The sequence below is a fragment of the Schistocerca nitens genome, chromosome 1 (genome assembly GCF_023898315.1).
Source record: "Schistocerca nitens isolate TAMUIC-IGC-003100 chromosome 1, iqSchNite1.1, whole genome shotgun sequence".
Lineage (NCBI taxonomy): Eukaryota > Metazoa > Arthropoda > Insecta > Orthoptera > Acrididae > Schistocerca > Schistocerca nitens.
Genome location: NC_064614.1, coordinates 299238232 through 299310320, shown reverse-complemented (window position 1 = coordinate 299310320; position 72089 = coordinate 299238232).

Here is a 72089-nt window from a genome sequence, read left to right as displayed (position 1 = left end):
TAAAGTCTCATCTCCTTAATTTCGCACATTTCTGAAATTCATTCATTTCATAACCAATAAATTATGGTCAGAGTACACATCTGCTCTTGAAAATGTTTCGCAGTCTAATACCTCGTTTCGAAATCTGTTGTCTTACCATCATACAGGTCGAATCTTAATTAAGGGAACGTATTTCAGGATAAGATTTCTGTCAAGTAAAGACATGAAGAATCTGAAATGGACGTATGTCGTCGCTTGTGATACCTAATTGTTGCCTTAAATTAGAAGGCCACATCAGTCAATCATCCAGACTGATGCCTCTGTAACTACTCAAAAGGTTTCTTCTCCGATTCAGGAAACATATGTTAATGCTGCCGCTCCACAGAGGGCTCTCTGATACCGTAAGGCCATGTGTCGTTAAATACAATGGCGCGACAAAAAAAGATGTTTTTGTTATTGATGCTGCTACTGCTTTACTTACGTATCGTTGACGCACGTTGACACGGCAAGAGAGGAGGGTTTTTATTAAATCTGCAACTACTTTACGTATGCATGTATAGCTGACGGAAGTTGACACGGCAGGAAACGGTGGTTTTTTACTAAGGCTGCGGCTACTTTATGTTATTAGCAGCGCAACCCACCCTCATCCCCCACCCCATGCCACTTCTTCTCTCACTCTCGCTGGCTTTGCCTCGAACCAATGAAAAGGTCTTCATTTAATACTGTCACCCACTAATTTCAAACAATCATATGGACGAAGCACAAGCTGCTATCGTTGAAAAAATATCAGACATGTAAAGGATAAACGGATCTTCTCATAATTCTCCTCATAGATTCAATGTGACAACATAAAAACTGAAAACGGAGAGCTGCACCAAAATTTAAAACTGTTCCCTCTCGATCCCAACGTTCTAAGACCACAGAACTTCGCGCGCTGTTAAAGAAACATCTCCTGCTGATTGTGTGCGCATGGAATTTGACCGAGTGTCAAAAAGGTTCAACAAATAACGCCTATTCCGAAGGATAGAGACACGACTAGAATTCCGGTTCTGCACAAAATTTTTCAGTTCATGAACGGTTAGGGAATATCACTAAATCGATAACAGTGTGCTCCTAAAGATCATGAGTAACAGCTGTAAAACGTGACCGATCGTTACCAAATTAATATGGCCTGTAATTGAAAAATTATCTGGATGATATCTCTATAGGCAAAATATTCACTGATGAAATGGTTGTGTTCAGTGAAAGTGAAGAAAACTTACAAGACCTGTTCAATAGAATAAACAATTTAATGAGGACAGAATAAACTCTGAAGCGCCAAAGAAACTAGTATAGGCAAGTGTATTCAAATACAGAGGTATGTAAGCCGGTAGAATACAGCGCTGCCGTCGGCAACGCCTATATAAGACAAGTGCCTGGCGCGGTTGTCAGATCGGTTACTCCTGCTACAATGGCAGGTTATCAAGATGTGAGTTTGAACGTGGTTTTATAGTCGACACACGAGCGATGGAAACAACATCTCCAACGCAGCGATAAAGTGGGAATTTTCACGTACGCCCATTTCACGACTGTACCGTGAATGCCAGGAATCCGGTGAAACATCAAATCTCCGACATCGTTGCGGCGGCAAAAAGATCCTGCAAGAACGGGACCAACGGCAACTGAACGAAATAGTTCAACGTGACAGAAGTGCAACCCATCCGCAAACTGATGAAGATTTCAATGCTAGGCCATCAACAAGTATCGGCGTGCGAACCACTGAACGAAACATAATCGATATGGGCTTTCGGAACTGAGGGCCCCCTCATGTACCCTTGATGACTGCACGACACAAAGCTTTACGCCTTGCCTGAGCCCGTCAATACCGACATCGGACTGTTGATGAGTGGAAACATATTGCCTGGTCGAACGAGTCTCTTTTCAAACTGCATCGAGCGGATGCACGTGTACGGGTATGAAGACAATCTCATGAATTCACGGAACCTGTCTGCCAACAGGGGGCTGTTCAAGCTTGTGGAGGCTCTCTAATGGTGTGGGGCGTGTGCAGTTGGAGTGATATGGGACCCCTGGTACGTCTAGATACGACACCTAACACGTCCAGAATTGCTACAGAGTGGCTCCAGCAACGCTCTTCTGAGTTTAAACACTCCGCTGGTCACCAAACTCTCCAAGCATGAACATCATTGCGCCTATCTGGGATCCCTTGCAACTTGCTGTTCAGAAGAGATCTCTACCCCCTCGACCCCCTCGTGCCGCGCGGGATTAGCCGAGCGGTCTGAGGCGCTGAAGTCATGGACTGTGCGGCTGGTCCCGGCGGAGGTTCGAGTCCTCCCTCTGGCATGGGTATGTGTGTTTGTCCTTAGGACAATTTAGGTTAAGTAGTGTGTAAGCTTAGGGACTGATGACCTTAGCAGTTAAGTCCCATAAGATCTCACACAAATTTGAACATTTGACCCCCTCGTACTCTTACGGATTTATGGACCGCCCTGCAGGAATCACGGTGTCAGTTCCGTTCAGCACTACTTCAGACATTAGTTCAGTCCATGCCACTTCACGTTGCGGCACTTGTGCGTGCTCGCGGGGGTCCTGTATTATATTAGACAGGTGTACCAGTTTCTTTGGTTCTCCAGTGTAGATTGAGAATAAACTGGAAGAAAGACGAAACTGAATGAGAAGCATTAGAAATGATCTTAGAGATCTTTTTAACATCAATTTTGGGGATTATGTAGCAGACGAAGAAAGGAATTCTGCTGCCTTGGTAGTGAAAGAACGCATTACAGACGATACAAAGACTGTATAAGAAGCAGAGTAACATAAACAAGGTGAGGATTCCGCGTTGAGAAAAGCCTACTAGTATCAAACACAGACCTTAATTTGAGTACAAACTTTCTGAGAAGTATGTCTGAAGAACAACATTGAATGGAAGTGAATCACAGACTTTGAGAGAAGAGGAAAAGAATGTAATCAAAGAACGCTGAAAATTAGGTAGACTGACAAGGAATGAGGAGGTTCTCGGTAGAATCGGTGAGGAAAGGAATGAGTTATATGTTGGAAACCATGACTAACAGTGGCAGAAGTACAGTCATTGGGACCCCGGGGCAAGTACATAGATTTCCGAAACCCTCTCTTCTTCTACACACCAATTTAACATTATATTTAATGGATTCGCAATTGTGAATATGGACAACAATCAGCTGTAGAATGGAAAGACGAGAATGAAAATTTGGGTCAGACCAGGACTCGAACCCGGATTTCCCGCTTATCGCGAGCCTTACCATTTTGCTATCCGTGCACGACTGATGCCCACACTCAGACTTCCATATGTCGTCAACCAAAGAATGTACGAGTACAGTTTGTAGAGTGACGACATATGGAAGTTTGGGTCTGGCCGTGAGTCGTGCATCATTATTCAGAATTACACAGGCACCGCTACACCAGGACCTCCAAACCGATCATGTTCGACAATGTTCCGTGGTGCATTACGTGTTCCCAGCTGTCGTCATATGAGGGTACGTCTAGCATTGTCGAAAATGATTGTTTTGGCGTACCAAGTGTTATAGTGTGCGGAGGCGTAATGTCGCATGGTCGTACTGACCTCCAGATCTTTGAACACGATACACTTACCAAACAAAGTTATTATAACACTGTACTCCGTTCCTGTGCGTCTTTACAGGGGATCATTCGGCCCTGGCTTCATTTTTGTGAATGTCAGTTGGTGACAGCATCGAACAACGCAAGTGGCGGAGCTAATCGAACGATCTACCACAAGAACTCCTTGCTAACCTTATAGCCAGCATGGTAACACGTTATAGGGCATGCACTGCCGTTCATCTGGTCACACACCCTATGAAGAATGATGTCCCGTCATTTTCGCGATGAATTCAGTGCAATTATATACATCAAAAAAAGTTTTGCATCATCCCGGCTCCCAGAAGTCCTGAAGACAGACGTTGACTGTGGATATTGTATCACAGACATAGTCCCGTTGACGGTTCAGAGATGTCCCCAACGGATTATGGCTCGGAGGAACCCTGACAGCAACGCCACCATGTTGAATAATGCTTTTCATGCAGCCACAGGACGTCGTTTTACGACTCAAGCTGTGGGAAATAGTCTGCATGATGCGCAACTTCACTCCCAACGTCCATGGCGACGTCCATATTTGCAACCACGACACCATGCAGCGCGGTACAGATGGGCCCAACAAATGACGAATGGATCGCTCAGGATTGGCATCACGTTCTCTTCAGCGATGAGTGTCGCATATGCCTTTGGAGCAACCCAGCCTGGCTGAACGCCTTAGACACACTGTCCAGCGAGTGCAGCAATATATTCAAATTATCCGAAACGAGATAAATTAATTAGAAATAACCAAAATAATACATAAACAAATTTTTTTAAAAATTTTTTAATTTATATATTAAATATAAATGAGGTTTGGGGTGGCATTATGTGGGGCCGACGTACGCCGCTGGTGGTCATGGAAGGCACCATAACGGCTGTACGATACGTGAAGGCCATCTTCCGACCGATAGTGCAACCACATCGGCAGCATACTGGCGAGGCATTCGTCTTCATGGACGACAGTTGGCGCTCCCATCGTGTACATCTTGTAAATGACTTCCTTCGGGATAACGACGTCGCTCGACTAGAGTGGCCAGCATGTTCTCCAGACATGAACCCTATCGAACATGCCTGGGGTAGACTGAAAAGGTCTGTTTATGGACGACGTGACCCACCAACCACTCTGAGGAATCTGCGCCGAATCGCCGCTGAGGAGTGAGACAATCTGGACCAACAGTGGATAGTATGCTACGACGAATACAGACAGACATCAATGCAAGAGAACGTGCTATTGGGTATTAGAGGTAACAGTGTGTACAGCAGTCTAGACCGCCACCTCTGAAAGTCTCGCTGTATGGTAGTACAACATGCAATATGTGGTTTTCATGAGCAATAAAAAAGGCGGAAATGTGTTTACGTTGATCTCTATTCCAATTTTCTGTACAGGTTCCGGAACACTCTGAAGTGAGGTGATGCATAGCTCTTTTTTGTGTGTGTATAAGGGACAGTCTAATAAATACGAGAAAGATGGAAAAAAGGGTAAACTGTTTATATTTCAAAACTAATCGACGTACCTTCTAATACATTTACCCCACTATAAGACAAGACGGTCAACACCTTCATAGAAAAATGTCAATGATCGGTTCAGTTGGACCAGAGGACCCAGTCCCCTCCACGTAAACACAGTGTTTCGAAACATGAAGTCCATGGATGGTTGTATATGGTTTCCAAGTAGCTGAAAATAACCATTTCCGGTCAATGATCGGCTCAGTTGGACCAGTGGACCCTCTCCACTCCATGTAAGTACAGAACCACCGCCAGCTTGCACAGTGCCTTGTTGACAACTTGGGTCCATGGCTGCGTGACTAAAATCGGGACTCATCTAACCAAGACATGGTTTTCCAATCGTCTAAGGTCCAATCAATACGGTCACGAGCCCAGGAGAGGCTCTGCAGCCGTATGCTGTTAGCAGAAGCACTCACGTCGGTCGTCTGCTGCCGTAGCTCATTAACGCGGAATTTCGCCGCACTGTTATAACGGATAAGTTCGTCGTACGTTTCGCATTGATTTCTGTGGTTATTGCACAGTGTTGCTCTTCTGTTGGCACTGGCAATTCCACGCAAACGCCGATGCACTCGATCGTTAGGCGAAAGCCATCGGCACTGTGTTGTCCGTGGCGAGAGATAATGACTGAAATTTGGTATTCTCGGCACACTCTTGACACTGAGGATCTCGGAATATTGAATTCCGTAACGATTTACGAAATGGAATGTCCCAAGCGTCTAGCTCTAACTACCGTTTCACGTCAAAGTCTTAATTCCCATCGTGCGGCCACAGTCACGTCGTTAATCTTTTCACATCAGTCACCTGAGTACAAATGGCAGCTCCGCCGATGCACTGCCCGTTTATACCTTGTGTACGCAATACCACGACCATCTCTGAACACGAGGGGCGTTTGAAAAGTCCGTGCAAAAATAAAAACTATTTACGTGTTTGGGGTAAACCTTTTTTATTTTTCGACATAATCTCCTTTTAGACTTATATACTTCGTCCAACGCTGTTCTAATTTGTTGATCCCTTCCGAATGACGGGAACTGTCCAAGTCTGCAAAATAGCTATTAGTTGTTAATCATCTCCTCGTTTGAATACAATCTTTGTCCTGCCAGCCACTTCTTCAAATTGGCGAACAAATAGTAGTCGAGGGAGCCAAGTCTGGAGAATAGGGGGGGGGGGGGGGAATATGAATCGAGCTGGAATCCTATTTCCATTAATACTGCGACCACAACTGCTAAGGTGAGTGCTGGCGCATTGTCGTGATGGAAAAGGACTTTTTTTGCGGTCCAACCGCCGGTGTTTTTCTTGCAGCTCGGTTTTCAAACGGTCCAATAACGGTGAATAATATGCACCTGCAACAGTTTTACCCTTTTCCAGATAGGCGATGACAATTATCCCTTGCGAATCCCAAAAGACAGTCGCCATAACCTTTCCGGCCGAAGGAATGGTCTTCGCCTTTTTTGGTGCAGATTCTCCCTTGTTGTTTGGTTTCAGGAGTATAGTAATGTATCTCTGTTTCATCCACAATGACGAAACGACGCTTAAAGTCCTGCGGATTCTTGCTGAACGGCTGCAAACAATCCTTGCAACGCTTCACACGATTCCGTTTTTGGTCAACCGTGAGCAATCGCGGCACCCATTTGCTGACAGCTTTCTCATGTCCAAATGTTTATGCAAAATATTATGCACCCGTTCATTCGAGATGCCGATAGCACTAGCAATCTCACGCACCTTAACTCTTCTGTGATCCATCACTATATCATGGATTTTATAAATGATTTCTGGAGTCGTAACCTCCACAGGGCGTCCAAAACGTTCAGCATCACTTGTGCCCATATGGTCACTTCGGAAATTTTGAAACCAGTTATAAACTGTTCTAATCCAAGGGTCAGAGTCACCGTAATGTTTATCAAACTTCTCTTTAGTCTCCTGAGACGTTTTGCCTTTCATAAAGTAATGTTTAATCACCACACGAAATTCTTTTTCGTCCATTTTTTGACAATCACTCGACTGCCTTGATTCACACGAACGCCAAACACAAAGAAATAGACCAATATAGCTGAAAATTGGTGTGAGTTCTTTCCAGAGGTGCTACTAACTAAACATGACCTCGATACGCGCCCCTCGTACGTATATATCGCTATACCATCACTTTCGTCACCTCAGTGTACTTTGAATGGCTTCGGATTGATATTTACTTGTTTCCGGTCGTTACCTACCTTAGTTGTCGATAATGCGTGCAAAAATTATCTTCACCGAACATATCAAGGAATTTAAAGCAATTTGTATCCAATTAGCTACAACATTTCTGTGATCTTTAGCTCCATGTTATACGTCTGTTATCCTTTACGACTACATAGATTCACTAAACACAGCTTAATTGCTAGCTTCAGTTGATTAAATTATTCGCATTTCTTGACGTTTGAATGATTTTCAAAATGAAATGTGATTATTTTAATATAGGGAAAGATTATCTGTTCTCTTGGATTACATATTTTTATTGATTTTTCCATACATCCTTTCCATTTTTCTTTTCTTCATTTCTTTCTTTTGACACCAGTGGCTCCTCACCGTCGCGTGCCCTAGGTCAGTGCTTCACTGTAGTTACACTCTAGATGATATGACACGTGTTAAGACGTCAGGGAAGCACTTCCAGGGTACTAGACGGAGCCGTCGAGGCCAAAAACTGTAGGGGAAGAAAAATATTGGAATACCTGGAACAAATAACTGATGATTTTATGTGTAAGAGCTACTGTGAGATGAAGAGGTTGCCTTAGGAGACGAAGTCGTGCGAAAAAAGTATCTGCTCGGGGAGAAGTTGCCACTCTCTTAATAATAAGAACGAATTTTATGACACGTGTTATCCTATGACTACATTATCAATGAGTTACAGTTGGAATCAGTCACCTCATCCAAATAACTGGATATAGCAATTTGTATGGATAGGAAATGGAATGGTCACACAGTCTTAGTCATAAGCAAAAGAGGCGGCAGACTGTGCTTCATTGGTAGAATATTATGGAAATGCAATCAGACCACAAACGAGATCGCATGCAAAACATTAGTGCGACTCATCCTAGAATATTGCTCTGTTATGTGATACCCATACCAAATAGACTAACAGGGGATATTTAAAGGATCTTAAAAAAGGCAGCACGAATGGTCAGAGGTTTGTTTGATCCATGGGAGAGTGTCGGGAAGATGCTGAAAGAACTGAACTGGCCGGCACTTGAACACAGACGCAAACTATCCCGTGAAAATCTACTTATACAGTTGCTAGAACCAACCTTAAGTGATGAATGTACGCACATATTACAGACCTCTACGTATCGCTCCCACAGACAATGAGAAGGCAAGATCAGACAAATCGCAGCACGCACAGAGGCATTCAAGCCATTACTCTTCTTGCGAACCACACGTGAATAGAACGGGAGATACCCCTCTGCCATGCACTTCACAGTCGTTTGCAGGGTACGGATGTAGAACGAAGCAGTGGAGTTGCACCATAAATTCTAACATCCAGTGCTGTAGAACGAAGCTCTAACGGCATTGTGTAGAAAACTAGATTACATCCAATCAAAATATAGATATAAATAATGTTGGACACCTGGAAACAAAGACGAATCTATAGTGAAAAACTAAAGGACACAGAAAGTTAGAAATGCAAGCCTTGAGTAACAAATGAAGTCCTACAATTTATCATTCGTCGCAGGTCCTTCAAAAATAAAGACCCGGTGATGCATGGAGAATTGCATAAAATAATGCGGGAGTGAATACGTAATACAAAAGAACATCTTTCCAAGGCATGTAGCGAAACAGAAGAACAGGACTCAAACTGACCCATTCGACATTTACAAGAAACTAAGACAAACATTAGGGATTTACAACAGTAAAGGACCTGGGCTCCTCATAAACAAATATGGCAACACATTCTCTTGCGCTGAAGAGAAACTGGGGGGGGGGGGATGTATAACTTACACCAGTACAGATAGACGCCTCGCAGTCCCAGCTGGGCTTCGGCTTCACGAAAGGTGCACTGATGCATCACATGATATGATATGGTTGAGTTGGCCTCCCATGGTGGGGAGAACCTGCAACACTGCTGCACATGGCTCAACTTCAATTCACACAAGAACTCTTGCCCCACTGGAAGTATCAGATTTCTTCCGCTGTTGGCACACCATGGTGCCAGTTGGCCTTGATGCGCCTACAGATATCTGGTGCAGAGGTGTGGATAATTAAACCACTGACCCCACATTTCTTACACACACACACACACACTCACACACACACAGCAGTTGAAGTGGTAGTAATACGTGCCTATGTGGTGGGGGTAATTGTTTAAACATTTAAACATTAAACATGGTAGATCACATTAAATATGGGAGCTATTTGAATTTACCATCATTTTAAACTTACAGAAACAGGGCTTCGGAAAATCCATTGAATTTCCCACTACCTTAAACTGAGGTCATATGTACCATCTCAGATTTTTCTAAATTTCCCCTAGGCCAAGTGTATAATCTTGGATTATTTGAATTTATCACCATTTTAAACTTGGGACAAGTGGCCCAGTTTCGCCATCTTGGATTCTGATGTCAGAGGAGTGGTGAGGAAAGTGGCAACACTGCATAATATCATTGGGGAAAGTAGGCCATCAGAAATCTGGCAACAATGCAGGCGGTGCCAGTACTCGTAATTCCTCCCTACTCATATATTGTCAGTCTAAGAAGAACGCTTTATACTTTTATTTAAAGTGATTGTCAGCGTTATTGTCAGAATCGTAACAATGGTTTATTCAACACATATTCCAGCGACACTCTTCAACTATTTTGAATATTAATGAATTTCATCAATATCGATAATAATGAGCAGTTTTTTCTTCTTTTCTCTTATTATTTGTGAACTGTCACCTTCATATGTGTGAAGGTACATCTTCCTAAAAACAGAAAACCGTTCTTTACAACGATGAAATTTACCGACAGAAAAAAATCGCAACACCAAAAAAATAGAAAAAAAATGTAGGGAAATGAAATTTCGGGAATACATTTGCCTACATAACGTAAGTAAGTGATTAACAGTGCAAGACCACAGGTTATTGTAAACGTGTGAATGTGAAATGCTGGTACATTAATAACCGGTGTAATCGCCAGAATGTTAAATGCAAGCACGCAAACGTGCATGCATTGTGTTGTACAGGTGCCGAGCGTTAGTTTGTGGTATGGAATTCCATGCCTTGCATTTGGTCGGTCAATACAGGGACTAAAATGCTGTTTGCGGATGATGCTGGAGTTGTCATCCGATGATGTCGCATATGATATATGGTCTATTGGAGACAAATCTGGTGATCGGTCTAACCAAGGCAAAAGGTAGACACTTTGTAGAGTATGTTGGGTTACAACAGCGGAATGTGGAGAGCGTTATACCGTTGGAAAACACCCCCAGGGATGCTGTTCATGAATAACAGCACACCAGGTTGAGTCACCACAATGACATAAATTTGCAGTCAGAGTGTGTTGGATGACCGTGAGTGTGCTCCTGCTGTCATACGAAATCGCATCCCAGACCATAAGTCCAGGTGTAGGTCCAGTGTGTCTCGCATGCAGACAGGTTGGTTGCAGGCTCTCAACTGGCCTCCTTCCAGCCAACACACGGACATCACTGGCACTGAGGGAGAACTAGCTTTCATCAGAAAACACAACAGTCCTCCACTTTACCCTCCAATGAGTTCTCGCTTGACAACACTGAAGTTGGAAATGGCGGTGGTTTGGGGTCAGTGGAATACACGCTACAGGGCGTCTGGCTCAGAGTTGTCCTTGAAGTAACCGATTTGTAATAGTTCGTTTGTCGCTGTGGTGCCACATACTGCTGAAATTATTGCTGCAGATGCTGCGCGATGTGCCAGAGCCAGAGCCATACACCAAACACTCGATAATACCGCGTGGCCGTCCAGAGCTAATTCCCAAAAATTAGCAGCTTTCACTTAGTTAATAGTAGGCAGAAATCCAATCAGCATTTGGATTGTACTTCCGTAACTCTTGTGCAGAAAGGTGTGCAGTATACTGCTGCATCCATTTTCAATAAGTTACTACAAGAATTTAAAAATCTTAACAGTAATCCACGCGCTTTCAAATCGAATCTGAAGAGTTTCCTCATGGGTTACCCCATCTATTCTGTCGAGGAGTTCCTTGAAAAATTAACGTGATTTTTATATTATATTGTTGATTGCTTTTATATAAACTTATGGCTTGTCTTTTTTGGGTTCATAAACATTTTATCTCTTATTACTTTTATGTTGTAATTTCATGTACGGGCAAGTTCCATGACCTTGGAGAGCAGTTCCTCAATTTCGTCCTATAGATCTAGACGTGTATAAAAAAAGAGCCTAGTTGCTGTTTACGAATTTTTGCTTTTTCATATTTATTTCGTACTCTTCGTGTGGTAGCGGCCTAGGTCTGCCTAAGCTGCATGAATATTCCCAGGTATATTTATTTGTTCTTCTGATACTTTCACACATTTTGCGTAATTTTAGTGGTGCATTAGATTGGCAATTCTCATTAATTCTGTTTCTTTCTTTTCTCTTTGTCCCGCCGAAATCGGTATACCAGCTATTAGTTCCACCCATAGGAAACTGCATGTACGTATTTGTAACTGTTTGCATATATGAATTGTACCGCGACAATAGCAGCACACTGAAGGTCTCGGTCCGCTCATCATGTACAGCTATCGAAAGCAGCTCTGCATCTGAAACCTCAGACCTCAAGCTACCTGACAGTGTGTGGCGGAGGGTGCTTCTGGCACCACTATATGTTCCCCCTTGCCCATTATATGGGGCGGCAACATAATTCTCGGTAAATTAGCTCAAATTTCTCGAATTCCTTCGTTGTGATCATTTCGCAAGATGTATGCAGGAGGAAGTAATATGTTGTTCGCGTCCTGCCGCAACGTACTCTCTCGAAGTTTCAAGAGTAAACTAATCGGTGTGGCACAACGCCTCTCATGTAACGTCTGCCACCAGGGGTTTGTTGAGCATCCCTTTAACGATCTCGCGCCCACTAAACAACCCTGTGACAAAAATAACTGCTCTTAGTTAGATCTTGTCGCTTTCTTGTATTTGTCCTACCTAGTAAGACGCCCAGAGCATCAGTTATACTCAAGAACAAATATAGCAAGTATTCTGTAAGTCACTTCTTTCGTGGATTAGTTACATTTAATTAAGATTCCTCCTATGAATCACAGTTGGCATCTGCTTTTCCTAGTGTTTGTTTTATCTGGTCATTACACTTATGATCGCTCCGGATTGTTAGACCCATATATTTTACCATAATTACTGTTTCCAGCAATTTGTCATCAATCGTGTAGTTGTACACTGGCGGCTTCCTTCCGGTATGTATGCGCAGTATGTTATGTTTATTCACATTCAGGGTCAGCTGCCAGTCCATCCACCATTAATCAGTACTCTGCAGGTCATGCTCCAAATCATTATATCTTCTGGTTTTGCTATCTCATTGTAGACAACCACATCATCTGCGAATAGCTTAAAGAGCTTCCGACATTTGCTGCTAGATCATTTACATATATATATCAAACAGTAACGCTCGTACCACAGTTCTTTCAGGTACTTAACTTTACATCTGCAGATTTTTTTGCGTTAAGAGACACGTGTTGAGTTCTCTCCGCAAAGAAGTAGAAAACCTGGCCCGGTACTCTGAAAGCTGCTATTTTCTTTTGACTAAGTAGCAGTGCGGGACGGTTTCCAATACCTTCCTGAAATTGAGGAACATTCCATCAACTTGAGTGCTAACGTCTCTAGCACTGTGGATCTCATGGAGGAACAGAGCGAGCTGTGATTTTAATGAATATTATTTTAGTACTCCAAAAACTTCATAATGAGAGAGTTTAAAACATATTCGATAGTTCTACAACAGATTGGAGCCAACGATAAAGACGTATAATCATGTGCATCTCTCCTACGACCCTTCTTGAAAACGGGAATGACCTGCACTTTTTTACAGTCGTTATGTACGCTTCGTTGTGCATCAGGAGAGAGAAAGAAAATGAGTGTCCGAGAGGTGCAGAGATCAGCCTTCTACGGGATGTATGTACTACACTTCGGAACTCAATAAATGTTCAGGACAAACCATTAACTTGCACCATGAATACCGAATGCGAAATACAGTGCAACAGTGATCGCAAAGGCGCACTCCTAGGGGATACAAAGCATGCAGGACGTTCAGCTAGGTGTCCACTCTTAAAGAATGCATATAGAATCATATTGGTATAACGATGTAATAAGAATTGAAGGAATGTGTTGTCATGAAACTGAATGTGGAACACTCTACGCAGAGCTTGTCGTCAAACAGGCTATTCTTTAAGGCGTAGCTGCAGATGGTGTGATAGTATGTTTTATGAGCACGGAGAGAAACACCGAGAGGTTGAATTTATCCAGTGGTTCCAGGTGGTACGATCTGCGTTGTCACACACTTGTCAGTAGGGAAAGTTCCCCCTAAGCGAGTATGTCCTTTAAACAAATTATTATGACAAGCAGTTGACCAAAAGCAATGCTCATACCATAGCTGCAAGTTCTCTTACGCCCATTTTACCACTCGTTTTTGCTGTGATGTAAACACTTCCTACTTCCCCTGCAGGAAAACACGCACGAGAAAGAATCGTAGGAGACACAGTACCTCCAATTTTTCGCAGCACAATAAATAATTTTCCAGCCAATTCACCACCCAGATTAACTATCGGCATAATTGTATACGAATGCAAGAAAGCTTTGATGTTAGCTGACCTATATACAACTCTCCTGGTATCTCTGATTTCCAGGGTTCTACAAATCCCGAATGGTCGGAGTTGGAAACAAGTTCTTTACTGAACTATGGGATGAGTTTGTTTATCTCATCCACAAATTTTCGGGCCGATTCCGCAGACTGCTGTACGTCGACAAGTTGACATATTGTTTGAAATTTCGTCATCTTACGTCTTCCACTTCTGGAGCATTGTTTGAAGTTATGCAACCATCCACTGCTTCCACTGAAATGACTATAATTCATGTCGTGCGAAGTTTCATGTGCATAACGTAATACATCACTATATCGTACTTCACGTAAATTGTATCGACCACCCGTAAACCACACAAACACCGTTTTCTACCAAGTGCGCGTTGTCCTCCCTTGAATATCCGTAGTTTTTCTTACGCACTACACTGTTACATTGCTGCGAATTTATTCTAAATGTTTTCATAAATGTCTTTTTACTACGCTGCGTATGATCTTCTAGTACGCGCTACGTGGACAAAAATGGTCCTTCACTACGTTTCGCTGAAGACGGGATTTGTGGTTCCCTGCACGGCAAGGACGATAAAGCACTTGGATCGACACCTGTATCACTATCCCTTTCACTTGTTAAGCACGCACCGTCATCATTGTGCACCTTTTGTATATTGCCCACGCAGTCGAGCGCATACACCACCACACATTCCATCAACTAGTCTTGCAAAAATGCTAACATTTCATGTGCCACTATATTCTCTCTATGCGAAATTTCTTGTGTTCCTTTCTGACGAACTGTCAACTTTGGCAGCAGTTGTTGTAGACAAATTGCAGGGTTTGCGTTGTTTATCGTTGCCATTGATCTGTTTTGTATCACCACCACTAGCACTGTAGCACTGTTGTGAGTTACTCGTCGACTAAGCAGTTCAACTGCGCTCCGTAGCCTCATGTTGTGCTCACCATTGAATATGTCCAGCCCCGCACCCTGCTCCAATTAGCAGCCAATATTGGGGTTGCATGGTAGACAATATGTGGGGCGCCAAGTGCTGTAAACGTCATTGGCGTTTTGAGACCTCGCACTCAAGGGGTTCCTTGCAAGTCGAAGAGGGAACGACAGATTGTCCAATGTGAAGCTACCCCCGGGGCACCACAGCGAACAAGTCGCATTCATCCGCAACAACGACTGTACATTCTCGTGACTACTGCCGCCAGCAATCATGTACAATGGCTACATACCTGCCAAGACTTTCTGCAGTATCGTAGAAGGAACATACAGCTTCTCGTAGCCCTATTACGCCACCTCGTTCAAACTCAGTGAGATGTTGCCAATGGCGTCTTTGTCGCCTTGAAGGCATTTCTGACTAACGTCAACTCACCACGTCCAGTGTCAAAGGTAACTAACGCTTACGACCGTTATAGCTTGTATTTAAAGGAAATCCGATTTAAATTCTCATAGTGGCGCTACTAGGGCGAAACATATGATAATGGTTCGAAATTTGAAGACACTTCTTTCAGTTGTAGAAATACGACTACCTCGTTTATGTCGAACGACTCCTTCTTGGTGCTGCGATTTTTTTTCCATCAGTGTATTTCTGATTCGCAATGCGCTCACTGATTTCCACAGACAAAATAAGTTCACACTATAACGCGAAACGGTTATTTTCCTCGTAAAAGTCAGCTGTTCGTACTTCAGTTTAGTCAGTTGATCAACATACAGGGAAAAAATAGGAACAACCAGCAAATGCTCAAGATAAAATAAAAGCGAAGTTCACAGCATATCCGCAACTGTTTCAGTAGTCTCCATGGTCTCCATATCGATCATATTAGTCATAATGTAACGACAAAAGCTTGCCTCTCCAGTTTATGAATTACAATTATATAAGAAAATACATTATAATACAACGGGAATAGCCGACCTAAATTTAAATGTGTAAATGACCTTGCAGTCAAATGGTGACCTTATCTCACTGTTACTCTGAATGAATCCAATAGTGTTAGTTAAACAGAGATTAGTTTGACATGTGGGATTCTGATTTAAAAGAATGTAGCCTAATTAATTTTACTGTCCAAGAGTTAATCAATAATATTATATTCAAATGTTCGCCCTGTACCTTTATTTGCACACAAAAAGCAGTAGTATCAAGAGAGTTAGATAAACGTTGTTCTCTGATAATAAATTTAGTTTCCTCAAGTCTGTACACAGTGCCGATGTTGTTCCATAATATGTATGTAAGGACACTGAAATTCAGGTGTACAAAGCTGTCGATTTGAAGTGCCACGCAGGTTGCGGTTCTCTGCCAATCAAAGAAACAACTTCGGAGTGTTCATCGCCACAAAAATGCAAACAAACTTCTCCTTCTCTATGACAACACAAGGCCTCAGGCGAGTCTGTACACCCGGGACGAGGGAACTCACAAAACTTCTTCGGACTGTTCTTCCCTTTACATCCTACAGCCCGGATCTCGAACTTTCCGATTTCCATCTGTTTGGCCCAATGAAGCAGGAAAGCAGTACGTGATGGGGAATAATGTGGTGGACTGGCATCCTGTATACAACCGAGTGCTTTCAGAAACAAAATGTGTTGCATTTCTTATTCAACGCCCCTTATAGTAAATTGCAATAACATTGTTTTCATAAACCAACAAGTCACAGCATAACGACGTTTTATTTTAAGGGCCGGCCGCCTTGGCCGAGCAGTTCTAGGAGCTTCAGTCTGGAACCGCGCGACTGTTACGGTCGCAGGTTCGAATCCTGCTTCGGGCATGGATGTGTGTCATGTCCTTAGGTTAGTTACGTTTAAGTAGTTCTAAGTTCTAGGGGACTGATGACCTCCGATGTTAAGTCCATAGTGCTCAGAGCCATTTGAACCATTTTTTATTTTAAGGAGGAAACTTTTTCATCACGCCTTATACAATGTCCTACTCTGTGGCACTCGTGAAACGGTTTTAGTTCAATGATCTATACGACATGTTTCAAGGCCTATTCACATCAAAGCAAAGACAAGATAAGAGTAATTAAAACGCACTGAGGCGTTTACCGATTCATTCTTCCTGCGCTCGATATGTGAATGGAATGTAAAGAAACTCTAATAACTGTTACAATTAGTCATACCCTCGCCATGCTCTTCACAATGGCTTGCAAATGTAGCCCTCGAAGTCTTCAAACCTGATATCTTGCACACGATTTGTTTCACCAGTGGCACACTAATTTGCGTCCACTGCATGTGCAAAAACTGTTTTATCCACGGATTTAAGCAGAGAGCACAGTTCACTCAGTATTAATCAGCCTTTTTCTAGTTTGCATCGATACAGTGCAGATATTAATTTAAATGTTTTATCCGTGACTTTACGCTCGAAAACGGAACCCACGGGCCATTCGGTCACGTCAACAATCGGCGATCTATTATTAGTCATCGCCCATCCACTCGACTGTTCAGTCTCGATAGTGGAAAACACGCTTTTTTGTAACAAAGATGTATCAAATACATCGAAACATTATGTTCAGATAGATGTATTTACTACAAAATACAATGAATAAAACAAAGTAATAAGGGAAAAACAAATATTTGCACAGACTTTCTGGAGCCATACATCTACAAAAACACATTTCATAATTCTTAAATCAAATAGATCCTTTTATCAATATGACAGACACATTCATTTTTTCAAAAACCAGGAATTTACAAGATTATTTGTGACAATTGCCCCAACTTTATTATTTTTAATTGGACAGCCCGGAGGAAACTTCAATATAAAATATCGTGAACACATGGATGCCTTTACACTAAAATTTTTAAATAAATCTGTAATAGCCACTCATACGAATCAATATGGACACACTGTTTCTAACTTTAAAGACAGCTTACAGATAGTACATACCACTAACAAACGCAAGAAAATGGACCTCTTGCACGAACTAGAAATGGTCCGAATGGCTCTGAGCGCTATGGGACTTAACATCTGAGGTCATCAGTCCCCTAGAACTTAGAACTACTTAAACCTGAGCAACCTAAGGACATCACACACATCCATGCCCGAGGCATGATTCGAACCTGCGACCGTAGCGGTCGCGCGGTTCCAGACTGGAGCGCCTAGAACTGCTGGGCCACCACGGCCGGCCGAACTAGAAATATACAAGGTGATTATAATTAAAGTTAAACTTTCAAACCACTGTAGAAATAACACTACTGGTCAGAATGACGTCAAATTGCAACGGAATATTATCGGAGAAGGGGGAAACGACCGGCAGAAGAAAAATAACTAGTTACAAAATGCAGTAATAGATAGCGCTCGCTGTAAGCATCATAATTTAATAGTAGTCGACTACAAATGACAAATGAATCATACAACAATGCCTAAGGTGTACGTTTGACGTTAAACAAACTGTACTACTCAGTGTGCATGGATGTACAGGTGTGATACTGTTAGTTACGTAATCCCAACAAATGGTTCAAATGGCTCTGAGCACTATGGGACTTAGGCCGGCCGCAGTGGCCGTGCGGTTCTAGGCGCTACAGTCGGGAACCGAGCGACCGCTACAGTCGCAGGTTCGAATCCTGCCTCGGGCATGGATGTGTGTGATGTCCTTAGGTTAGATAGGTTTAATTAGTTCTAAGTTCTAGGCGACTGATGACCTCAGAAGTTAAGTCGCATAGTGCTCAGAGCCATTTGAACCATTTGAACTATGGGACTTAACATCTCAGGTCATCAGTCCCCTAGAACTTAGAACTACTTAAACCTAACTAACCTAAGGACATCACACACAGCCATGCCCGAGGCAGGATTCGAACCTGCGACCGTAGCTGTCGCGCGGCTCCAGACTGGAGCGCCTAGAACCGCTCGGCCACGAGCGGCCGACACGTAAGCCCATCCACCACGGCAAGGTCATATATCACATCGGATGGGAAAAAGCATGAATCAAAATCAAATCAGATTATTAATTTCCGTGTGACTGGTGCAAAACATGTTCAATTTGCTGTCCACCGATTTCTGCTACAAGTTGAAATCGAGAACCAGCATGTTCCACAACTGATCGAAGTGTAGGGTCACATTCAGAATGTGTTGCGCAATGCGTGCCTTCAATGCAGCTAAGCCTGCAAGCGTAACGCTAAACACAACGTCATTCAGATAGCCCCACAGTCAGAAGTCACGGATTAAGATCAGGTGATCGGGACGGCCAGGCTGTAAGGAAATGGCGGCTGACAATCCTACCATTTGCGAAATGGCGCTTTAACACCTGCTTAACTGGATTTGCAATGAGCTTAGGTGCACCATCTTGCATAAGATCCCATCTACACATCCACGCTGTTAGAGAGCTGGAATGACGTGGATGCGCAAAAGACACTTCAAGCGTTTACCAGTGACGGTACAGGTAACAGGACTGGAAGCACTTGTCTCTTCGAAAATGTATGGCACTATGATAAATGACGCTGTAAACCACACAGTGACCTTTTCGGTATGAAGTGGTACTGGTTGATTTGCGTGTGGATTTTCCGTAGCCCATATTCGACAATTCTGTGTACTGACATATCCTATCAGATGCAAGTGGGCTTCGTCTGTCCACAAAACCTTCCACGGCCAATCATTGTCCACTTCCATGCGAGCAAGAAATTTTAAAGCAAAGGTCTCTCCTGCTGGCAGATAAACAGGAAACAACTCGTGCACATGGATAATTTTGAATGGATATCAAAGAAGGAGGTTTCGTAGGATTTTACACGCCGTGCTCACGGGGATGTCCAATGTTCGGGCAATTCTCCGTGCACTACACGTTTGCACACCACCACTCGTCTCCTCCTGCATTGCTATGGCCACTGCTTCTACTGACATCGAAACCTTTCGTTTCCTCCCTCTACCAGGTTTCACACCAAAAGAAAACGTCATTTCGAATTTCTGAATCATTTTCTCCAGACCCACGGCAGTCATCGGACCAACGCCTTTTTTCAAACCCTTCAGTGCCCGGAACTTCTGCACAGCAACGTGTGCACAGTCATCATTCTCGTAATACAGCTTTACAAGCAGAGCGCGAGCCTGCATTGAGACAGCCATGGCGAACGTAGCAGACGTGAAAGAAGGAAAGGCCGTGTATCAGGCGTGTCTATATCAACTTCAGTGAGTCGTGCGCATGACAGGTGTTTTTATTTACGTATTCTGACACATACAGCGCCATCTATTGATCAATTTTCACACTATTTTTTTCTTCTGCTATACGCTTTCTCCCTTGTCCGATAATATTTAATTGCAATTTGAGGTCATTCTGACCAGTGGTGTTACGGCTACAGTGTTTTGAAAGTTTAAATATAATTATAATCACGCTGTATATTGACAACCTCAACATATTCCAAATGAGCAGCGGCAGGAAATAATCAATAAGCATTTTCTACGTAATTTCATTGGGCTGTTCACAGGAAACAAGCACAAATTACACACTTGACAGTCATACCACTGCAGTTTCAGATATCAGCATATAACTGCATAAATATAAACTACCACGACAAACAAATATATTCACCTCATCCCACCTTCCAAAATTTTAATTTTGTGTTTCCTGCAATTGTGTGAATTGTAATGATAGTCAAATATCTGTATATCTGAATCAGTGTCTTTATATGTCTGCTTTATAATAAGCAATCGGTTGACTTTGAAGTATTTCGTCAATAATTTCAATTGACCGTAAAAAAAATCCTACTAAAAATAATATGTCCTACTATCTTTTAGTACTAAGTTTACTCTTAGAATGCAAAAACATTTTTCTGTTACTAACATCTTACAGGTTGCACATCCAACACATCATCTCTCCTCTGTTTACATCCTTGGTCAATATTTAATGAATGATATCTCTGTATCTTTGCTTAATGATAATATTTGCATTGTAAACAAAAACTAGAAATGTATAGCAAATATGTGATGCTCAGAACTCATTTTAAGAATGTTATGAAATGTGCCACAGTAATTTATTTATATGTGTGCTGTGTGTAATTCAAGAACATAAACATACAGACCACAACAAAAAAATTGCCATAAACTGGAACGTATGTACATGCTGTTGATCAAAACATCTGTGTAACGAAAAATATTAGCCATCTGAACTGGGCAGGGTAGCCCGAAACTCGTAATGGCACTAAAAAAAAAAAGTATTTAAAAAGTATAAGGATAATACCATTTATAAATTTTTCTTCAATGCTGAATTTTTCGTTGTTGTTGTGGTCATCAGTCCTGAGACTGGTTTCATGCAGCTCTCCATGCTACTCCCTCCTGTACAAGCTTCTTCATCTCCAAGAACATACTGAAACCTATATCCTTCCGAATCTGTTTAGTGTATTCATCTCTTGGTCTCCCTCTGCGATTTTTACCCTCCACGCTGCCATCCAATACTAAATTGGTGATCCCTTGATGCCTCAGAACATGTCCTACCAACCGATCCCTTCTTCTAGTCAAGTTGTGCCACATACTCCTCTTCTCCCCAATTCTGTTCAATACCTCCTCATTAGTTATGTGATCTACCCATCTAATCTTCAGCATTCTTCTGTAGTACCACATTTCGAAAGCGTCTATTCTCTTTTTGTCCAAACTACTTTATCGTCCATGTTTCACTTCCATACATGGCTACACTCCATACAAATACTTTCAGAAACGACGTCCTTAAACTTAAATCTGCACTCGATGTTAACAAATTTTTCTTCTTCAGAAACGCTTTCCTTGCCATTGCCAGTCTACATTTTATATCCTCACTACTTCGACCATCATCAGTTATTTTGCTCCCCAAATAGCAAAACTCGTTAAGTACTTTAAGTGTCTCATTTCCTAATCTAATTCCCTCAGCATCACCTGATTTAATTCGACTGCATTCCATTATCCTTGTTTTGCTTTTGTTGATGATCATCTTATATCCTCCTTTCAAGACACTGTCCATCCCGTTCAACTGCTCTTCCAAGTTCTTTGCTGTCTCAGACAGAATTACAATGTCATCGGCGAACCTCATAGTTTTTATTTCTTCTCCATGGATTTTAATACCTACTCCGAATTTTTCTTTTGTTTCCTTTACTGCTTGCTCAATATACAGATTGAATAACATCGGGGATAGGCTACAACCCTGTCTCACCACCTTCCAAACCACTGCTTCCCTTTCATGTCCCTCGACTCTTATAACTGCCATCTGGTCTCTGTACAAATTGTAAACAGCCTTTCACTCCCTGTATTTTACCCGTGCCACCTTCAAAATTTGAAAGAGAGTATTCCAGTTAACATTGTCAAAAGCTTTTTCTAAGTCTACAAATGCTAGAAACAAAGGTTTGTCTTTCCTTAATCTATCTTCTAAGTCAAGTCGTAGGGTCAGCATTGCCTCACGTATTCCAATATTGATACGGAATCCAAATTGATCTTCCCCGAGGTCGGCTTCGGCTTCTAACAGTTTTTCCATTCGTCTGTAAATAATTCGCGTTAGTATTTTGCAGCTGTGACTTATTAAACTGGCAACGGCCTCGCCGCAGTGGATACACCGGTTCCCGTGAGATCACCGAAGTTACGCGCTGTCGGGTGTGGCCGGCACTTGGATGGGTGACCATTCAGGCCACCATGCGCTGTTCCCATTTTTCGGGGTGCACTGAGCCTCGTGATACCAACTGAGGAGCTACTCGATCGAACAGTAGCGGCTCTGGTCAAAGAAAACCATCATAACGACCGGGAGAGCGGTGTGCTGACCATATGCCCCTCCAATCCGCATCCATAACTGAGGATGACATGGCGGTCGGATGGTCCAGATGGACCACTTGTGGCCAAAAGACGGAGTGACTTATTAAACTGATAGTTCGGTAATCTGTCAACACCTGCCATCTTTGGGATTGGAATTATTATATTCTTCTTGAAGTCTGAGGGTATTTCGCCTGTCTCATACATCTTGATAATAAATATACCGTACTTTTCACAAAATGAGTTTCCTAATACGAAAACTCTATAAAACAACTGCTACATGGAAGAGTGAAAAGCAATAAAGTGCTCGCACAGAGAACTATCTCCACTAAATATGTCAGAAATATCTATCATGCATTATCAACAAACTGAATCCCATCATGAATATAATTTCTTACTGAACGCTGAAATTGTTTTCCTAGTGTATGATGGAATCTGCAAGGTGAATCCGTGATGATGTTACAAACTGTCAGGGCTGGTAGAGAATATTTCAATTTTAGGTAAGGGACACTGTTCTGGAAACGACCGAATCGAAAGTTATAATCGAAATTCGTTCTGATGTCTCTGCCAACCGGTATCGGTGTTGCTAAGGCTGTAGGGTAGGCAATTTTCAGAGGCGGTAGTACGGACCCAAACACGGAAAAAAACTGTAGTAAATATGCGCTAATAAATGTGTACCTTAAGAGCTATGAGCGCTTCTTCAGTAGAAGATGGTCAATTGCTAATAGCTCTTAAGGTGCACATTTTAGAAGCCATTTTTTCTTCTTTTGGTCCATACTACTTCCTCCAAAAGTATGGAAATCAAAGAGCTTGCAACAGACGAATTGTGTTTACAGTATCCAAGATTAACAAGTATTCTTAGTTCTTAGCGTAAGCATTTTAGAAACTATGTCTACTAGACATTTTTTCTTGTTTTGTTCCATGCTACCATCCCCGCAAATATCCTACCCTATTCTTAGCAACAACAGCGCCGGTAAATTTATTCAACTGTCAGAGGCATCAAAATGGTTTTCGTTTATAACTTTCGACTCTGTCGTTTCCAGACCAGGCTCTTTTACCCAAACTGATGCAATTACCATTCCCTATCACCCCTGAAAATCTGTAACATCATCACGGAATCACCCTCTATATTACATTGAATATGGGCGTTTTTCAGAAAGCATGCAGTAGTCCGAAGAAAATAAGTGTGAGAGACATGAGGGAACCTAACAGAAAATGCGAAACAAAAAAAAGAAGCAAACAAAAAAACGAAAGAACCACTGGCCCAAAATGTATGTGAAGCTACAACATTCCTTCCAGGTAGCGGAGACATGAAGGAAACTGAGACAAAGTAAACAAAAACAACAACTGTGCCTTTTCTCATGTTAAGGTGTGCAGCCGAGGAAATGTTAAATTACTGTTAATTATTAAGAGAATGTTAACAGCAACACTCCATTACAGAACAGAATGATGGCATCGGTTACACAAAAAAAGTTAGACATGAGCTGTACTATTTATCACTCTTACGATTTACGACATTTTCTCAGCAGAACATGCAAACGCATTAACACAGAGATAAACTAAATAAGCGATACCTGTTTAACCAACAATCTCACTTTAGCAGGACGAAACCCACATGCGTCTAGCGATATCAGTTTTTATGGCATAGAAAGTCCGTAATAGATTAATTTTTCAGTTCAAGTTGACAGTGGATTAGATAAAAGATAATCAAATATTCCTGTATTCTTCAAAAAGGAAATGATTATGCATAACACAAAAAGCGAGAAAGAATGTAATTGAAAGATTAGGTGTCTTTACGAAGCGTTGAAATGGAGAAGGTGCTGTTGTCATCTTAAAACTAAGGAAATAAATTTATGGGCGCCACATGTTTCCCGCGCATCATCAGTATATATATATAATTCACTGCATCAATTTATTTTGCCATTGTTACGTTTCGTCCATTGTTTATCGAACAACGCCAGTGCGATAAAAGAACAAACATGATTCAAGAAAACTGTTATAATCAATAAGACCACTCTCAACGCTGAAGCAACAATGACATGCATGCTGGATGGCTTTATAAAAATATGATCAATATTAATTAACATTTTTGTCGATTAAGTCCAGTGGAAAGCTTGTATTGTTTCAAGAGAGGAAGCACGTTGCGGATGCTCGACATACATAAAAAATTTTCTACATGTATTCCACGAAGTTAAAAGTTCCATTTCTTATTTGTGCTGTATGTGAACACACATGTTTCCGATACAGCTATTTTTCGTGCTTCCCTCGTACAAACTGCGTAACAAAACATTCCATGACGTCATTCTTGTGTCGATGACTTTACACTAACTCATGTGTAGGAACAAAGAGTTTGTTTAAGTTCCGTAATAGTACCTCTAATGGAAAAATGTACAAATACATTGTCACATTGGAATCAATCTGTAACATTGGATATTAGCATCTGTACGTAAATATATTTATTGATCAGAAAAAAACATCAGGACTTATGTGTGAAGAAAGCTGATCATCTCTGCTCGTTCTAATGTTCACAAATGTAAGATTTGCTTTTGAAAGCTCTATTCTGTGAAATGCAACGTTTAATTATACGGTTTCCCCTTCAAGAATAAAACTGCACAAAAATACCTACTTATCATGATTGCAATTACAGCTTGTTCAATGGTTCGATGGTAGACCGCTTCTCTACACAGCTGGTTTCCACGCGGCGCGTCTGGTCCTAGATAGGTAGACGCTCGTGAAGTAGCCACCAGTCCCGGTGCTAATTGTCCGCATCTATTGCAGCTTCATTAAGCAGTTACAGAGCCACTGCGAAATGTTGGTGTGACTTTAAGTGCACCACTTCTCCAGGAAGCCGCTGGCTCAGGCGAGTTATACCGTTTGTTTTACTGATTAACACTCTATGAAAACAACCTAATACTACTTGCTTCTTTTCAACTCTTTTCACTTTCACGCTATTTGTCGCGGGCCTCACGGAGTGCCCGAGCGGTTTGAGGCGCCATGTCACGGATTGCGCGGCCCCTCCCGCCGGAGGTTCGAGTCCTCCCTTGGGCATGGGTGTGTGTGATGTTCTTAGCATAAGTTAGTTTAAGTAGTGTGTAAGTCTAGGGACTGATGACCTCAGCAGTTTGGTCCCTTAGGAATTCATACACATTTAAACATTTGTCGCGGAAGGTACTTCTGGTACCATTACATTCCCCTCCTCCCTCCCCACAACCCCTTTTCATGTGTTGCGTGGAAGACCGAAAGTCGGTAGGCTTCCGTATGAACTCTAATTTCTCTGAATTTCTTATTCTGGTCGTTTCGAAATATGTTAGGCTGGACGAAGTGCTATTTTGCCCCACTCTTCTTCGATCGTCCGCTCTCGGAATTTTGAGCGCAAACTTCTTGATACACAACACCATTCTTGTAACGTCTGCCACTGGAGTTCACTCATTATCTCCGTAACGTTTTCATGCATGCTAAACAAACTCGGGAGAAAACGCGCCGCTCTTCGTTGTATTTTCTCCATCTCTTCTATTATTGTTAAGCGTTTCATACTGAGGAGCAACACTTAAGAATAAGTCGGACAAATGTTTTGTAAGCCACGTCTTTCCTGAACGAATAAATTTTCTTTGAGGTTCTTCAAATGAATCTCAGCCTGACATCTGTTTTACTACAACTACTTTTATGTCGTAATCCACCTTGGCTCGCATTGGACTGCTGCTAATAAGTGCTATAAGGAACTTATAAAGTTTCCAGTGATTTATCGCGAATAGCCTTAACGAACGATATTTACAGGTAGTCTTCCCGCCTACTTATTCACAGCTCATTAATTTTATCTATATTGAAAGTCGACCGTAAATCCTTACTTCAGTCTTCAAACCTCTGCAAATGTTCTTGCATTTCACCACTCTTCTAGTGTTGCAAAATTTATACAAATAACAACATCGTCCCGAAGAGCCTCAAGGGGTATCCGATATCATCGACTAAATTATGTACATATGATGTAAAGACAACGGCTTTATGACACTCCCTTGCGGTTACTTAAATATTTTATGATTTTAGTTCGTTACGAACGACATATTGAGTTGATCTCTTAGTTGGTAGATACAATGTAAGAATACATTGTTATTATTAATGGTCTGAAAATACATGTAACAGCTTGGAGACAAAAAAAAGTTCTTTCAAAACGGGTGAGACATTGCTTAACATCTCGGTGAAATGTACTACGCATAAAACGATTAATTTAATGAAACTATGCAATTTACTCTTTTAAGTATACCCTCTAAGGCCAGAAAAAGACGCACCACGGAGTAATTACCAGAATAGGACTGAAATCGGTAGATGCGATGTACATGTACAGACAAACAAATGATTACAGTTTCAGAAAAATTGGATGATTTTTTCAAGGGAAAGTGCTTCACAAATCGAACAAGTCAATAATGTGTTGGTCCATCTCTGGCTCTTACGCAAGCAGTTAATCGGCTTGGCACTGAATGATAGAGCTTTTGGATGTTCAAAGGGTTCAAATGGCTCTGAGCACCATGGGACTTAACATCTGAGGTCATCAGTCCCCTAGAACTTAGAACTACTTAAACCTAACTAACCTAAGGACATCATACACATCCATGCCCGAGGCAGGATTCGAACCTACGACCGTAGTGGTCGGGCGGTTACAGACTGAAGCGCCTAGAACCGCTCGGCCACATCGGCCGGCAGTTGTTAGGTGTCCTCCTGCGGAATATTGCAAATTCTGTCCGACAGGCGCGTTAGATAGTCAGATTCCCGAGCTGGTTGGATAGGAAGGTCCTACCGATTGTGCTCTAAACGTTCTCAAGCGGGTAGAGATCTGGCGACCTTGCTGGCCAAGGTAGGGGTTTTTGACAAGCATGAAGACAAGCAATAGAACCTCTCGCCGAGTGCGAGCGGCCGCTATCTTGCTGAAATGTAGGCCCAGGACAGCTTGCCGCAAACGGCAACAGAACGGGGCGTACAATATCATCGATGTATCGCTGTGCTGTAACGGTGCTCCAGATGACAACCACAACCACAGGGATCCTGTATGAAAACAAGTGGAACCCCAGACCACCCTTCCTGGTGACTGTCCGGTTGGTATCCCGCTGCTGTCCGGGGCGTCTCCAGACACGCCTTCGCTGGTCATATCGGGACTCATCACTGACGACTCTTCTACTCTAGACAGTGGGACCCCACGCCCTTCGGTTGGCATCCTTAAATCACAGTGGTACATCGACAATATTCTAAACTCCGGTTTGTGGCCGTTCGTAGCAAGTCACCTTGCGCTTACATTTCAGCAGGATAATGCCCGCCCGAACACGGTGAGAGTTTCTGCTGCTTGTCTTTGTGCCTTGCCAAACCCTAAACTGATTAACAAGGTCACCGGATCTCTTCCCACTTGAGAACGGTTGGAACATTATGGGCAAGACCCTTCACCTGTCCTGGGCTTTTGACGATCTAAAGCACCAATCGGCCAGAATGTGGCACGATATACCTTTGGAGACATCCAGCAACTCTGTCAGTCAATGCCAGCCCGAATAACTGCTTGCATAAGGGCCAGAGATTGACCAACGCTTTATTGACTTGCTCAACTTTTAAGCTCTTTCTGAGAAATAAAGCCTCAAATGTTGGTGACATTGTAAGCATTTGTTCGTCTTTACATGTACATAACGTCTACCGATTTCCATTCCATTTGTATAATTTCTTCTTGGTGAGTCTTTTTTTCTTATAGTGTGCATATTTAAGTGTTTTTTTACGTCTTTCCCGTCATGTAAAATACATTGGAGTGATAAAGTCTAGAGTACTTTTGGCAGTAGTAACATGAAAATGGCCCATTATCTGTACAAATTTAATTATATGATGAAGAGCATTGCACTATTTCCTTGAACAGAAAATTACTCATAGTTTTTTGCTACAGATGGACTAATTATCGATTTTGGAAAACCTGGTACACAATATGTGAATAGCTTGCCACATTGATCTTCAGATAACAAAGACCGTTCGTTGAATTATTTATGGTTCACAGTTATGGCCGAATGCCATGCACAGATGTAAAATGCGACCAGCGTGGCTCAGAGAAAGACAGTAGATTTTCTCTTTCCCATGTACTGAACAAGTGACTGAGTTAATCGCTTTATGAGTTGTAGTTAAACTGGTTTTTCGTATTACAAAATTGGCCAGAAATTAGTGAACAGAGAAAAATATGTGTTAATGATAGCGATAACATAATACACACAAAACAATGTGGGTCTGTGAGTCTGAAAAGTATCTGTTAACAGATTAGAGTTCTGGAATCGGTGTTGGAGAAGGTGATAATAACGTCTTTTGATGGCACGGGAATTTTTGCCAACAGTCAATACGAATTTTAGGGACAACGACTTAGTAACATTAACGTTACTCTCTTTTAGCATGACGACCTGAATTAAGCCTATGATATACATTTCACGTGGCGCTATATGTTGTTCTCATTGACCTGTTTTTGTTGAATTACAATTTCCAGTTCGTTTTAACACAAATGTATACTTTCTGTTTACTTGATGCTACAACTTTACGTCCATGGAGATGTGTTTTTGCACGTTTCACCCTAAGCAAAAAGTCAGTTTACCAGACGACTGCAAAAATCATAAAATAGCCGTGTTCCAATTTTTTAGCAAGTACTGCTTACATTTAATCGATGTATGAAGCAGTGATATTTGCCTGTTTGTTAAATAAAAGCATGTAGAAGGCCTGGCTGTGATGCTTATAGGGCAGCGCGCTCGGTTGTGTGACAGGGATGTGAGTACACCTGGATCGAAACTGTACGCAGGATTAACGACCGTTAATCTGTTACAACATGCAATATGTGTTTTTCGGGCGTTTTCCTTCACGTTGCTGGGTAAATTCCGGTCTGGTTCCCACCTCTGCCTCAGAAGCACAGTTAAAAACAAAACAGAGGTTGCATCATTCACGGACTGATGACACACAAGCCTTTCCTCCATTACGGTAGATGACATTTGGAGTGGGAGGGATGGTACCCATCCGCTGAATTAAAACGAAATAAAAGATCGAGCACAGATGATTCTCATTATTACAAGGGTATTGTCAAGAGAGAAACAAACGCAGAAGAAAAAGAAGAGGACGAATATAAAAGCACTGAGTCTCTTTTCCGAACATTCACAAAACCCACGAGACCTAAGTCATTTTAATGGAGAAATTATATGTATTCTTATTTTACTTTTCCCTTTTTTTATAACTAAGGAATAGATAGATGTGAATAAGTGACCAATGGACAACCCGTAGAGCCATCATTTAGAATGTTGCAACGTAAAAATCGAGGCATCGTGAGTGAAAAAACGTGGAAATTATTCTTAGTTCGCATTAATGAGAAGAACTGTTCTCCTAATTCAGTGAAACGTTTTGACATGTATGTAGGGCTCTAATAAGCTGTTCAAACATCGCCTGTAATACTTACTAGCAACAGACGATCTTTGCTGTTTCAGATATTCCGTATGGCACGAGGACGGTACTGAACGGGCTGTTTCTCTCCGAAAGACAGCGACAGACAATACAATTTAACCCGCGGTAAGTGTCGTCGTAAATAAGGCCGTCAGTTTTTGGGGGAGCCGTTGTTGCTGTAATTGGAGGCGCCACCGCAAGGTGCCAGGCCGGGTCGCCGCATACCTAGGCAACGACATAAAACACTAGCCACGATATTGTCGCTAATAAACATTCCTCGCTCCGCACCGTAAAAATTCTAATGCGGGCACAGGCTGCGCTGCCAGGCCGAGTAATGATGACGTAGATAGTATCTCTGCAGTGTCCGTCCTGGACTGCTTTCCGCCGAGCGACCCAATTAGCCGACCTCTCCTGGACCACCGAACGCTTCTGTCGGCTCCCACGTGGCCAAATTACGTCGACTAGTGAGTTTCGCTACCTGGTAGCCACAGGTCTTATTTATCGCCCCAGTAACGATAAATGACACAGGCCGCCCGGAATGTCTTGTGACACTCCCTTCCGTAATGGCTTCCAGATCGCAGAACGAGAGGGGGACACTTGTATGTTGTCTTTCAGTGAACTTATCAGTCTCCAGCCCGATATCTGACTGTATGCAGGATTGTTTTAAAAATTACTCGACAATATACAAGTTCGTTTCAGAATTAGCCGACATGAGCGGGACGTTACTAACAATGATTCAGATCTATGTCTCTTTTTCGGATGTTGCCCTCACTCGTAATCTCGAAGATAACTAGTATTCCACTCACAATATCCTTCTCCGGTTAGCAGCTTTGATTCCCGCCAATGAAGCAATTATAGCCCTTCAATCAAGTAGGCTAGTGAAGAGAGTCGCTGACCAAGAATAGTTCTCAGCCTTCTCAGATATGTGACCTCTGTTAGAGGATAGGAAGGGAAATACATGAGTAGGGAAATACATGAGTAAAATCGATATACTACGTACATTTGTTAGTTACTACGGCATCCTGTACTGGTATCTGCCTAAGTAATTGCTGGATACAGTCCATAGTGCCATTTTTTGTATTAATGCTGGGCGGTTGCTTTTTGTACCAAGAATCGGGTAGCTTTCATAATTTGCACCGGTGGTTTTCTTCAGTTCTTCTTAGTAAACGACTTTACTTCGAAATGTTCAGCAGAATTAGTATATTGTGTTTACAGTATGTAAACTGTTTGTTAAGCAATTGCAATTTGGAGTATACTGTCATGCCAGTTTTTTGCGAATCTGACATTTGTGTCATGTATTGTTTATGTATTGTCAGTACAAACTGTATATTTTGGTCGTGTACCTTTGTGAGTAAATGTTTCCTTGTTCCCGTGTTTCGCCAATGAAACATACACATATCACCATACTGGCTTTATTTTTCATCATTTCAGTGTTGTGAAAATATTAGCTAGTATTCATGACAACAAATTTCCTATTTTTGTTGTAAATAACATGGAAGGGAAGTAACGTTGGGCTTGTTAATACTTACTACTTTTATTGAAATGATTTCGGGATAAGAATAAAAGATCTCAACCTAATACTATGCTTGAGTTGAGACCACGGCCATTACTTTTTCGTGCATAATGAAACATCTAGGAAATTTGTGAAGTTAAAGTAGTGTATTGGAAATAAGTTTGCATAAGAATTATTGCTTTGCAACAATTGCAGAAATCTCCGCCAAACGAATCTGTTGCAATGTGGATTTATTCTTTATGTAAGTATCGTCCCATAAGGTATAGAAGTAAATTTACTTTTATTCCCGAAGCGACGGATGAATAAGACAGGTTCAATAAGAACGGTGCTAACGGTATGCACACAAGAAAACAATTACACTACTTCTTCAGAAGTAATTGTACAACAGGGCGAAGAAAGGACAGGAAAAATGCAGAATGCCTTTAAACGAACATGACTGTGAGAAGACTAGCTTAATGCCCACTGCTTTGCTCATGTAGACTTTATGGTCTGCACATATCTTTTTCGTTTTTCTTTAATCAAATTTTTATGTTGTTCAAAATTGCAACATCTTCTAAACTTTTCACGCTAATTACGGCCATAGAAGCATGGTCTTCCCCGAACGTACTTCTGACCAAAAACCGATTCCGGTTACTGGAGTCCACAGTTTCTGTTTATCATGCCTTTTAAGTCCTTGAGATGATATTTCTATAGAAACTTTCCTCCATAACACGTATTTCTTTATGTTTAACGACGAAGTGAGATAATAGTTTTTATAGATGTAGCATGTTTTTTAATATGACGAAATAGTTTTCACCGCATTTTTATTTCTAACAGAGAAGACAATTACAAATTTTTATAGATTTACCTTTGAAAATGTTTTCATAAAGAAACAATTTCATAAAATTTTCATCCCCTATTTCTCCACCTTAGGAGTGGAATTTCGAACAACCCTTTTTTAAATGATGCCTACAGTATAAGATCAACACCGTCTTCAAATTTCAAGTTTCTGTCGTCCGCAGTTTGATCTGGGTCATGCTGGTCCTATTTCACCGCCTTAGGACTTACTTAATTTCGAAAAATAGTGAAACACTTTTTTTTTCATTTATAACCGAGAAGCCAAATAGCAGTTTTCAAAGACGTCGCTTAAAGATGTTTCCGTAATGAAATATTTTCATAAAACACTTCACCACCTATTACAACCCCTTAGGGATTACAATTCCAAAAACAGTGAAATGGGAATTTTTTAATTGGAACCGGCAAATCAAATACCAGTTTACATAGACATCGCTTTAAAAATACTTTAGTAATTCCTTAATCATGATTTATTTTCAAAAACAACTTGCACGCTCAATTCCATCTCCGAAAATGATGAAACACGCAGTTTTTTTTATTTCTGGCCAGAAAGCCGGATACCTATTTCCGTATGCCTAGCATCAAAATTGCCTTAATATCGATATATTTTAAAAACCTTTCATCCCATGTTTCACTACCTTAGGGACAGAATTAAAAAAAATTAAACATAGCTGTTTTATTGACCCTTCATGTTCACTTACTTGACTGCCTCAGCTGGCTCGAAGTTCGGGGTGACGTGGTGCGTAATTTGGTTTAGAGGTGAACTGTGGCACCGGATAGAACCAGATTAGCATTCAGATGGCGAGTTGCATATTAAAGCCTACGAAATTCGTGTATAGGTGAATATATATGTTCTAACGAATAGCGAGGAAACGTACCTCGGTTTAAAAATTCTTAGCTAATTTTATTTGGAGACTACAGAACTTTTAGAACATTCCCTATTACACATTAGGCTCCAAACGCTTTGGCATACTTTGGCAACTCCGTGTTCAGATGCTACAAGAAATAGTGTACAGTTTTTCTTTTTTTTTTAACCGCATATATAAGCATGATGACAGCACTGGAAAAACTTGATTACGCAGTACATAGGAGAACTGACGTTTAATATTCCAGACAAGACGGGAGGTTGAGTGTGCCGATCATTCATGCACTACCGACTCACACCGTGGGCGATGGAGCAGCTATGAGTAATTCTGCATATAAAACAAGTTATGTTCTTCAAACTATGGCTCAAAGTTAAGTTGTCAGTGATATCATTAAAAGAAACGAATAAGAGCTGAGATTTGAGAAATACTAGCGATTTTCGTGGAGCAATCCGCACGACGTTAATTTGGGAAATACCGTGAATCCATATTCCGAGAACAGGATCCTAATAAACTCTCCTAACAATATGAGCTTGGAATATTATTGTTGCTCTGCATCTCCAAAAGATTGCGGCTACAAATGTCTAGCGTTGTCATCGAAATGTACGTCAAGACAAACATGTACTGAGAACATACCTATTTCTTAACTAGTCGTTTTCTGGGAGAACATGAAGCACCATGTCTACGCAGTAATAAAAAAAGACAGGATTGGGTTCGTCTAGCTGCCAGCTGAACTAGGTTCTCAGTAATATTCACGGGTTTGATCCGCCACTTCTTTATCTCCGTCATCTACTTAGACTCACACATGTTCATGGCACTCTTAATACAACTAACGGGTATTACATTACGTTTATGAACCAGCTCTATGAATCATCGCCATAGCGTTCTTTCTTACAAACAGATATACGAATAGGAATGCCTAACATAGAATTTCTGTTAGAAATGATCAAGCAATATTATTATTTTATTATAGTTTTATTCTATCAGGAAGTTTCAAAGAACTAATTGTTTACTCTTTGTCTCTAATACAAATTCCTTCAGAGTTAGCACGTAACTACAACAACTGGTGTCTCAAATATATTTCATTTCCTGATGCGGCGTTCTTTTATGTTCGTGGGTTAGTAAAAAACATTAGCTTTTATAGTCTCTCAGACGCTGATAAGAGGACAATAGTGACAGCACAAAGACGAAATTTTTTTTTGCCGTTTCGTATCACAAATAAGTAGGATCTATTTTCTTCTTTGAAGCTATTACATTTGTCGAGTCTCTCTTCATGTAGCAACTGTTTCTATCTGGCGGATCACATAGATCTTCTTTTGCTTCCTATTAATTAAATTTTCTTACAGGGCTCGGATGTACAATTATCAAAACTAATATTATTTTAGACCTGAAATATATTAACACTGCGCTATTAGCAATCTGTGCTGGCGATATAAACCATAAACATAATTACCTGTTGTTACCGTGACTGCATGATACGCACATCAGAAGACAGATAACTACAATGCTAATAAAGTTACAAGAGATAAACAGTACGAACTGTTCACGTGAAGTACACCGAAAAGTTGAAGAACTCACGAATCACTCTGAAGATGAAAGAAAGATTATGGTTTCTCGTCCGACGATGAAGTCCTAGAGACGGACTATAAAACTCGACTGGGAATCAATTTGGCAGTGACTTTTTAAAGGAAACATTCACGTATTCGCCTTAAGAGACTTAGGATCTCATGGAAAACGTAAATCTGAATAGGAGGACGAAGATCAGAAACATCGCGCTCCCGAAAGCAAGTCCAGTGCCTTACCCGTGTCCCCTGTACCACATAGCTCCATGAAACCAGCATCTCCGGAAATTAACACGAAAGAAACGAGAACTGGTGTATTAACTGGATGCAACTAAAATAACTTGTGAATTAGTTACATTAATGAGTATGTCAGGCCAGTCTCATTAGCTACCTTCCGTGTATACGTTTTAGAGGAATACTGGCAATTCAAACTGCGTGTAAAATTGCTAGGCGTTACATGACGAAATATTAACGTACCTAAGTAATCTCGTGGGAAAAAAGACCTGAACTGCGTTCGTTATTTTCATTCCCTTTATTTATTGTGGTTATGATCTCATAAGGTACATATGGAAGACATCTGAAAATTATCTCCAAATTAAATTCTAGTGTCGTAGGGTAATTTGCCAGCAACGATCTGGCTTTTGAGGTCACAGAAACAGATAGTCCTTTGTGTTGTCATAATCATAAGGTACCAGGTAACGTTAAGTTAAAAGAACCAAGAACGACAAAAACTGGTTCTATAGTTTCGGTGAAATAGATACCTCCCTCCTAATTATTCAGAGATATCTCATTTTGCGGTACAATACATTTTATGTGACCTGTATTTAATAATGTGCATAATTCGTTTAGAGATAAATTAGGAATGTGTCATACATACATCGTGATGAATAATACTAGCTTTTGTAGAGGACGACAAACCACTACATGAATCAGAGTAAAATGTGACTAAGTACCGACATGAATTACTGCAGACAGCGAAAGGATAAGTTGTTTCAAGAGAAAAGAACAAAGTTGAATTTGTGGTCCCGTAACGGCTTGTCCTACATGAAGTTATAATCTCGAAGACACGAAACGTCAGTTTAACCTACAAATCAACTGTCTTAAACAGATCGTTAGTTTTTCTAATTATGCTATGTTATAAATAATCAACTACTTTGTGAGAATACAGTTAACACTTCACGGTATGCTTTCCGGTGTTGTCAACTTCATATAGCCATTTTATTAACATGGAATGAATGGAATCATGTCCGAATAGCTTCCGGTGGCAAATGTAGGTGGCAGGTGCACATTTGCAACGCAGGTTCCAAGTCATTCTGGCGCGTTGGAATATGACCGTAATAGTGAATGTGAAATTCATAAGGTATTCCTCACAAGTATTTGTGGTTAACGATCAAACGCGAATCTAGAATTAAATCAATTCGATGCGGCAACGCTTCTTCACACATGGTTTAATTACTCTGATTCATCGTGTGTTACAGTTTCCCTAATCTTAGACAGTCATTAATTTATTCTCAGTTTTACACCCTGGCACCACTTACACAATAAATTATGACCAAACGCAATAGCTCCTCTGCTATTCTGTGCACAAAATTTCACTGTAACGATTCACGCTTACTGTGAGGGGTGGGAGTGGGGGGAGGGGGTCACATAGCTCTCTCTCTCTCTCTCTCTCTCTCTCTCTCTCTCTCTCTCTCTCCAGTCGCGAACCAAGGCCGTCTTCGTACCAATTACAGTTTTTGTGAAAATAAACCACACCGATTCAGATATGAAATGTTGAAAGTACGTTTCAGTTTACTGGTGGTGTTGTACATGATTATATGTGAACAAAAATTATCTTGTACTGTAATAAAAAGCCGTCCTTCATGGGTCTCAAGTATATACTCTGCGGTGAAATGAATGAATACCAGTCACATTTATAACTGCAAAACATTTCCCTGTTCCTGTTTCAGGATCCTAAACACATAACCGTTCATTCAAAAAGTTCCACGACTGATTTTATTCCTAGAGTATAGGACATGGCAGCTCCAACTAACAACAGTAATGAACCGATGTGCTTTGTACCAATCAGTTCTGAGCAAGCAGCTTTAAGTAATGTAATTGGTGCCGTAGTGTGTCAACGTTATTATGTCATGAATCGCAAATGGAACCACATCTATAAATCAAGTACTCAGAAACGTGTGTGCAAAGTTTGTCCCAATCTCTTTGACTCCCGAACAAAAACAATGACGCGCGGATACATGTCGCTTTTTGAAGGAAACTCAAAAGGCAGGCAATTCTTTTCTGGAAAAAATAATCACGGGTGACGAGACTTTTTATTATCAATATAGGCCTACCACAAAATGACAGAGAACACAAATCCATATGAACGCTTTGCGGACATAACCGACATTCAACCTGGTGGGATGCGCGATTTGAATAACAAACAGTATCACATAATTGTATAAACGTTATGTGTTTTGTACTCAGGTGGGGGAGACTGTATGTAAGGGGTGATCAAAAATTTCTCGTTTGAGGGGGTTGCTGCAATTTATATGCAAAGTAACGCGACTCTGATATGGGTATATATGCACCGAAAGGTAGGCAATGGATAATGTGTAATTCGTGTCTTTTCCACGTGCGTGCGATAAATGTGCAAACGCGAACTATGGCGACGTTAAACCAAATTAATACAAACAGGGCCAATACGCTGTTTTGTCTTTTCTTAGCTCCTGAAGAAAAAATACCAGTAGACATCCACCGGAGAAAACCACCGTTATGGAATGGTTCACCGAGTTCCGTGCTGGTCGCAATTCGACACAAGATGCCGGCCGATCTGGGAGCCAACTTCAACAGTGAGATTCAAGTACGAGATACTCGAGCACCCGCCCTATAGTCCTGATCTCTCCCCATGCAAATATTGCATCTCCGGGCCCTTAAAAGAGCCCCTGAGGGCCGACAATTCCTGGCGGACGAGGACGTGCAGCATGTAGTTATGGACTTCTTCATGCAGCAGGTCATGTGTTTTACCAAACGCGTATCTTCAACCTGGTGCGTGGTCAGTGAGCACGCCGATTCTGCCTTATTGGCATACCGATTCTGGACTGTACAGCCTCCGAAAGGAAACTTGTTGATCGCCCCACACAGAACATCAGAAGCATTAAAACCATCATCTTAACGTTACTCTATTTGTTATTAACCCAGGCTTGAAATTACTTGGACTGACAGGGATATTCTCTAACGAAAAAAAAAAGATTTAATAGGGTCTAATGATATTAAAGGGCGCGATGAAAATATTTCTGAAATGTCGTCCTCCCTCCGGTGTCTCCGACACTGACACTAGCAACAAGTCGCATTGTCAACGTGAATACATATTACGATATTTATATCAAAGATTTTTTTAAGGAACCATTTGAATACTCTTAATGGAGAGAAGAAGCTGTCTGACTGACGGTGGTGAGGATGATGGTAACAGGATATGTATTTGTGTTTTCTGCTAATCTTACCCTATAATCTTCCTCTGATCAGTTAAGTTCCTCTTCACATTAACTCGTTTTGCACTGCTGCCACACACATTTATTTAGGTACACTACTGGCCATTAAAATTGCTACACCACGAAGATGACGTCCTACAGACGCGAAATTTAACCGACAGGAAGAAGATGCTGTGATATGCAAATGATTAGTTTTTCAGAGCATTCACACAAGGTTGGCGCCGGTGGCGACACCTACAACGTGCTGACATGAGGAAAGTTTCCAACCGATTTCTCAATCTCAAACAGAAGTTGACCGGCGTTTCCTCGTGAAACGTTGTTGTGATGCCTCGTGTAAGGAGGAGAAATGCGTACCATCACGCTTCCGACTTTGATAAAGGTCGGATTGTAGCCTATCGCGATTGCGGTTTATCGTATCGCGACATTGCTGTTCGGGTTGGTCGAGATCCAATGACTGTTAGTAGAATATGGAATCGGTGGATTCAGGGGGGTAATACGGAACGCCGTGCTGGATCCCAACGGCCTCGTATCACTAGCAGTCGAGATGACAGGCATCTTATTCGCATGGCTGTAACGGATCCTGCAGCCACGTCTCGATCCATGAGTCAACAGATGGGGACGTTTGCAAGAGAACAACCATCTGTACGAACAGTTCGACGACGTTTGCAGCAGAATGGACTATCAGCTCGGAGACCATGGCTGCGGTTACCCTTGACGCTGCGTCACAGACAGGAGCGCCTGCGATGGTGTACTCAACGACGAACCTGCGTCCACGAATGGCAAAACGTAATTTTTTCGGATGAATCCAGGTTCTGTTTACAGCATCATGATGGTCGCATCCGTGTTTGGCGACATCGCGGTGAACGCACATTGGTAGCGTGTATTCGTCATCGCAATACTGGCGTATCACCCAGCGTGATGGTATGGGGTGCCATTGGTTACACATCTCGGTCACCTCTTGTTCGCATTGACGGCACTTGAACAGTGGACTTTACATTTCAGATGTGTTAAGACCCGTGGCTCTACCCTTCATTCGAGTCCTGCGAAACCCTACATTTCAGCAGGATAATGCACGACCGCATGTTGCAGGTCCTGTACGGACCTTTCTGGATACAGAAAATGTTCGACTGTTGCCCTGGCCAGCACATTCTTCAGATCTCTCACCAATTGAAACCGTCTGGTCAATGGTGGCCGAGCAACTGGCTCGTCACAATACGCCAGTCACTACTCTTGATGAACTGTGGTATCGTGTTGAAGCTGCATGGGCAGCTGTACCTGTACACGCCATCCAAGCTCTGTTTGACACAATGCCCAGGCGTATCAAGGCCGTTATTACGGTCAGAGGTGGTTGTTCCGGGTGCTGATTTCTCAGGATCTATGCACCCAAATTGCGTGAAAATGTAATCACATGTCAGTTCTAGTATAATATATTTGCCCAATGAATACTCGTTTATCATCTGCACTTCTTGGTGTAGCAATTTTAATAGCCAGTAGTGTATTATTGCTCACATTCGACAAGAAAATAAAGACTCAATTGCTTAAAGTAATACTGACTTATTCTTTAAATCCGTACTCATGAACTATACAAATTGTAACGTTGACTCGCGTAGGACGTCTGACGTCTGAAAGCCCTAATTTTTTCCAGGTGAAATAAATGCCGAAAATTTTATTAATATACCAGTACGGCAGAATTTTTTTTCAGAATAGTAAACCTTTGCATGTGCATGAGGAAAACTAGTTACATAAACCAAAAACTGAACTATTCTCAATACACAGGAATTAATTTAAAGGAGGCTGACGTTACAACTCTAAAAGTAAATAACTCTGAACGCGCTGGTAGAGCTCAAGGACCTAAGTTATTAAAACCTGACATATTATAACCCATGGGTCTTAAATGGGTAGTGTAAATGGAGCATTATCAGAGCCAGACCGCTTGCAGATATAATCTAATAATCGTGTATCTATTGAAAAAATCAGATAAAAATTCACCTGACTGCTTGCTAAGAGGCAGTCTCCACTCCTTCCAAACTAACTGCCTAACCATCGGCCAGATGTGGCTTAAATTCAGAGAAATGTTATTGACAGTAATTAAGAGATATACACCAAATCCCTCTCTCTCTCCAAACACACACACACGCATCCGCTTACCTGCCCACCTCTCCCCGCCCCCTCCCCCCCCCCACACACACACGCACACACACACACACACACACACACACACAATCAGGTGATTCACCTACAACTGGAATGGAAAACGCTGTTGATGTGTGGTTTCCACAGATTGGATTGGTAGTCAGGGGCTCGCACTGTTGGTCAAAGAGCATACTGCAATAATACTTAGAAAGTGTCGTTTTTGCGCAAACGTACAGTTTTTAAATGGAACAATGCTTACTGACATTAACAAATTAAAAGTTGGATAAATTAGAATGTCAGTGGTGTATGTTGCAGGATTCTAGTATGGACTCATATTTAGAAAAGTGGGTTGTCAGCATACATGAAGTGTAAATGTGCGGTGTGGGATAGTGAGTCATCAGCTCAAAGGCCAGTGCTTCATAGACAGCACACTGAATGTGCACAAATATAACAGTCTCTTAACACATCATCTTCCAAGGATGCCAGAACAAGTTCCTCTGAAGACTAGGTGGAACCTGTGGTACCAACATGTACCCAGCCCACAGTGCATGAAGTATTTCAGCACATCTTAACAAATTGTTTCCAAATTGTTGGATTTGATGCCGAGGACCTGTACCTTGGCTGGCCTGTTCCCCTGATTTGACGCCTGTAGACTTTCTCTTCTGTGGGGGAGAGCTGAAAGACGGTCTAGAAGGACATACCAACTACACCTCATCAGATGATGACGTATTACTGCAACCTTCTCGTACATCTCCACTAAAATGGTAGGATGTGTGCAGCAGTCTTTCCATATCAGACTGGAAGCATCTATCGCTGCTGCCGGTGGTAATTTCAAACTGTTTCATTTTGGACTGCCTCACTATTGGTCAGAATCCACATAACTAATGTATGAACTTATGTTGTTCTTTAGTCTGTGCTACAACAGGTACTATCCAAGTATCAGTGCGGGAACGTTTCAAAATACCAAATCTCGTAAGTGACTCGCATCAGAATTCCACAACAAACACCAATGACATTCTAATTTAATCTACTTTTAGTTTATTAATGTCAATAGGCTTTGTTCCATTTAAAAAGTGTAAGTCTGCATAAAAACTACACTTAATAAGTGTTATTACAATCTACTTATTGGCTAACAATACAGACCACTGATTGCCAATCCATTCTGTGAAAACCGCATATCAATAGCACTTTCTGTTTCCACAGTATTTGTGGTAGAAGTTTTAGGTGATATATGAGAGGAACATATGTGTATGCCTCTCCTCCTATGCTACTGGATCGGTTTCAGTTAAATATGTTAAACATAGAGCTTGAAAAACGAATATCAGTACTGAGTGGAGTTAAAACGTCTTAGCTCCCACAGGAGCAGATTTACAGGAAAAAACTTTTCTCGGCCCCTGGCATTTAGTCTTCCCTGTTTGACAAGCATGTTGTGTGGTGATAGATCCTACCTGCCTAAGAGACTTGCTTTGCATGATAGCCTACGATGTCAGTGACAAGAAACGGTTTTCCAGCCTCTGATGTATAGCTGCCCGACATGACAGACTTATTGCAAATATATTGACCTGCTTTATCGCTCTGTTTTGGAGGGGCTATTGATGCAGATGGGTATGGCTTGGGGATGGCTGAGCTGGTTAGAGAAGGGATGGTAATGAGGCAGGAGGGGATGGATGGGAGAGAGGGGGCATAGGGGATGGGGAGAGAGGAAGACAGGGGGAACGGACTGAGAGAGGGGGAAGAGGAAATGGATAGGGAGAGGGGAAGGAGGAGATGGACAGAGAGAGGGGGAGAAGGTCGTGAATCGACAGAGGGGAAGGAGGAGGAGAGGGACAGTGAGAGGGAGATGAGGAGATGAACAAAGGAAAGAGGGGGTGGTGAAGGACACAGATGGCGGAGAAGGGGGAGAATAGATAAACGATAGATAGAAGGGGAGGATTGAATGGACAGAGAGACAGTGGAAAGGAAGAATTAGACACAGAAAGGGGCGGAGGAGGAGATGTGTGCAATATACTGGAATGGCTAGCAAATTAATAACACACGGGATTGATGCGCCATAGCACATAAACAGGTCAGAACACTACATCTACATCTACATTTATACTCCGCAAGCTACCCAACGGTGTGTGGCGGAGGGCACTTTACGTGCCACTGTCATTACCTCCCTTTTCTGTTCCAGTCGCGTATGGTTAGCGGGAAGAACGACTGTCTGAAAGCCTCCGTGCGCGCTCGAATCTCTCTAATTTTACATTCGTCATCTCCTCGGGAGGTATAAGTAGGGGGAAGCAATATATTCCATACCTCATCCAGAAACGCACCCTCTCGAAACCTGGCGAGCGAGCTACACCGCGATGCAGAGCGCCTCTCTCGCAGAGTCTGCCACTTGAGTTTGCTAAACATCTCCGTAACGCTATCACGCTAACCAAATAACTCTGTGACGAAACACACCGCTCTTCTTTGGATCTTCTCTATCTCTTCCGTCAACCCGATCCGGTACGGATCCCACACTGATGAGCAATACTCAAGTATAGGTCGAACGAGTGTTTTGTAAGCCACCTCCTTTGTTGATGGACTACATTTTCTAAGGACTCTCCCAATGAATCTCAACCTGGTACCCGCCTTACCAACAATTAATTTTATATGATCATTCCACTTCAAATCGTTCCGCACGCAGACTCCCAGATATTTTACAGAAGTAACTGCTACCAGTATTTGTTCCGCTATCATGTAATCATACAATAAAGGAGCCTTCTTTCTTTGTATTCGCAATACAATACATTTGTCTATGTTAAGGGTCAGTTGCCACTCCCTGCACCAAGTGCCTATCCGCTGCAGATCTTCCTGCATTTCGCTTCAATTTTCTAATGCTGCAACTTCTCTGTATACTACAGCATCATCCGCGAAAAGCCGCACGGAACTTCCGACACTATCTACTAGGTCATTTATATATATTGTGTAAAGTAATGGTCCCATAACACTACCCTGTGGCACGCCAGAGGTTACTTTAACGTCTGTAGACGTCTCTCCATTGATAACAACATGCTGTGTTCTGTTTGCTAAAAGTTCTTCAATCCAGCCACACAGCTGGTCTGATATTCCGTAGGCTCTTACTTTGTTTGTCAGGCGACAGTGCGGAACTGTATCGAACGCCTTCCGGAAGTCAAGGAAAATAGCATCTACCTGGGAGCCTGTATCTAATATTTTCTGGGTCTCATGAACAAATAAAGTGAGTTGGGTCTCACACGATCGCTGTTTCCGGAATCCATGTTGATTCCTACAGAGTAGATTCTGGGTTTCCAAAAACGACATAATACTCGAGCAAAAAACATGTTCTAAAATTCTACAACAGATCGACGTCAAGGATATAGGTTTATAGTTTTGCGTATCTGCTCGACGATCCTTCTTGAAGACTGGGACTACCTGTGCTCTTTCCCAATCATTTGGAACCTTCCGTTCCTCTAGAGACTTGTGGTACACGGCTGTTAGAAGGGGGGCAAGTTCTTTCGCGTACTCTGTGTAGAATCGAATTGGTACCCCGTCAGGTCCAGTGGACTTTCCTCTGTTGAGTGATTCCAGTTGCTTTTCTATTCCTTGGACACTTATTTCGATGTCAGCCATTTTTTCGTTTGTGCGAGGATTTAGAGAAGGAACTGCAGTGCGGTCTTCCTCTGTGATACAGCTTTGGAAAAAGGTGTTTAGAATTTCAGCTTTACGCGTGTCATCCTCTGTTTCAATGCCATCATCATCCCGGAGTGTCTGGATATGCTGTTTCGACCCACTTACTGATTTAACGCAAGACCAGAACTTCCTAGGATTTTCTGTCAAGTCGGTACATAGAATTTTACTTTCGAATTCACTGAACGCTTCACGCATAGTCCTCCTTACTCTAACTTTGACATCGTTTGGCTTCTGTTTGTCTGAGAGGTTTTGGCTGCGTTTAAACTTGCAGTGAAGCTCTCTTTGCTTTCGCAGTAGTTTCCTAACTTTGTTGTTGAACCACGGTGGGTTTTTCCCGTCCCTCACAGTTTTACTCGGCACGTACCTGTCTAAAACGCATTTTACGATTGCCTTGAACTTTTTCCATAAACACTCAACATTGTCAGTGTCGGAACAGAAATTTTCGTTTTTATCTGTTAGGTAGTCTGAAATCTGCCTTCTATTACTCTTGCTAAACAGATAAACCTTCCTCCCTTTTTTTATATTCCTATTAACTTCCATATTCAGAGATGCTGCAACGGCCTTGTGATCACTGATTCCCTGTTCTGCACTTACAGAGTCGAAAAGTTCGGGTCTGTTGGTTATTAGTAGGTCCAAGACGTTATCTCCACGAGTCGGTTCTCTGTTTAATTGCTCGAGGTAATTTTCGGATAGTGCACTCAGTATAATTTCACTCGATGCTCTGTCCCTACCACCCGTCCTAAACATCTGAGTGTCCCAGTCTATATCTGGTAAATTGAAATCTCCACCTAAGACCTATAACATGCTGAGAAAATTTATGTGAAATGTATTCTAAATTTTCTCTCAGTTGTTCTGCCACTAATGCTGCTGAGGCGGGACGTCGGTAAAAGGAGCCAATTATTAACCTAGCTCGGTTGTTGAGTGTAACCTCCACCCATAATAATTCACAGGAACTATCCACTTCTACTTCACTACAGGATAAACTACTACTAACAGCGACAAACACGCCACCACCGGTCGCATGCAATCTATCATTTCTAAACACCGCCTGTGCCTTTGTAAAAATTTCGGCAGAATTTATCTCTGGCTTCAGCCAGCTTTCTGTACCTATAACGATTTCAGCTTCGGTGCTTTCTATCAGCGCTTGAAGTTCTGGTACTTTACCAATGCAGCTTCGACAGTTTACAATTACAATACCGATTGCTGCTTGGTCCCCGCATGTCCTGACTTTGACCCGCACCCTTTGAGGCTGTTGCCCTTTCTGCACTTGCCCGAGGCCATCTAACCTAAAAAACCGCCCAGTCCACGCCACACAACCCCTGCTACCCGTGTAGCCGCTTGCTGCGTGTAGTGGACTCCTGACCTATCCAGCGGAATCCGAAACCCCACCACCCTATGGCGCAAGACGAGGAATCTGCAGCCCACACGGTCGCAGAACCGTCTCAGTCTCTGATTCAGACCCTCCACTCGGCTCTGTACCAAAGGTCCGCAGTCAGTCCTGTCGACAATGCTGCAGATGGTGAGCTCTGCTTGCATCCCGCTAGCGAGACTGGCAGTCTTCACCAAATCAGATAGCCGCCGGAAGCCAGAGAGGATTTCCTCCGATCCATAGCGACACACATCATTGGTGCCGACACGAGCGACCACCTGTAGATGGGTGCACCTTGTACCCTTCATGGCATCCGGAAGGACCCTTTCCACATCTGGAATGACTCCCCCCCCCCCCCCGGTATGCACACGGAGTGCACATTAGTTTTCTTCCCCTCTCTTGCTGCCATATCCCTAAGGGGCCCCATTACGCGCCTGACGTTGGAGCTCCCAACTACCAGTAAGCCCACCCTCTGCGACCGCCCGGATCTTGCAGACTGAGGGGCAACCTCTGGAACAGGACAAGCAGCCATGTCCGGCTGAAGATCAGTATCAGTCGGAGACAGTGCCTGAAACCGGTTCGTCAGACAAACTGGAGAGCCCTTCCGTTCAGCCCTCCGGAATGTCTTTCGTCCCCTGCCACACCTAGAGACGACCTCCCACTCTACCACAAGTGAGGAATCAGCCTCAATGTGGCCAGTATCCCGGGCAGCCACAGTCGTAGCCCGATCGTGGGATGCGTGGGACGAGCTGGCCGTCCCCGACAAACACCCATCCGGACCCCCACAGTGATGCCCATTGGCAACAGCCTCAAGCTGTGTGACCGAAGCCAACACTGCCTGAAGCTGGGAGCGAAGGGATGCCAACTCAGCCTGCATCCGAACACAGCAGTTGCAGTCCCTATCCATGCTAAAAACTGTTGTGGAAAGAACGTCTGAACTAATGTACAGAGAGCACAAACAAATCGACACAAAATTTAAACGTTTATTAAAATACAAGATTGCCTAGTAAATGCAGTAATGCTGCTACTTGCGCACTGCTGACACACTGCTCGGCGGCGGAAGGAGACTACGTGATTTTACACTATTCAGGTACTAAAACGCGATGCTACAACTCTCAAATACTATAATACGCCCGAAATTTATGAATTAAACAATGCAAGTACCAAAAACACGCAAAGAAATTAAGAATTAAACTATGTAACAATTAACTGAGCTAGGAGTATACGACTTTCTGCTGGCAGCTGCTCATCTATGGGCGGCAGGGAGCACACTGTTGGAGAAGCAACGAAAATAGCACGCCAAATTTAAAAGAACGCAAAATCGCCGACTTTGACTGAAGCTCGAAATTTAGAGCGGACTTTAACTCTAAATACTTTTAACAGTTTGCACAACGAAACTCTGTTTCGAAATCTGGAAGGAAATCCAAAGAGATTCTGGTCGTATGTAAGGTACACTACCAGCAAGAAACAATCACTACATTCACTACGGTAATGTTACCGATGACAGCGCTACTACATCAAAGTTACTAAACACGGTTTTCCGAAATTCCGTCGCCAAAGAAGACAAAATAAACATTCCACAGCTCTAAACAAGAACAGCTGCAAACACTATAGGCTTTAAAGTCGTTATCCTCCGTATAGCGAAGCAACTTAAATCACTTAATAAAAGCAAACCTTCCAATCCAAATTGTGTATCAGTTAGTTTCCTTCCAGAGAATGCTGATATGCAGTAATAGCTCCATACTTAGCAGTCTTACACAATCACTCGCTCGACGAAAGATCCGTACCTCAAGACAGGAAAGTTGCACAGGTAACAACAATACTCAAGACAGGAAACAGGTGTAATACATTGAATTACAAACCACTGTCACTGAGATCGATTTGCAGTAGGATTTTGGAACTTATATAATGGTCGAACATTTTTAATTACCTCGAAAAAAATTAGCTATTGAGGGTGTAGTCAGCAAAGATTCAGAAAATACCGTTCTCTTTACACGAAGTAATCTGTGAGTAATCTACAGGGTATCTCAAATTGATTCCAGATTTCCAGAAGAATTTTGATCTTACCTCACGAGCACCTTCTGATCAAACTGCATTCCTATGGAGTATCGTCTCAGTAGTGCAACTTGTTTCTTAATTTCCTGTCAGAAAGGTCACAGATGACAGTAATTGACAGAAAATGATGAAGTAAAACAGAAGTTACGACCTTCCTCAAGGAAGTGTTAAGGCCCTCTGCTGTTGCTGATTTATAAGAGCAATTTAGGAGACAATCTCAGCAGACATCTTAGCTTAATCGCAGATGATGCTGTCGTTTACCATCTAGTAAAGTCATTAGAAGATCAAAACCAGTTGCAAAACGATTTACACAAGATATCTGCGTGGTGCAAATAGTGGCAAGTGACTCTAAACAATGACAAGTGTTCTTTTCATGAAATTTTACCCATCAACGATCTCCTCAGATTGCGAAAATATTTTTCTGAGGCTCGTCTACAATGGGAGAAATGATCATTACAATAAAATAACAGAAATCAGAGCTCACACGGAAGATATAGCTGTTCGTTTTTCCTGCGCGCTGTTTAAGAATGGAACTATGGAGAGAAAGTCTGAAGGTAGTTTGATGAATTCTCTTCCAGGCACTTAAAAGTAAATTACAGAGTAGTCATTTGAATGAAGACGTAGATGATTTAGTGGAAAATATCTTACAGAACGAATGTATATTTTCTGCAGTTCCTGTCCGACAGTTTTCGTTGACTCCATTCTCCAGACTCATATTAGGTCTAGCTATCACTTTCATGCCATATAAGCCTATCAGTTGCCATATTATTTAACACAGTCCAATGTCTACAACGAAAGTTAGTTATTCTTCCGATATTACATTTAACAGACGAAGTCTCCCCATGATGCATACATGCTGCCGTAACACTACAAGAGTAGATACTGTATCTGCATATACCCATAGTAGATTAACAGTAATTGACTTCTATTTATTGACGACTTACCCTAGTTCAAAATCTGTTAGGTCTGATATTATGGCTTATTAATATCACCGCTATGGTAGCAGGTTTATCGACAGATATATGAGTAGATGGACACAGTAACAAGTCTGCGTCTGACAGGTAATCTGAAATTATGCTCCAGAGAAGAGGTACTATTCATATTACTTACTACTTTAGCCAACATATTCAATTTGCGTAATGAACAAGTGAAAAATTACTGTGTCATAATTACACGTATCTTGTGATTATGCTGTCATAATATTTTACAGCTGTAAAGTTCTTCCATTTGGATGGCTGTTCATGGGAGTGTGTGACTGCTCATAACATTTTTAATTTGTTTAGAGAAGGGACACTAGATGTTTTATTATTTAAGTAACGTTGTGAATGCTTGTTTGTTTATTTTCCGTAATTTTGTACGGAAGTGATCTTCGTTTAATCTAGCTGGGCTCTTTGCATTTCTCATTCATCCACCTTAGTGCGTATGTTCTATGCGTAAATAAAGCAAACATTAATAAAGTATGAACTGTAAATAATTCCAGCATATAGATGTCTTGGTGGCTACTAATGATTTTATCACTGTTGTTCGCTGATGCCTCGTGGCATCAGCTGACTGTGATTGTATGCGCGTTTACAGTGGCGATGGCGATAGGAGATTTTCAAATATGCTTAGCTTTGCCAGCGTTTCCATGTATGTTATCACACTGCTGTGATAGACTTGCGAGGTGTAGGGGTGTTGAGGCAGCATGTAGTGCAGGCAGTGTAACTAGATGAAAATTGTAAAGGATTCTGACATATAGATGTAGGCAACATGAAATCCCACAGCTGCTATATTAGTCTTCCAGATGAACGAATTGTAACTGTCATACTAAGGAGGGTTAGTGTGTAGGAAATATGGTAACAGAATCAAACTAAGCATTCGTTCTAAATCGTATACACCCTTCTCAAGTAGGTTTTTTTTTAGGTATAACTCGACAGTGAATAAATTTTGTAATTGTGGGTAATCACACTCGGTTTTTTTAAGCATTCTCGGTAACGGAGTGGTACTGTTGCATCGTGGCAGGGATTCACGTGCGAGTGGCATGCTGTCTATGTGTGCTGTCTGTTGCAGTTACTTAAACAAATTGTCACTTGCGAATTATATATGATACAATGGTAGTGTAAATTAATTTTTTGCTGTTGTGTATAATGTGGGTATGGGGTAAATTTAAGAGCTGTTGTGACGCGAAATAGGAGGAATTACAATTGTCTACAGCTGTGTTTCAATTATACATGTTTAGCCAGTTGCCAGTTCGCATTAACTTCTATAATACAGTGACGGAAACAAATCGCATTTAAGTGATTATCATTGCAATATCACAGGTTAATGCAGTAAAAGTGCGAGAAATCCACTGCAAATGTCAAATCCTGGCGTAATAATGACCAGTGTAATCGCCAAAATGTTGAATGGAAGCATGCAAACGTGCATGAGGTGTGTTATACAGGTGCCAGATGTCATTTTGTGTGATTCGAGTCCCATACCCGCTGCACTTGGTCGGTCAATACACGAACCGTTAATGCTGTTTGTGAATGATGGTGGAGTAGTTGTCCAATGATGTTTCAAAATGTGCTCGATTAGAGACAGATCTGGTCATCGAGCAGGCAAAGGTTGCATGTTGACAATCTGTAGAGCATGTTGTGTTACAACAGCGGTATGTTGGCGAGCGTTATCCTGTTGGAAAACACTCCCTGCAATGCTGTTCGCAAATAACAGCACAACAGGTCGAATCACAAGGCTGACGAACAATTTTGCACTACAGGTGCGTGGGATAACTACAAGAGCATTCCTGCTGACATATGAAGTCGTACTCCAGACGATAATCCCTCCTCCAGAACATCTTATGGATGTAATTTGATGTTGAATGTGATTTCTTCTCCCTCTCGCATTACAGCTTGTGCTTAGATCATATACAGTAGTGTGCTGCAAGATAAATAAAATGTATATAACATCTGGTTTCAAACATCACTTGGAGGTATGCCACTGAACCCTATACTTCATGACGTCATAATTAAAGTCGTATAGGTTATATCTCGATTCGGGTCCGTATTGGGTGCTTGGTTTCGGTTGCAGCTGTGCCGGCATCGAGTGGCCGGAGGCGGCAGGGTCAGAAGAGGGCCGTGGTGGCGGCGGATACAGAGGCGGCAGGAGCTGGGGGGCTATGAGGGGACTATCGGAGCAGCGGGGACGGTTGCAACGGCCGCTGGGTTGGCCGCGAGAGCTTCGGGGGCGGCGGAGAGCGGCAGGTATGCAGTCAGGAGCCGCGCGGATAGCGTGTGCGATGGAGGGTCGCGGGAGCCGCAGGAACACAGGGGGATGGTGGAGGGTCACAGGAGAGGGGGGACCATGCAGGATGCAGGAGATGAGTTTGCACTATTTGTATTACGTGATTTCATTTAAGTTAGTTGAAATTTAAACATACCGTGATTGAGTCCCGAACTTTCCGGCTTCGCTTATATTTTAATTTCCATCTTGTTCGCAACTCCCTACACAATACGTTTGTGGACTTTCGGTGAATCTAAACAAATTCTGCGAACATTGTACATGTTCTGGGTTGAACCTATACCCTACCGGCTTAGAAAAATTGGCAAACTGTGAGAGTGGGGACTGCACTTAGGTGCATGTAGGTATTTGCATTGTGAAATAATTTAAACATACCGAGGCTTGAACACAGACCATTCCGACACAGGACTATAGGTTGGGTGTGAAAGTGGTTCCCCGTAGTCAGTGCTTACTTTGCACTAGAAGACACACTGACCCTCTATTGAGGAGAGCCATGCAAGGAGCGTTCGACATATTCGAATGTAAAATTCAATCTGTCGACGTGATAGAAAGCCCAAGAAGTTTTGCTCTTATGGTAAATCGGTAAAAGGATTAAAGCCACTGTACAGAAACGGTGTGACCACGATGGCACCGAAACGGTAGATAACAGAGAGGAGGCAAAAATATTAAATTCCTTTTCTTCTCAAAATTGTTTCATAGAAGAAGATCATACTACCGCTCCTCCTTTAAAATATCATAGTAACGTCAATATGAACGATACTGAAATAAATGATCATGGGATAGAAAATCAGCTGAAACTTTTCGATAGAGGAAAGGCGACTGTAGCAGATTCTACAAAGGGCATGCGAAAGACCTTACTCTTCTTCTAGGATCAGCGTACTGTAGGTTTGTGAAAGATCGAAGTGTTCCTTGCGATTGGAGAAACGAGCGAGTCATTAAGTTTTCCAGAAGTGTTGTCGAGCAGATGCACAAAATTATAGGACTATATCGGTGCCGTATCAGTATGTCATAGAATTTTGAAACCTTGCTCGCATCACTTGAGACTGAAAATTTCCTCTGTAGTAATCAACATGGATTCTGGAAATAAAGATCGTGTGAAACCCAACAAGCACTGTTCGTCCACGAGACCCAAAAATCAGTAGATACAGGAGCCAAAATTGATGGATTATTTCTTGACTTCCAGAAGGATTAAGATACAGACGGTTCAACTGCACTTGTGATGTGGTACACACATTTAATATTTGTTCTTAACACACTTCACTTAACAATAAATATCAATTTTATACCATTAAAACATTACTTTTAATACATTTAAACAATCAGCAACCAGTTGAATAAAAGAAATTTTTCTTCCTTAGCCGGTTACAGACTCTTAGCACCCTTCTTGAGAAGGCTTATTGGCAATACATTCCTTATTAAAATTAATGTGGTTGGAGATCTCGAGTATCGTCAGTTTGACTCTCAAGACCTCCAATAACATTAATTTTAAGAAGGAATATGTCGCCAATAAGCCTTCTGAAGGAGGACACTAAATGCCTAAAACTCGTTAAGGAAATAAAATTTCTTTTATGCAGCTGGTTGCTGATTATTTCGATGTATACAACAACCACTGTTGCTGAAGGTGGACAAAATAATAAACTACTTTTAATACTGATGAAATCTTCTCGGGCTTCCATCTGGGTGGCTGCGTCGAAATTACTCGATGTTTCTATGGGAGTCACTCTCATCACCTTCTGCCAATGATTGCCAGTTGATCGAAACCTGGCGGAATTTCGACGCTGTAACACGGACTGAAGCCCGGCAAGATTTCATCAGCAATATACGCCGTTAAAGTTTACATTGCTGGAAGGTTTCTAGGCCAATAGCAGCCCAATATTCACGGAGTGCTGCAATGAGATGAGGTATCGATGTCGGTCGGTGAGGCTTGGCACGACGTCGGCGTTCCAAAACATCCCAAAGGTGTTCTATAGGATTCAGGTCAGGACTCTGTGCAGGCCAGTCCATTGCAGGGATGTTATTGTCGTGTAACCACTCCACCATAGGCCGTGCTTTATCAACAGCCGCTCAATCGTGTTGAAAGATGCAATCGCCATCCCCGAATTGCTCTTCAGCAGTGGGAAGGAAGAAAGCAAGAAGGTGCTTAAAACATCAGTGTAGGCCTGTGCTGTGGTAGTGGCACGCAAAACAACAAGGCGTGCAAGCCCCATGAAAAACACGACCACACCATAGCACTACCGCTTCCGAATTTTACTGTTGGCACTACACACTCTGGCAGATGACGTTCACCGGGCATTCGCCATACCCACACCCTACCATCGGATCGCCACACTGTGTGGCGTGATTCGTCGCTCCACACAATGTTTTTCCACTTTCAATCGTCCAATGTTTACGCTCCTTACGCCAAACAAGGTGTCGTTTGGCATTTACCTGCGTGATGTGTGGCTTATGAGGAGTCGCTCGATCATGAAATCCAAGTTTTCTCACTTCCAGCCTAACTGTCATAGTACTTGCAGTGGATCCTAATTCAGTTTGGAATTCGTGTGTGATGGTCTGGATAGATGTCTGCTATTATACATTACGACCCTCTTCAAATGTCGGCGGTCTCTGTCAGTCAACATACGAGGTCGGCCTGTACACTTTTGTGTTGTACGTGTTCCTTTACGTTTCCACTTAGCTATCACATCGGGAACAGTGGACCTAGGGATGCTTAGGAGTGTGGACATCTCGCGTAAAGAGCACAAGTGACACCCAATCACTTGACCACGTTCGAAGTCATGAATTCGCGGAGCGGCCCATTCTGCTCTCCCACGATGTCTAATGTCTACTGAGATCGCTGATATGGAGTACCTGGCAGTAGGTGTCTGCACAATGCAACTAATATGAAAAACGTATGTTTTTGGGGGTGTCCGGATACTTTTGATCACATAGTGTATTGTAAACTCTAAAATTGTACGGACTTCATGTAGAAAGTGAAGACATGGGAACGGAATTTCCTTTCGACGACTTCATCTTACTGGTAGTTAGCCAGATCTGATACCTGAAACAGTTTTGCACCCTATAGGCACGTTTAGTGCTGTTGGTTTCTACTATAGCCTGTTTAGCCGAGAGAACATTGAATGTTTTCTCCAGGGTAGGCATGTGCTTCATATGATCACCGAAAGATGAGTGAACGTTACTGTGTAGGCAACAAACCACGCCGCCGAAAATTCAAGACCAAATATAATTGGAAGAAAGAAAGGCAAGTCCCCGTCGATGTCTGCTTCATGAGAAACAAGGGCTTAGCTCAGATGCAGAAAAGTTGAAGACAATAGACCGTGGCCACTTTGAAGAAAGCAACCCAGGATCAATATGAGACACGGGAAACCTACATCGAAAGGCCGGCTGGGGATTACAATTCGATTTCTTCCCAGTACAAACCCTATATTTAACCATTTCGTCACACCCAATGTTTTAAACATCTTCAGAGGTAATATATGTTTTGCATTTTATCTCACAGAGATGGCATACCTAAATCGTTCTCTCTGCGCTGTAATCATTACGTTCTGAAATATCCACTGAAAATGAGGAACTTTGAGTCATATGGCGCAAGGGAGTTTCTCTTAAAAATTCTTTCAAAATGTGTTCCACTGTTCTGTGTCCCCCCAGATGCTACCATCATCTATACCTTTCTTTCCTGAACGTTAGGCATCCCTTCAACACTTCACAAGTTTAACTTCATAAATAAAGATTACTTGGCACTCACTGGTACCTGTCGAAGACTTCCATCAATTTCTCTGTAGTAGATTTTGAAGATAAAATTTCATAATATCAGGTGATCGTATTTCATCGATTATCAGCTCGCCAGTATCGTAAGACATACTTCGGTCAATGTCATCAATGTGGCGATCTACCCACTAGAGTATACGCCACAAAACCCAGTATTACGTAAGTCGTTATCAATTAACACAATACGTGAAAACACACAAAAATAACAAAGCAATTAAGAACATGTTTAATATTCATTAAGTCCCACACATTAATTCATTTCAGACCACAATATTATTTAATACACATCACAACCTGACCTCGTAAAATTAATACGGCATTGTAGAATGAAACACAACTGGGAAAGCGGGGAATCCGCCTCGTCGTCTCTTTTCAGAATAAAACAACATTTTTGTTGAGTGTCAGTACCAATTTAAATAAGTGTACTGCCAGAATAATATTTTGCAAACGGTGCATTCGCTGTTATGAAACCATCATGCCACTTTTCACAAATGGTTCTTCCCATGACCGACGATCAAAAGACGAGAAAAAGAGGTTAATGGACGTGTTTATCTATGTAACGACGCACTAATTTTGCGACGTTCAACTGTACGTATGCATTCGTAGAGATATGTTCCATCTATGCAACTAAATAAAGGCAGTTTGTTTGTTGCCACACGCGTGTCGCTTCATTTATTTGGGAAGCATCGTCAGTGGCCTGAAATATATGTTTCGTTTTATACATACAATAAATGTATTATGCGATAGATATAATATCGTGATATATTACATTTTGTCGTGTTTTTCTCTTGCTTTTTAGGTTAGATGCAACTTTTGTAGCACAAGTTCCGTATTGTGAATGTATCGTTCGATGATACTTGCGATTTCCATGGCTGTTGACATATGTATGTGTTCCTGGAGATGAATTTGTTGGTCCTCACACTCCAGATGGCCGATTTCGGGCGTTGTTTATACACATTTGTCACATCGTATGTTCCCTTTCACTTCCATTTGGTACCAACATGTGTGTGTTTTTGGTGTGTAGTGCTGCCAACTGTTGTGTGTTTGTCTGTCTTTTGTTTATGTTGTGTTTGAAGTTTTTCATTTGTTGTGTGTGTGTGTGTGTGTGTGTGTGTGTGTGTGTGTGTGTGTGTATTCTGCTGTTATTTTTTAAATATGTGTATGTGTGTAATTTGCTGTGTGCAAACGTATTATTATTAATATATATATATATATATATATATATATATATATATATGTATATATATATATATGTGTGTGTGTGTGAATTGCTGTGTGCAAATTTTTTTGAAAATAATAATGAGTTTATATATATGTGTGTGTGTCTGTGTGTGTGTGTGTGTGTAATTTGCTGGGGGGATTGGGGAGGAGAGAGAGAGAGAGAGAGAGAGAGAGAGAGAGAGAGAAGAGGGGAGGGAGATTCATTAATTATTTATCCTGCTTACATTTCGGTTTGTTATTGTTTTGGTGGCTAGCATCCTCAGGGAGTTATTGCTTATGTGGATTTGGTCATTGAGTACGTTCTTTTCCATTGCAGTGGATCTTTGTATGTGGAAGTCTTCTTGCAATGTCAGGAGCTTTTTGTTGTGATTATTCACTCTGATAACTGTCATGCTCAAAGCACCAACACTCAGAAGCCAAGGTCCAATCAGAACCCAAGGTCCACAAACCTCACATTCCACTGAGCCCTGCTATTAATTTCATGAATGCACCATCATGTGGCAAAACACATGAACAAAATCATAATGCAATATAATGAAATGAAGAACAGCATAACAGTGAATCACACAAATGAACTCACAAATAAAAGACTTACACATGCCACAAACAGCATCACTCATGTCTTTTGACATAGACAACATGTGCACCTACATACCCACTGCAGACACAATAAAACTAATTGAAGAAAACTTACTGACATACAACGAAGTACTTGCACGCAATATATATGAAATAACAAAAACCCTCAGAGCAATCACATCCCAAAATTACTTCCAATTTGAAAAGGAATTTTACTTACAAGAAGATGGGCACAGAATGGGAGCCCTAATTTCAGGAACACAGGCAAACATATTCAGCAACCACAAAGAAAACACGACCTTTGATACAGTCATCACAAAGAAAGGATACAAAATTGTTTACTGGCACAGATATGTGGACGACATAATCTGTACAGACATAAACAACATACATAAAAATATTCGATTTACCATGGAAAAAGAAACAAAAAGCAAATACATTTCTTGAATATAACAATAAAGAGAGAGAACAATAAACACACATTTGACATCGTCAGAAAGCCAACAGTCACAGACATAATCATACATGCTTCATCTAACCACCCGTAAAATCTAAAACTGGCGGCCCTACGACACATATTACATCCTACTCAGCAAAGAAAATAACGAAAAAGAGCTAGAAACAATACAACTCATAGCCAGTAACTATGGTTACAGCACCCACATAGTACAAAAACTCAATCAAAAAATTAAAACAGAACTAAAGAAAAATCAAAACAAGCAGAGAGCACAGAACCCCACAGACACTACAGCACACACAGAAAAATAACAATAACGCCCATGACATCAATAACAAGAAGAAATGGTACACTATTACATACAAACACAAAGCAACACCCAAGATATCAAATACACTAAAGAAACCGGGATTACAAGTACCTTGTAGGACAAGAAACACACTCCAATCACATGTAGAAACAACAGAAAAATCAGATCTATACAAGGAGCAGATGTATACCAGCTAGAGAGCCAAGAATTTAAATCAGTATATCTGGGAATGACAGGCAGGATCTTTAAAACTAGATATAAAGAAGATATAAGAAGTTGGAAACATGAGAACAGTCATTGTACCTTCGCCAAACACCTGATAAAACATGGACATGAACCATCCAACACGGAATGTGACATGACAGTTATCAGAGTGAATAATCACAACTAAAAGCTCTCTCTCTCTCTCTCTCTCTCTCTCTCTCTCTCTCTCTCTCTCCCCTCCCCCCCCCTAACCAAATCACACACACACACACATACACTCATATTTGTCATATTTATTTTTAAAAAAATTGTACACAGCAAATCAAACTCACACACAAACTTATCTTTAATTAATGAAAAAATATTAATAACAATAATATATTTGCACACAGTAAATTACACACACACAAATTCTTATTTAAAAAAAACCAGCAGAATTCGCATACACACGCGTGTGTGCGCGCGCGCACACCTGCACAAACACATACACATACACACACACACACACACAAACACACACACACACACACACAACAAATGAAAAACTTCAAACACAACAGAAACAAAAGGCAAACACACAACAACATTTGGCAACACTACACACGAAAAAACACGTGTGTTGATCACCAAATGGAAGTGAAAGTGAAACATGCTATGTGAGAAATGTATATAAACAACGCCAGAAATCGGCCAGCTGGAGTATGAGGACCAACAAATACATCTTCAGGAACACATACATGTGTCAACAGCGCTGGAAATCGCAAGTAACATCGAACGATACATTCACAATACGGAACTTGTGCTACAAAAGTTGCTTCTAACCTAAAAAGCAATAGAAAAACACGACAAAATGTAATATATCAGCATATTATACCTATCACATAATACGTTTATTGTATGTATAAAAATAAACTTGTATTTCAGGCCACTGACAATACTTCCAAATAAATGAAGCGAAACGCATATGGCAACAAACAAACTGCCTTCATTTAGTTGCATAGACGGTACATACCTCCACGAATTTAGATCAACTAAAGTAAAAGACGGAAAACAGATAAAAATGTACGTATGCATGTTTTGAGTAGTTTGTTTCATGCAAACACATCGCGACATCCTGTGGCGGCGCCGGCACCTAATGGCAGCCAAGTCACTTGTCCGGTCCATTTCCGCCTGCGTAGATTGCGTCCTGTGGGTGCTGTATATCGTTTGTTTCGAGGACTACATTAACTTCGAGATATTCTATGTCAGACCTCGGAATGATGTCGTAAATAATTAACAAGGGGAACATTTCGCAAAGAATTTTGTAAGAAAGTTAGATGCTAGTGGAGGACGAAAATGACAAGCCTGAACAAACATATGGATGGATAGGGAACGCTGTATATTGTAAGAAGACCAATGCATACAGTTTAAATTCATATAACAGATTATTATGCAAATTTTCCTGTTTATTATTTCATGACTTTTTTTTCGAAAGTATGGTGGCACTACTTCAACAGAAGTAACAGCAGTTGGTGCGTATGAACCAGACAAGAGGACAAGGTCAACTTCAGAAGGCGAAAGGTAACTGCTGTAACCTCAGTGCAATTCCATATTAAGGAAAGAAATTAAAATTCTCGTTAATTTACAAATAATTGTAAGAGTTAAAGGAAATCCATCTTCGTCTAAATATGTGCAGAAGATAGGCTGAAACACTTGTGAAAGGTAATAACCAACAAACGTAGTAGACGAGTTGTTTTCGTCAACAGAACGTTATTCATTACTTTAAATCGGCGCCACATACAAGGAGTGACAGCACTGTAATGAAAATCACTTTCGTATGTGCTGTAGCTATAAAAGAGCCTACAGTAGATAGACGTAGTTTTAGTTTCCCTCAAAAATTTTAAAGATTTCTTTATTGAAACAAATGTGGAAAGTAACGTAACATATACTTGCATCTCTGCTTCTTCTGTAACCTACGCTAGAAAACAATTTCTCTGTGCTATGTCACAGTGGAAGAATATTATCCTTATTGGCAAGGTCTTGGGATCAATGTATGTCCTGATCTCTCTTCACCTCTTTTTATTTGAGAAAATACATTTTATACTTGCTCATGCATCATTCTCTTTCCTTGATACTGAAAACGCCAGCACTTAGAAGTTCATACTGTTTTAAGTTACATTACTTCTGTATATCTGTGGAATGCAATTCTGGTGTGTGGTAAGTAATCGTCTAGCGGGATTTCCGGCCCTCATTTCCAAATGACTAGTTTTATTCCGGGGAAATTTAAAAATTGGCCATTAATAATAATTAAAAAACAATTTATGCATCGTCAGTGGTGTCGAATCGAATAATTTTCCTATAAGTAAGATTGTGCTCCTGCTCATGAATAAAGAGATACAATACAAAGTGTTTCGAATGGAAACACGGGTTTGTCGACTAGCTCTGGTGAACGCCTCGAAAATCCTCGATATGAAAATCAAGTGTAGCCTACTTGCATATTCTGTCAACGATTTGTCCTTTATTTTAGAGGACAATAAGGTACTCATAGAGCACAGCTGATTCAATGTTAATGCTATCATTAGTCCGTCGCTCTTCTTGTCCATCACTTAATTGGACATTTTCACCAAATGTTTTAATTTCGTGGTATTTAAAGTGTTTACACGATCTATGTATACAAAGTATACGAGGAAACAGTACATTTGCCAAAATCAGTTCTCGAACGCTTTCAAACATTCGATCGCGAAGGCAAATGGGACGAAGTACCTGTAACTGTTCCAGGGGTTTCGGAAACGATGACGTTTCTCCAGATAGCTAACTGAAGTGAGGTACTCTGATCGGTTCAGAATGATGTTTGAAGAATTATAATTTCCAATTCACCACTGTCCCTGAAACCTAATAATCAGTTCAAAGCAACTGTTAATTTTACCCATAGTTACAAATGGTTAAAATGGCTCTGAGCACTATGGGACGTAACTTCTGAGGTCAATAGTCCCCTTGAACTTAGAACTACTTAAACCTAACTAACCTAAGAACATCACACACATCCATGCCCGATGCAGGATTCGAACCTGCGACCGTAGCGGTCGCGCGGTTCCAGACTGAAGCGTCTAGAACCGCTCGGCCACCCCGGCCGGCCCCATAGTTACAAAGTGGAGGTTATGTGTATCTACATCTACGTGATTACTCTGCTATTCACAATAAAGTGCCTGGCAGAGGGTATTTGGAAAACTCTGTACTTAAGTACCCTTTCTATGCTGTTCTAGTGCATTGGCTTTATTTAATGGCTCCATACTCTCAAGTAAATATCTGTTGCCCGAAATATGTTACGAACTTCAGTTTACAATAGAATGTAAGGCCAGCGTCTGTAAAGTGACATTTCCTCTGCTGCATGCGCATGTTACACTGACAACGTTCAGAGCCTTTCAAAGGCTTTAGAAGTCACATAATGCAACATTTATTCATGCACCTCCGATACTCGCGTGCGATGTTTGAATAAGCTTCAGCTTCACAAAGGCTATGCCCCTCTATCGTGTCGTCCACGTTCCATGGTGATGCTTCGACGCGGCGGCAAGACTTCAAAGCAGAGGTGGTGCGCGCTGTGCTTCTTGCCGCAGAGCACATGAGTGGTCACACATCAGCGCGCCTGCACTTATCTCGTCACAGGCGCCGGGTGAGAACGCAAACAAATTAAGTCTATCTGGCGCCGCTACTTGGACAGTCGCTTAGACAGAACGACTTTCTACCACACGCAACCACGCAGTGACGCTTCCATCTCAACCACGGACATAAGTTTCAACAACATAACAGAGCTAACCCTATCTGTAAGAGCTAACCAGGTGCAACATATTTTCCAACTGCTACGTTTTACTTCCATCTCAACCACGGACATAAGTTTCAACAACATAACAGAGCTAACCCTATCTGTAAGAGCTAACCAGGTGCAACATATTTTCCAACTGCTACGTTTTATGGAATTTGCAGTCTTCACTAATTTTTATTGATAAAACATCAGATATTCTGATTTGTACCTTCCGCTGTCATAATTCGAATATGTTAGCATCTTAACATCGGTTTGCTGCAGAATCCTAGAGCATATTCAGAGTTAGAATGTAATAAATTTCCTAGAGACTGAAAAGTTCATATCCAAGCCTGAACACAACTGTACAAAGTATCCATCGGGCGAAACCTTGTTCGCTCTTTTCTCATTTGATATACTGCGGCCTATGGATGAAGAGAAACAGCCAGATTCCATATTTCTATATTTCTGAAAAGCGTTCGACACGGCACCCTTTGTTAACAAAGGTACTTGAATACGGGATAGGCTACCAGATACGTGACTGACATGAAGACTTCTTAAGTAACAGAACCCAGTGTGTTGACCTCGACGGCGAGTGTTCATCGGAGACAGGGGTAACATCAGGAGTGTCCCAGGGAAGTGAGGTAGGGGCGTTCAAATTTTCTATGTACACTAATGATCAGATAGACAGGGTGGGCAGCAATCTGCCGTTGTCCGCTGATGGTACTGTGATGTATAGGAAGGGGTCGAAGATAAGCGAGTGTAGGCTGATACAAGATGGCCAAGACAATACTTCTAGTTGGTGTGATGAATGGTAGTTGGCTCTTAACGAGAAAAATGTAAGTTAATGCAGGTGAGTAAAAAAACAAACCCGTAATTTCGGATACAGCATTAGAAGTGCCCTACTTGACACAGTCACGGCGTTTAAATAGCTAGGCGTAACGATGCGAAGCGATATGAAATGGAACGAGTATGTGAGGATTGTGGTCCGGAAGGCGAATGGTCGACTTCGATTTATTGGGAGAATTTTCGGAAAGTGAATAGTTTATACGTGAAGGAGACTGCATGTAGGGAGCTAGTGCGATCTCATCTTGAGTACTGCTCGAACGTTTGGGATCCGCACCAGATCGTTTTGAAAGAAGAAATCGAAGCATTTCAGAGCCGAGCTGCTAAGTTTGTAAGATTCGATCAGCATGCAAGTCGTTTTTCCCGCGTTCAGTCTGCGAGTGGAACGGAAAAGGAAACGACTAGTCGTGGTGCATGGTACCCTCCGCCACGCACAGTACGGTGGCTCGCAAAGTATGTATGCAGATGTAGATGTAGATTTACCAGCATTTCATGATTCCGAAATGCACCACGCTGGCTGCTGACTGCAACTTGAAAGTGGTATTAATGAACAGCTTTTTCTTTTTTTTTTTTTTCTTTTTTCCTACCTACTTCATACTTTGGTGTTGTAAGTTTCACGGTGAAAAGTTAAGGTTTTCTACTAAAGTAGGTCAAGTACTCTAGATAACCAGTAAGAGGCGATGAAGAGAGAAATTCGATTATCGGGTAACAGACAGCAAAGAGAACGGATTTGTATGGCAGTCACATTTCGTGAGAGATAAGCCTCGTAATTTTCGTTTCATTTTGTACTTCTAAATGTAGAGAGTGATTCATTCTGTTGCTAAGCAGCCACGCGTAACGCAAGGTGCAAAATAATATCGGGAGTTACTACTTCACGAACCTCAGACTGACGCTTAGACATGAACATACTTTACTCTTACTTTGACGTAACTAAAAATTTTAAAAAAATACTGTTCGATACTTAATTTAAATAGTCGAGCAAAAGTCGAATTAGAACGAGCAGCAACGGTAAATACCCTTTAACAATATATTTTGTACTATGGCACACCTGCTCTTTATTGTTTGTTGAGCTATAACTATTTCAGATTTCTCCTATCCTCCTACAATAGCCTAATACAGAGCAGAGCAGAACGGGACAAGTTTATGTATATTTAAGAACTTCGTTTGCGTGATCCCCCTCCGCAGCAAGTACAGAAATATTTGTTTTGTAAATAAAATCACCTTTTCTTGCTGCAGCTTCATTTATTTTTCTTACTCTAAGGCATCTTCAGTGGGAACCAGAATGATACAATTTTACCATTTTTAGATTATAAAAGAGTTAACGTCGCATTTTTTATGTAATTACTTTCAGTTTATTGGCATCTGCGTTTCCTCTCATGTGGTCAGGAGGTCGCACTACCACTTCATTTCCGAAACAGAAACACAATTTTATATTCTGAACTTTTTCTTCACACTGTTCACCATCTTTGGCATCCTTCTTTGTGGTGCAAAAAAGTGGTTCAAATGGCTCTGAGCACTATGGGACTTAACAGCTGTAGTCATCAGTCCCCTAGAACTTAGAACTACTTAAATCTAACTAACCTACGGACATCACACACATCCATGCCCGAGGCAGGATTCGAACCTGGGACCGTAGCAGTCGCGCGGTTCCAGACTGAAGCGCCTAGAACCGCTCGGCCACTCCGGTCGGCTTTGTGGTGCACTATTATTCTTTAGTCACTAGTTGAAGCTATTTTCTCGGAAACGGTGCTTTTAAAGACGTAAATATCGTGAGCTCATATGTGTTCCTCCTGTTTGTTTGTTTATCTATATGTTGCCGACCTAACGAAATATATGTCTATTCGTGATGTTTATATATCTGTGTATGTGTGTGTTTATACCTCTGTGTGTGGGAATGGGGTCTGTCCATGACCATGGAACAAGAGCTAGAGTCAACTTACATTTAACAAGAACAAATAAACATAAAACTCAAAACAGCATTTTCTACCAAGCAATGAAACTGTACAGTAAATTACCAAAAGAAATTAAAGAAACTGTAAATATACACATAATTAAAACGTAGGTAAAAAGTACCTCCTATGCAATACATTTTATACATTGAAGGATTACTTAGATGAAACAGAGTAGGGGTTTGGTAAGAAAATATTATACAAATAGATAATAATAATGAATATAAAACATCCAACATCCCACATAGCACCTTTACACTTTGTTTTTTCCTTCTTTTCCCCTTATCTGGAAAAATTTACTCCCCCAAGCTATGCATAGCACAATACTGAAATCTCTTCCTCTTTCTGAGCTCAACATCTCACTCATTATAGAGGGATGCTGACTCAGGTTTTCAGGATAGCAAATGGGAAGTTGCGGTACAGAAAATGGCCCAAAGATCACCAATGAGTATGTGTGTTTGTTTGTGTAGTGAGTAAAGTGTTATGAAAGAATGTGTGAATAGTGTGTGCAGTGACTGATAGTGAGATATGAGTGAACAGTGTGGCATTACATTATTTAATAAGTCATTAGTAATAAAGGATTGTGTACCAGGAGTAAATACAATGACTGTCTCTAACTAGAAGTCTGTAAATGTATGTGTATAGGAATTAGCTTATTTTAAATTGGTCTAAACTTGTAAATACTTTGACATGTCCCATATTCTTGTAGAAAGATATCTACAGAAGAATAAAGCTACTACTACTACTACTACTACTAGTACTACTACTACCACATATTCAACGCTCTACAACTCAAACCACCAACCCCTACTAACCCCCCCCTCCCTCCCCCACACACAACATATTAAAAAAGAAAATACACACTCTTCACCTCTCTCTCTCTCTCTCTCTCTCTCTCTCTCTCTCTCTCTCTCACACACACACACACACACACACACACACACATATATATATATATATATATATATATATATATATATATATATATATATATATATATATATATATATATATATATAAGCCAAACACGAGGAAACACACAAAAAATTTTTCTACATCCCACTGAAGACGCCTTTGAGTAAGAAAAAGGCGAAACGCGTCTGGGTAAAATAAATTAAGCTGCAGCAAAAAAACGCGGTTTTATTTACAAAACAAATCTTTAGATATATTTGTTTTGAACAATCGTACATGCAATGTCCACCAAGTGAACCTAATGGCATTCTTTGGTACATATAAATAGGTACTGCCGTGCACTTACTAGTATTGAGATCGGGTTTCCACAACGATGAGTGAAAATTTCTTGCATGGCCGTTGGACTCACTGCCACATTTGTGTTTGGCAGATCAGCCAGCTCAACACGTTGGTGCATGGTTCCGTACTTGAGTATATATGGTGGTCAGAAACAGCCTGATAACTTGTAAGGGTGTTCCAAGGTTGGTTGAACTGAGAAATTGTTGTTAAGAAAACAAATTAGATACATTTCACCATTTCCGCTTTAAGTTAGCCAATCAGGTCGTTGTGCGAACAAATTCTAGTAGCCTATCTGTGACAGTGTCGCCAAATGCGTTCTTCGTTTGGATTCCTAACCTAAATTTATCGCTTACGAAAAAAGGACGTTGTAACTGGCAATGAGCATCTGAACAAGTGGCAACTCACGGATTGAACATATGTGTGTGCATTACCGCACTTGAGTGCCTGCAAGTGTTCGAATTTTCGCGCAACAACTTGATTGGCTATCTTCAATGCTATATAATGCGGAATTTTTTTCCTTTTTCCTTACTCAACAGAACCTTCCGTGCAACACCTTTACAACCTTTTCGGACTGTTTCTGACCGCTTTGTATATGTACCTCGTTATCTATTGTATACATTCCAAGCTTTTCAGAAGGAACATAAAACGGCGGATCAAGACTGACTTTAATAAGTTTATTGTTTGCTGTAGCACTACATTTGAAAAGCTTCTATTCTCTTCTTGTCTGAACTGCATATCGTCCACGTATCGCTACTGCACAAGGTTACACTTCGTAGAGACGCCTTCAGAAGAGATCTCGTAACGCTTAAATTTATGTTAGATGTTCATTTTTTTTTAGAAATTAATTTCATCCTATTACCAGCCTACATTTTATATTTTCTCTACTTTGGCCATCGTCAGTTATTTTGGAGTTATTCAAGAAAAACGTACAAAAGTGACATTAAACTTATTCTGTTTCGGAAACCATTCGGAATAGAGCATATGTCCATAAGAAGTTTTTTTCCTTGAAATATGCGTCCTGGCCATATTCCTGAATATTGATCATTCCTGCTGGGACGCCCTATATACAGGGTGGTCATAAGCGGGCTGAAAAGCCTGTAAGAGTGTTGCAAGTTAGTCTGTGATGAGAAATAATTGTTAAGAAGAAAACTTAATAGGTTGCGCCGTTTCCGACTTAATTAGCATTGAAATTAGCCCAAGAGGCCATTGTCCGCTCAAATTCAAGCACCCCGCCGGAGACGGTGCCGCCAAAACGTTTTCTTCTTTTGTTTTCAAAATCAGGACATGGGGTGGTAACAGGAATCGAACATGAGTCACAGGCTGAGCAAGATCGTGCGCTTTCATCTACACTATGAGAATAACTGACACTAACTAGATCTTGCTGGCTGCTTGAATTTGCTCGCGAAACGGCCTAATTGGTTAACTTCAATGATAATCAACTCAGAAACGTCATAACGTATCGAATTTTTTTCTTAAAAATTATTTCTCAGCACAACACACCCTGAAACACCGTTACAAGCTTTACGGACTGTGGTGATCACCCTCTGGCAAGAGGTACACAGCAATACCACGAGTGGCCGCCACCACACAGGCACTACCACTCTTCTAGCGCCTTCTCAGTTCCGAGCAGCCGCCTCCAGACGGCACTCGCTAATCGGGACTACACTCTGCTTCCACGCCATGTCCATCGAAGCGTCATATTCGTCCCCTGATAATAGTATTGGCAGCCGCTAGTGAGAGCGCTGTCAACTGGGGACTATTTCGCTTCCGCCTGGTACTGGCATGAATGGAGATTCTTCAATCAACATCAAAAGACATCGCACCGTCCACACACAGTTCCTGCAGTTCATCCGTTCCTACAGTTCCAGCATTTCCTGCAGTTAAGCTATGGAGCTTAACTCAGCGAGTTCTGTTCAGAAGACAACAATGCCGACTTAGCAGTTGCTATTTACAGAGCAGTATATAAATTTAATCACCAGTGTATGCATAATAACTTTCAGTCAGAATGAGCATATCGTGTCTGCCAGGAGAAAGAACAGTTATTTAGATTCATTGCATTATGTACAGGACATCAAGTGCCACACATCAAACTGCTACCAAGGCTAAGCGGTGTTGTGTGATAACTATTAATAAATGTTATCGGTTAATTCGTATTGTGTTGCCTCATTTCTATTCTAGTGCCACCCTGTCAAGCAAATGTCTAGTTAGAAATAACTAGCATACATGCTACCACCTGTATTAGAAAGACAGTAGAAATGCTTGTTTTGCTACCGTGGATGTTTGGGCTGAACTGATAGGAACATTCAACTGCAAGTACTCAAAAATAAAAATGTAGGACGTTCGAAAATGATTTACAACATCTTATCTGCTAATGGAGTTGAATCAATGTACATGGGATCTCTCAGTATACTCCCCACCGAAGTCAATAAACCACTACTACTTTATTATTGAGTCACGAACCACTGTTTAGGGGTACTACCAGCCACTCGCGGACAACTGCCTGCCTGCAATTCTTCGTTGTTGCCGCATCTTTCACCCCTCAACGTGTTCTTCATACATGTTATCCAATAAAGCTTAAACAGGTGGAGCGAGATCCGGTGAATGCCGTAGACATGGCACAACAATGAACCCACTGATGTCGACTTTGCTCATCATTCCAATGCTGATGGCAATTAACTGTCCCATAGACAGAAGCTTCTTGAGACACATCGCAGTTACACGTTTATGAATATCTGTTGTTTTGACTCCGACCTTACACAAAAACTATGCGGTCCATCATTGTCCGTGACAGGTACTTACATCTTGTTCATAGCTTTCTCTATTTAACAACAAACAAGCGCTGTCCTTTCACTAAACACACTGTTCACAACTGCTACTTAGCCTCTGCACGGCGTACTAGAATCAGTTCATCGTCCTACGAGACGACGATACCGTAGCTACAGAGGTATTTATAAGGCAACACAATTGTAAAGCATTTCCGAACGCCACTCGTATACATGTATAAAGCTGTTTCGAAGACTACTATAAAATTGTTTTGATATTTAATGTCTATTCAGAGAATTTCTCACAATTACTTTGACACAAATATTCCTTAGACACGTTACCGGGTCTGTGACGACACTACAAGAAAACAGGAAACAAGGATGAAGTTTATCCTCTGAATTGTGTTCTTTTAGTAAAACAGATTTACAGCAGTTTTCGAAAAAGTTACAAAAATGAATAATAAGCTACATAATTCGCTATTCGCCTATAAACACAAGCTGCCATGCCCAAAATAATTTGAAACAAAGGGTGTTCCATGTATGGACGAGCTCTTCGAATTCGAAACTCGATTGCAGCAAGCTGTTTCTCACCCATCGATATAATTACATGCACACCGCCATGTCACATGCTGCAATTCGGAGCCCTCTAGGCTGCAAATACGTAAACATGGAGAATAAAGATGTAGAATTTTAATAACGTTAGTTTTATTTAAAAGGCTTTAAGAGTTTTACATAAAACTTCGGAGCCATTACTTTTGAGAAAATCGAAAGTTGATATATTGATGTCAAATGAACAATCTAAAGGCAAATATGGACACGAGCGCACACATACGTGCATACACACGTACATAAGAGATTGAGAGAGAGAGAGAGAGAGAGAGAGAGAGAGAGAGAGAGAGGGGGAGGGAGGGAGGGATGGGGAGAGAGAACGATTTTGCAATGACAAGAACCGTCCACAGAAACACGATGGGACGCAGAAATCCGTCGTCTGAGCCACGTCTCGGTGACGTTTTGGATGGTTCCCGTCGTTATAGAGGAAGAACTGACTGTATGTCCAGACATAATGAGGACAGTTATTTCTGTTTTCATGTGTAGAAAACATATAAGTAAGTGACTTGATGTAAGCTAATCGGTCACTACGTTGCTGACATCAATAGTCTCAGACAAACGCTGATTACGTGTGAAGATACCGCGAGAGGACAGCGTTTGTTACGCATGCACACGCAAGTACTACATATGCTACTAAATCTCGTTATCTGATCTGACGTAACGAACAAGAGCAGCGCGGAGCGGACCGAAACACCAAAACAAACCGAGCTCGTGTTCCCTGGCGGTGGAGAACACTTGTTAGCACCCGGACCACGAGTCACTGAGCAGCTACTAAGAACGGGCCAAGGCCTCAGTTTAGTTCTTGTTCCCTCGGTAGAGCTGAATGCTAAGTCTCCACGAAGATCATTACACAGCAGTCGCAAAACATTTAGGTAACTACTCTTTTTAATTACTCTGATTACGCAGATAAAGCAAGCATTAGGCATATCCAGCATTTTCAGTTTCTTTTAAATACTCTCATATTGCGGAATAACTTGGAACTTTATGGATAATATTAAATTCCATGGTCTTTTCTTCGTGGAATAAAATATTCAATATACATAACAGAACATTATCAGTAATACACAAGACAAAACGGAAAATCTGGAACAACGCACTGCCAATGGTTAAACTACGCGGATGACACAAGTTTCATGATTGTTGATATGACATAGAAGCCATACACAAGTAATTTATTGAATCTGACCATTTGCTGAAATCCTTAAATCTGGGTAAAATATATTATTATACACTATTCCGCATTCCCTGAATGTACTGAGGAAATGGGACCACAGGTCGAATAGACGACGAAATGTGTTTTCTAGCCAACGAGAAAAAAAAAACTTAGGCCTGCGTCCTGTCACGCTACTTACTTCTCATGGTATCGGCGACCAACGTATCTCAGAATGGCGTCGCGCTGCTCTCTCGCGCTCAGATGCAGTCGGATTGGATCACCCTGCTGTGTACGAATCCTAAGCTGCAAGACTAACAACGAATTTGTGAAAAGTAAGATAAAACGAGTATGGCAGTTTCATAACTGCTTCTATACTACCAAATTCCCCATCGCTGCAGATGTTGAACACTGCTTACCTGCCTGTGGAAAAGCCTAAAACGTTACAGCTCTGGACATCGTTATTAAGCAGGCCATTTTTCTCAGACACTAAAGGCAACGCCTCGTTGAGGTAGCCATTCTTCGCTGTCCCTTCCCCTCTGTACCATTTTATTGTAGTTGCTGCAGCTGATTCACCGATGAAACGGAAGTATTGGGCCTGCTTCTTGATTTTTCCCCAGGATTTTCCTTCCAAATGTTTTGTATGACGTTCTTATGTCGTATTAGGTGCCCAATTAATTAAGAGGAACATCAGGAAGTTTTTCTGATTTAACACTGTTATCATGATCTGCCACGCACCGACGAAAAAATCAATTAATTTCGTTTTCTTCACTGTATTATGTTAACCAATGTCATTTCCTCCTTAATTTCTTGTGGTTTTTGTTCATTAGATATTCTTTCAGTCCACGATGTTTTTGTGGGTCTCCTCCGTATCCATCTAGTTTCAAGACCACAATCTATTCATTAGAATTCCAACGCAACAAAGAAGTTGTAACAGATGCCTGACGCTCAGCTGCTAACATGCGACGGGTAGTATGGACGTATGGATTGAACACGCCGAGCACTTTATAAACCTTGTATTCATAACGTTGAATTATACTATGTAGAAAGTACCAAACAACAAAAGCATTTTCAAAAATGGTTCAAATGGCTCTGAGCACTATGGGACTTAACATCTATGGTCATCAGTCCCCTAGAACTTACAACTACTTAAACCTAACTAACCTAAGGACATCACACAACACCCAGTCAATACGAGGCAGAAAAGCATTTTCACAAATATGATAAAGTTCAATAGTCAAAGAGTAAACAGCTTTATCAAAGAGTAATTATTTTTCCATATTTCGTGTTATATTCCTCACTTCAATAAATACGTTGTAATACACTCTTCCTAATGTAGCCAAAATCTTCCTCTGTTTTAAAGCTATCTCCATATCATGTCAAAATCGGTTCAGTGGTTTAGTCGTGAATGCGTAAGAGACAGAATTACTTCCCCATTTACAATATTAGTTTGGATTTTCATTAGGTAGATATACGTATAAAATTCATTTTAATCTCATCTCCAAACATGTGAACGCTGTCAGTCTCACACGTCCTGAACACTGAGGAATATATACCTTATTTCTACAGCTTCCGTTAGACTTTATCAAGAGAGTGAGAAATTCAAAATCGAAAGAGGATTCAGGCAGGGAACTACCATAACACTAAAACGTATTCTCAACACGCCTAGAATTAGTTTTAGAATCCTTAAACTGGGAAAATGAAAAAGGTATACTGTTTAACGAAACGTATCAGAGCTAGCGCAGATAAACTTCGAAAACGGCAACAACACTGAAAGTAGACACGCATAAATTTATAAATAAGGTTAAAATAATGAATTATGAACACACCGAAAACAATACAGAAGAAACTAACATCGAAGTCAGAGAAATTGTTAACGTGTTTTTGCGCTTAAGGTAGCTGAAGACAGCTGAATGAAATTTGCAAAACAAACTTTCAATATATCTTGAATGGGAAGTATGTAATCAGTATGTTTTAACAGTTTGAAGCTATTACAATCAAACATGAGCATAAAATTAAGAAAAAACCTTTCAAAAACTGGGAGTCGCTCGGCAGGCATGGCCAAGAAAACAAACAAATGGATCAAGGAACAGACTGGAGTAGAAGGTTTAATTATGACGGCAACTAAAATGAAATAGAAGTGTGCAAAACATGTAGCCATGCGAAAGGATGGTGTGTGGTGCAAGGAAGTTCACAGCATGATTTCAAGAGATACAGAAATACCAGGGTGACAACTTAATACGCAGATTTGTTTATTTTGACTGTATTTAGTCACCAACTAGTAACCGCAGTATGAAAAAGTACAGCTTAAGAAACGTCTCTGTGTGTGTTTGGAAAAATTCGTCCAAGTTTCCGCAAGAGTTCAGTGCATATTTGTAATCACACGCGGAATGAAAATGGCGCTTGAACATCTTCATTATAAAAAAATAAAGTATTTTTGAAAGGATTTGTTACTTGCAGATGCTCTGCCAACTTGCCGTTCATAACTCGCTTCAGACGCTC